Raw genomic sequence first — 72,089 nt, 5'->3', positions numbered from 1 at the left:
ACACGTCTACAACTCTGAGAAAGATTCAATCTAACAGAAACAAAAACTTTCCGCTCATTGTCAAAACCTTTCTGCTCATTCATCTTGGTTGGCGATGTAACTGAAGTTGAAGACTCCTGCCGCACTCACGGTGACCTCCACCCTCTTCAAATTACTTCAACAAAGCAGTCGTATAGAACCTCATATCACTTCCAACCTCCAAGAAACTGGATGAGTGGTAGCTAAATCTCTTACTGATTCTGTTCCTTCAAATTTTCTTCATTAGTGCTTTTTTCTTTTCCTCTGAATTCTTTGATCATTTTCTTTTTTTTTTTCATGTTAATGAATGGAAAACGGCCATCTTGGTTCTTGGATGTACAGATCCTAACGGCCATCTTGGTTCAAGGAATCTCCTTTGTGAAACTGCATTAGATAAAACAAACATTCGATCCGGTTCTTCAAACTTCATTTTCAAAGAACTAAGCGCTTTCAATCCGGTTAATCTATTTACATTTCGTTAATCATTTGTTTCGTGTATGAATCTTTGTTTTCGTTTCATTATAGCACCCATATTTTTGCTGGCGAAATCTACTGTTTTAGATTAATTTTCTTTCATTTTTTTGTTTTCCATTTAAATAATCTGCATTTATGCTATATTTTAAACTTGAGTAGTTGTTGAAATGGGTGGTAAAGCACCCATTTTATCTGCCGAAGCCTGCTGTTTTGGTCGCTCTATCAACGACAGAGACTTTTTCATATATGTTTACATTGCTTTTGTCTCATTTTTTAGTTTTCCATTTAAATAATTTGTACCTATATTAATATTTCAAACCTGTTTTGTTGTTGAAAAGGGTGGTAAAGCACCCATTTTTTCGCTGCCGCAGCCTACTTCTTTCTTGGCTCTATTGACCGAACGAAATGAAGTTAGGGTAAAAAAGGTGAATGATGTGGGTTGGCGGGTCGGGTCTCTGTTCAGCCCGTTTTATGCCTGATGCACATTATGAGGGTTCTCGGGTTATCGAGTCCGGTTCAAGGGCGGTTCACATTATTTTAAAATACCGATATTTAATAACGATTTAAATTCGGACTATTAATAATGATACTTAGTGATAATAATGATACTCATTAATTCGGACTATTCAAATTCCCAAGAGATAATTAATAACGATTATTTACTTACTAATAATAATTACTGATAATTAATTCCCAACCGCAATAATTAATTACTGGTAATAATCACTTATAATTAATTACTGATAATAATTAATTAAAAAAATTACTAACTGCTACTTAATTAGTGATAATAATTATACTTATTAATTCGGACTGATAATTAATAACGATATTAATAATTGTAATTATTAATTTGGCTATAAACATTTAATATTAAGTTAATTATTAATATTATTATTATCAGTAATAATAATGAATAATATTGTTATTATCCATTAAAATTAATTATTGTTAATTATATTACTGTTACTTAATAAATGCATTAATTTAATTGTATTTATAGTAATTTATTAAATTACAGATAATTATCATAAATATTAACGGTATTTATCAAAATACTGTTAACTCGAATTAATCAACAGTAATTTCATTAACCAAAATTTCAATATTTATAAACATTTAAAATAAGTAATGATTATTGCATATTTACATTTTATACTTAATTTCAGTAATAAAAATATTAATGATTATACTGAATAATTAAATATATAATATTAATTAATAATTACTGAAATCAGTAATTATTGATAATATTAATTAATTATTTAACAAATAATAATAATTATAATAATATCATAATTATTATTACTATTATTACTATGGTTGTAATATTATTATTGTGGATTTTATATTTTATAATATCTTATTTATATATTAATGATAATTAATTTCTACTAATTATTTACTGAAAAATAATGAAAATTATTAATTCCGATTGATAATAAATTCAAGATAATTAATAAATATTTTAATAATGATAATATTAAAACTTTAAATCATTCCATATTTTTAAACTATATTAATTAAAAATACATTATTACTTTATAATGCAACTAATTAATGCAGACAATAAATTCAAGATAATTAATATGAATTAATTAAACTTTTAATTATTCATCATTGTTAACTTAATTTATTATAAAACTTAATATTATTTCATTGTTTAATTATCAAAATATAATAATTATAATAGTATCATCATTATTATTACTATTATTATAATGATTTTAATATTATTAGTATTACTAATTTTATATTTAATACTATCTTATTAATAAATTGATGATAACCAATTTATACTAATCTAGTAATAATTAATTACTGAAAATAATTTCTTATAATAATTACTGCTATTATTTAATTGCTGATAATAATTAATTAGTGAAAATATTGCCCATTATTAATTCGAAAAAATAATTATAATAATTACTACTGATGAAGGAAGATTTGGCTCGACCTCTTGACCACCCAACACGTGGAAGCAACCAAGGGTAGTCTGGTAGAAGCAACAGCTCGGCACGACAGTACGCTCAAGGCGCGAGCTCCGAGAGGAGGAACCAGCGGTCCAAGCTCCCCAAAAGAAGCCTGAACTCTCCCAAAAGGAGCCCCAACAACCCGAACTAGCCCACCCTAGGGCAGCTCAGGCCACACTTCTATCCGAACCCAAGACTTCACCTCGCGCACAACTCCAACTTTTCATCTCTAGGTTGCCGAACTGAACAACTGTGCCTGACACCAAAGGAGTTTGTATCTTGAGGCGGCACACCTGACTGACTTAGGATCTGACGCTTGACAGCCGCACTTCAACGGCCACCTACCACTGCCACCTCCGGTCACAGAGACGGCTCCGACAAAGAGAGTAGTGGCGGTTGTCTGCCCCAGCAGAGGTGATGACACCCGAACTGGTAGAAGTGTAGAGGTAATGATACCCGACCTAACAGGAGCTTGGGAGTGAGTGCGCGAAGTGGTTATAAAAGGCCCTCTTCCCCCCAAGAAAGAAGGTACATGATAACACCATCTGGTTTTTCATCTTGCCTTTGAGGAAATACTAACTTGAGCTTCGGAGCACTCTCATCAGGTCCCTCCCCGGAGACTACTCGTTTTCTTCCCGTTTCAGGCACCTTTTGCTCCACCAGAGGCAAGATCATTGACAGCTAGGACCGACCGGAGTGCGCTCCATCAATTGGCACCGTCTGTGGGAAACGCTTCTAAAAGCCTCCCTATAAAACTTTCATAACACCTTTTTTTTTCCAAGAAACCCCAACACCCATGGCTTCTTCCAGCAATGTCAGACGTAGCACGAAGATGAACGCCCCCGGGGAACAACTTCAAGTCCCCGTGGTGTGCATCGGACAGTTCACCATCCCCCTTCTAGTGGATGAGATCCCCATCCAGAATGCGCCACGAACAGTGGCGCCCTTGAATCTTCTCGCCATGAACGTCCCCCTTCCTCTCCCTATCAAGACAACCTTTAGCGAACCAACTGCTGTCCCCCTGGCGACTAGCCAAAACCAGTTTGATGACTTGATGCAGTGCATGCGGGCAATGCAAGCCCAAATGCAACAGTTCCTGCAGCATCAGCTCCAACAGCACCAAGTACTGCACCACATCTCTCAGTATCACTATCAACAGTAGTTCCCCCAACTGCCTCTGAACCAACCACAGCTTCCACCTCGGCACCCCGCTCCGAAGCCAATTAAGCCCTCCCCTCCGAGTGGACGCCTTCACCGAGGAGAAGCCTCCAAACTTTAGAACCCCTCCAAGAGCCATGCCTCATCCCTGGGCCGGAGGGAAAGGAAAATCACCCCCGTCTCGTAGCTCACCGACGGGTAGGGAACCTCGCCCACCAAGTCAGCACCTCGGCACTCCAAGTCTGAGCTCCTGCCCACAGAGAACTGATTCAGTGTCCTAGCGACGGACTACCAACAGTCCGGGCTCATCGAGCTCGGCAACACCGAGGCCAGCAGTGCCAGTACCAGGCCCACTCAGCAACGAAGACGCCGGCGAAGTTGCCAAACTACCACCCGCGTCCTGCCCGAGCTCCGAAGTAAAGAAGAGACAAGCTCGAACGAGGTAAAAGCTGCCCCTATTCTCTTAGTCCCTTCCCCCCTCTCATCAGAACTCCTTGTAGTCCCCATGCCCAGAGATTTTAAACTCTCCCCTTTAGACAAGTATGACGGGTCCTTCGACCCCAATGACCACGTCGATGCCTTCTAGTCCCAAATGCACCTGGCAAGGGCCAGTGAATCATGCATGTGTGTGGCCTTCACTACCACCTTCAGGGAGTGGCCCACACCTGGTACAAGAACCTGGCCCCCGGGTCAGTAAGAAGCTGGACACAGTTCGTGCAAGTCTTCACTGCGCACTTCGTTACCAGCAAGTAGTGCCCCAGAACCGAGGAGAGCATCTTTGGAGTAGTCCAAAGAGAAGGAGAGTCCATCCGGGGCTACATCAAGTGGTTCAAAGATGCGTGCTTGCAGATACCATGATTGGACCCCGCGGTGCAACTCGTGGCAGCCAAGAGATGAGTGACACACAAGGAGTTCAAGTGGCACATGGTAGTTAGCCATCCCGCGACCGTAGCTGAATTCCTCAAGCTCGCAGATAAATTCATGAGAACAGAGGAGGAGATCAACCAAAGGACCGAAAGCGGGATCGAGAAAAGGAAGAGGGAAGGCAAGTCCTCCAACCTAGATGACAGAAGGAAAGATCCAGCTCGGGAGACGAAGCCGAGCCAGCCGTTCCGAGCTCCCTTAGTAGCTTGGACGGACTACACACCCTTAAACGCGAAGCGGGCCGAGATCTTAATGACAATCAAAGATGCCCCGTACGTGAAGTGGCCACCTCATTTGAAGGAAAACCCGAACGAGAGGAATAAAAATTTGTACTGCAATTTCCATAGGGACCACAGTCATAGTACCGAACATTGTAATAATCTCCGGGACGAGATAGAGAGACTCATCCATCGCGGGTACTTAAGAAATTTTGTACAACATAATAATAATAAGACAGGTCAGCAAGGAGAGCACAGCAAGGATACCCCCGAGTCCAGCAGCAGGCCGGTAGAACAGTCACAAAGACAGCCTCCGGAAGAGAGGCCAGTTCGGGGAACCATCCACGTGATAGTGGGAGGTTTGGTAGTAGCAGGTTGTACTTCAGCAGCAGCCCGGGCGTCAGTTCGTGAAACTGCCCGAGAAGAGCAGAACCCTCCGAAGATGCCAAAGACGGAGGAACCGATTTTCTTCACAGAAGACGATGTGCAAGGGGTCCACTACCCCAATGATGATGCGCTTGTCATCAAACTAAGGATCAATGACTTCGAAGTCGGGCGTGTGCTTGTTGATTCAGGTAGCTCGGCGAACATTCTCTTCAAGTCGGCATTTGACCAGCTTCAGTTGCAGAGAAGCGAGCTAAAGCCGCAAACACTCCTTTGGTGGGCTTCAGCGGAGAGGAAGTCAGGCCCCTCAAAAAAATAACAATACCTGTGGAAGTCGGCACATGGCCCTGTGCGGTCAGACTCAACCACGATTTCTGGTGGTTGCGACCCCCTCCCCATACAATGCCATAATAGGGCGGCCAATCACTCATGTCCTACGGGCAGTGGTCTCCACCTACTACTTGGCAATGAAGTTTCCTACAGACTTCGGTGTGGGGGTAGCACGGGGCGACCAGCTCGAGTCCCGCAAGTGCTATGTTGCCGCCCTGAAGGAAAAAACCAAGGTGGCCAACAACCTCGAACTGGAGCGGCCTACGAAGCAAGGTGAAGAACGAGCTGCGCCCATAGAAGAAACGGTCATAATCCCAACTTCAGATGCGGACCCAGCTCGGACGCTACAGATCGGTGCTTCTGTCCAGGAACCTCTATGATCCGAACTGGTAAGTTTCTTAATTCAAAATTTAGATATTTTTGCATGGTCCGCGGCCAATATGCCCGATATTGACCCCAACCTTATAACTCACAAACTTAATATTGACCCTGTAGTCAGACCCATTAGATAGAAGAAGCGCAACTTAGCCCCAGAACGCTGGAGGGTGGTTGATGAGGAGGTCGAAAAGCTCCTCACAGTAGACTTCATAAGGGAAGTTCATTACCCGAGCTGGGTAGCCAACCCAGTTCTGGTAAAAAAAGCAAACGGCAAGTGGCACATGTGCGTCGACTACACCGACCTGAACTGAGCTTGCCCGAAAGATTGCTTCCCCCTCCCCAGAATTGACCACCTAGTGGACGCGATCTCGGGACATGCGTTGCTAAGCTTCTTGGATGCCTACTCAGGCTATAACCAAATCAGGATGGACTAGTCTGACGAGGAAAAAACCACCTTCATAACCGAGTTCGGCCAGTACTACTACAAGGTCATGCCCTTCGAACTGAAGAATGCTGGGGTGACCTTCCAAAGACTCGTGAATAAGCTGTTTCAGCCCTTAATTGGCACGAAGATAGAATGTTATGTAGACGACATGGTCGTCAAGACACAGTTTTCGCATGAATTAATACAAGACTTACATTCTATCTTCCAAATTCTGTGTCAATTTAGCATGAAACTAAACCAAAACAAGTGTGTCTTCGGAGTCACCTCAGGTAAGTTCCTAGGGTACATCGTCAATCGGCACGGTATTGAGGCCAACCCGGACAAGGGTACTACTGGCCAACGATGAAGGCAGAGGCCATCTAGCTTGTCAGAAAATGCAACAAGTGTCAGAAGCATGCCAATATCCACCGTCAGCCTGCCGCCAACGTCAAGTATCTCACCAGTCCATGGCCCTTTGCGCAATTGGGCATCGACCTCCTGGGGCCATTTTCGCCAGCAATAGGTGAGAGGAAGTTCCTAGTGGTGGCGGTAGATTACTTCACAAAGTGGGTAGAAGTTGAACCTCTCGCAACAGTCACAACTCAAAACGTATAGAACTTCTTTTGGAAGAACATAGTATGTCGCTTCGGGTTACCTCAGATACTGATCTCCGATAATGGAAAGCAGTTCGAGGATATCAAGTTTCAGGAATGGTGCCAAGATATGGGGATTCGGCAGAACTTCGCATCGGTCACACACTCGCAGGCAAATGGTTAAACAGAAGTGATGAACAGAGCTATCCTCCGCGGACTCAAAGCACGACTAGACCGAGCTAAAGGGTTATGGGTGGATGAGCTACCAAGTGTTCTATGGGCTCACCGAACCACGAAAAAAACCGCCATGGGAGAGACCCCCTTTAACCTTACCTACGACACTGAAACGGTAATCCTGGCGGAGATCGAAGTACCTACACTACGACTAGAAGCATACGACGATCAGACAAATGGAGACGAGCTACGTATCAATCTCGATCTACTGGACGAGGTAAGAGACCTCGTGTACATCTGGACCGCAGCCTACCAGCAAAGAGTAACTCGGTACTACAATGCTAGAGTAAAAAAGCAGAACTTCCGCGTTGGTGACCTGGTTCTCCGTAAGATCATGGCACCCGAGCCCGGCGTGGACAAACTTGAACCGAATTGGGAAGGGCCCTACCGAGTAAAGAGAGCGCTCGAGGGAGCATATGAGCTCGAAAAATTAGAGGGCAAACAAGTACCCCGAGCATGGAACGTTGTTAACTTAAGACGATACTACCTATAAATCACCAAGCAAACTGGACTATGAGTCGCTATCAGAGCCTGAGGGTTAGAATGCCGAGCTAACAAGGACCTCGCCACCATAATACTTAGTCACCTCTTCGGCATGAGCACGCAAAGGCAAAATGCTAACACCAAGCTGATAGGCAAAGTTTTAACAGCGAGCTGATAAGGACCTCGGCATCTCATCATCAGAGGCATATAGTCAGTTCGGCAATATAGACAACAACACTTAATCAAAAAGAACATTTCATTACAAAATACTCTATTTGCATTCCAAAATAATAATAATAATAATAATAATATTCCAGCAGTCCAACAATCTCAGTCCTCACCCTCGGAAGGCACATCAACAATACCCGAGGGTCCTACCTCATCCTCAGAATCCGGTTCACCATCAGCCGCATTGGTCATCTCCTGAGTAATGCGCGAAGTAGTTTTGGTGTTGATGTCGAGCTCAGGGTACGTGTTCCTGATTATCCACCGGCTTAGTTTAAAACCCCTTTTGTACGAGCCCACCATCAGGTTGTCAAAGCGCGGCAAGGCGATATAGTCTTCAACGGCCTTCTTCTTGGCATCCTCGATGCCCTGAGAAAAGATCTTTGTCCTCTCTCTAATATCCTCCTGAAGGTACTCGACCTGATTCTGCGAGCCTAGCCTCAGGTCCGCCATGTGCTTCACCACCACTCCCATGGCCTCAGTGTCTCTCTGAGACCTCACCAGCCTAGCCTGTGCAGCACGAGAAGCCGCTTCGACAGCCCGAGAAGATGCTTTGGCAGCGCGGGAAGCTTCTTCAGCAGCCTGTGCCTGCCTCGAGCTCCTTTCCGCTTGGGTCGCTAAGGCATGGATGGAGGAGTTCACCTACCAAAAGGAAAAATAAAAAGAATGTTAAAAGAGCAATAGTGAGAAAGGTAGACAAGGAGCCCGACAAGAAATCGCTAACTTACCACCATGGCATAAGAGGCAGCACGCCCGACTACATGGTTCAAAGGAAGCTCGGTCCACGCTGCGACCTCCTCATGGTAAACGACCTCCCTACTTTTTTGAAGAGCGTGGTTCGACGACAGCACGCTCCTAAACTCGCCTTGGCCTCCCAAGCCTGAAGGCCCAGCCCGTGTATAAGCGGCCTCAGCGTGAGGAGCCCTCGTATAAACAGCCTCGGCGTAAGGGGCCCCTACCGCTTCTTGTAATGGAGGGGCCATCTCGGGCTCCCTGGGCGGATCCACTGGCGAATAGCCCGGTACCTGGGGCTCCGCATCTCGGGGCAGTTCGGCACGAGTCCGTTTGGCAACTCGCTTCCTCCTCTTCATGGCATGAAATAGGTTCCCACTGCGAGTCTTTTCTGCGTCCATCACACCTGCAAAAAGAGCTCGGCATCAGAAAAACGAAAGAACGGAAAGGAAAACAAAAGGCAACCTCTGAGCAAGGAACCTACCTGAACTTAGGTCGGCCTGGATGAGCTTGGCCTCCATCAGATAATGATGGCATTTTAGCCTAAGTCGGGCCCATTCCCAAAGGCCCTTTGTCGTCTCCCTATCTAGCGTAACACCGGGATTGGGGGCAGCCATCCCCCACCCGGTTTGGAACGGCCACCCCATTGCACTTCGCACCCTGAAGTAGTCATGTTTCCACGCTGGGACCTTGTTGGGATGATCGTGTAAAAGCTTGAAACCCAGGCGAGGAGACAGGTAATACGCCTGCCTACGCCCAGGAAGGGGACCCGCTTGCTTCTTAAGCATTAGAATGGAAGAAAAGATCTCCAGGTCTAAAGGAAAAATGTGTTCGCAAAAGAGGGAGATAGTCCCATCCAAATTGTAGATAGAATTCGGGTGGAGCTGACCAACGGTGACGCCGAAGTAGTTCATAACCTCGACGATGAGAGGGTGGAAAGGTAGGTGCAGCCCAGCGACGAGCTGCTCCTGGAATAGCACGATCTCGTCAGGACTGTATTCCCAAGGGAAGTCGCCCAAGGGTATAAAGTAAGTATACTCCCTAGGCAGATTGAACTGGGTGATAAGGGAGTAAAGCCCCTCAGGCGTCATGGTTGAGGGCCCAAACTTGTCTAACATCCGACCTCGACGAGAAGAGAATGCCAAACTACCCAAAGCGACTCGGCCTACAAGTTCGAACTCTTCCTCGAGCTCTACCTCGGGTTCACTAAGGCTGTCGGGGGATGCAGTTTGGTTCGTAGAACCTGCATCTGACCCCCTCGAAGAACTGTCTAAGCTGTCCGAGCTAGACATTGGGAGGAAAAGAATACCATGAAGAAAGTACTGACTCACCCGGAAAAAGCAAATGGACTACGGAAGGTTGACGCGAGCTAAAAACTTGGACGCGAGCTAAAACTTGGACACAAGCTCAAGAAGCAAACACAAGAGAATGGCAATGAAAGGCGACTCGGGGTCCCCCACCATTTATACCCACAGTGACAAAAAACCAACGGCTTTGATCGAGGCAAATCCAATGGCCCACGATCAAGCTGACCGCACACCTCCTAAGACCAAGACGTGACTGACCGCACGTCTTTCAAAACTGAAGAAACGTCGGCGCACATCTCCCAGCATTGAAGGTAGCAGCGGCACGTTTTTTTCAAATTTGAAATAACGCCCGCTATCACGTCTCCTAGTGGCGCATTTTTCAAAATTGAAATAACGTGCATTGTCACGTCTCCCAGCATTTAAAGATGGATTGGAGCGTTTTCTGACTTTTTGGCGCTTGAGGAACCCAAAAATCTCCTAACGAACACACACTTCGCGCTATCAGTCAACCGGTTTGAAGTACAGGTCAAATCCACCCGTCACCTCGCGAACTCCCCACGCCAGGGCAAGACTTAGCGCGAGGAGTGGGGGGCAATTGATAAAGGAAGATTTGGCCCAACCTCTTGACTACCCAATACGTGGAAGCAACCAAGGGTGGCCTGGCAGAAGCAACAGCTCGACACGGCAGTACGCTCAAGGTGCGAGCTCCGAGAAGAGGAACCAGCAGTCCGAGCTCCCCAAAAGGAGCCTGAACTCTCCCAAAAGGAGCCCCAACAACCCGAACTGGCCCACCCCAGGGCAGCTTGGGCCACACTTCTATCCAAACTCAAGACTTCAGCTCGCGCACTACTCCAGCACTTCATCTCCAGGCCACCGAACTGAACAGTCGTACCTGACACCAAAGGAGTTTGTATCCTGAGGCAGCGCACCTGACTGACTTAGGATCTGACGCTTGACAGCCGCACTTCAATGGCCACTTGCCACCCCCACCTCCAGTCATTGAGACGGCTCCGATAAAGAGAGTAGTGGCGGTTGTCTGCCCCAGTAGAGGTGATGACACCCGAACTGGTAGAAGTGCAGAGGTAATGATACCTGACCTGACAGGAGCTTGGGAGTGAGTGCACGAAGTTGTTATAAAAGGCCCTCTTCCCCCCAAGAAGGAAGGTATGTGATAACTTTGCGCCATCTGGTTTTTTCATCTTGCCTTTGAGGAAATACTAACTTGAGTTTCGGAGCACTCTCACCGGGTCCCTCCCTGGAGACTACTCGCTTTCTTCCCCATTTTAGGCACCTTTTGCTCCAGCCAGAGGCAAGATCGTTGATAGCTAGGACCGACCGGAGACTACTCGCTTTCTTCCCCATTTCAGGCACCTTTTGCTCATTATTAATTCGAAATGATAATTAATAAATATTTTCATAATGGTAATTAATAATTCAGAAATAATCATTTTATATTTATATTAACACATATTAATTATTTTGAAAATAAATATTGAATGGTAATTATTTATATTATAATTATTATCAAAAATTATAATTCATGCATTTATATGAAATAATTAATTATATTATTATAAGTAATTAAAATTAATAATATTATATTAATGAATATAACTATATTATTATTATCAATAATTGTAATTAATTATTACTAATACTAGTGATGATAATTATTGCTTTGGAATGTTAATTATATAATGATAATTAATAAGTATTTTAATAATGCTAATTATTAATTGTGATATAATCATTTTATATTAATATTAATTATTTTATAAATATATAAATAGTGTTACTTATTTACATTATTATTATTAGTATTACAAGTACTTATAATTAATACTATTATTATTCTTCAATAAATATTTCATTTAGTGAAGGTTAAATTATAAAAGTTTCAATTATTCAATATTGTTAAACTTAAAGAATAATAAAAAAATAAAATAAAATTAATAATAATAGTAATAATAATAATAGAATAATATTACTGATTTCAAAATAAATACACACATAAAAGAATATATTATTAGTTAGTAATAATAATAATAATAATATACTTATTATTGTTATTGATTTCACAATTATTAATATATTATTAATCTATTAATAATTATGATTATTAATAAAAAATGTTAATAGCAATATTTAATTACTTAAAATTATTTTCTGAAATTACCCATTTTAATTCTGACAGATAATTAATTATTAATTATTAATTATTAATTTCTTAAAACTATTATTTACATAATAATTTTAATTTCTCTTTCATTAACGACCTTATTTTTCAATAATTGGTTTTTTATGTTCAATAATTTTTTTTTTTGCAAAAATCCAAATAATTTTTCATTTGCAATGCTAACAATTTTATTTTTCTCTTATTCAGTTTTCCAAAAGATAAAAAAATAAATTAATGATATTTACCTATTTTTATCAAATTATGTATTTATCAATTTGTTGTCATTGATGATGACCATGATGATGAGTCAACTATATTAATTACTAATAATAATTAATGACTTCTAATTAATTAATTTCAGCTATTAATTACTAATAATAATAACTCACTAGTAATAATTAATTACTGATAATAATTTCTTATATTAATTATTGTTAATACTTAATTACTATATTAACTAATTACTGATAATATTTCTCATTATTAATTTGGAATGATGATTAATAAAAATTTTCATAATGGTAATTAATAATTCATAAATAATAATTTTATATTTATATTAACTCATATTAATTATTTTGAAAATAAATATTGAATGTTAATTATTTTTATTAACTAATTATCACAAACTATAATTCATACATTTATATGAAATAATTAATTATATTATTATTAGTAATTATAATTAATACTTATATTAATTAATATAATTATATTATTATTATTATGATCAATAATTATAATTAATTATTACTAATAATAATGATTTCTGATAAAAGTTAATTACTGATTATAATTACTTACTGATAATTAGTTCCTTAATTATAATAATGATAATTATTACTTTGGAATGTTAAATAATTAATGATAATTAATAAATATTTTTTACAATTTTAATTATTAATTGGGATATAATCATTTTATATTGATATTGATTCATATTAATTTTTTTTAAATATATAATTAGTTTTAATTATTTATATTATTATTATAAGTAATTATAATTAGTACTGTTATTGTTCTCCAATAAATATTTCATTTAGTGAAAGTTAAATTATAAACTTTCAATTATTCATTATTGTTAAACTAAAAGAATTGTAAAAGCAGTTATTATTTCAAGAGATAACTAAAAATCGTATTTATAACAAATTAATTACTTCATAATAATAATAATAATAATAATAATAATGATGATGATGATTTCAAAATCAATACACACATAATAAGAATATATTATTAGTAAATAATAGTAATAATAATATTCTTCTTATTATTACTGATTTCATATTATTAATATATTATTAATCTATATTACTCAATAAAGACAGAGAATAAAAAAATATCCAAATTACTACTAAATGAATGAATTAAAAATCTATGATTATTCTAATTGACTTGAATTTGACACATCAACATGCCCAAAATTATAATTTCATCCTACATTTTCTATTTCTATCTCTCAATTCCCATAATTCAAACATACCATTAGGCTATGTATAGGTTTCCCTACATTTTTCCTAAGATAAATTCTAGCCAGTCTACGTGCACTATGGGGAGCCTAGACTTAAAATCCATAACCATGATTGACAAAAGAAGTGTTGCCACCTAACTTGGAGTTGACTTCCATACACAGGATGGTCCCATTATTCTCCTTTCTTTCATGTTTCTTCTATTGGATGGGCTTCAGAGTCCTAATTATATTATCAGTTGATTGTAGCCATACATGATGATGATTTGATTGTTGTCATATATTTTTCATCTCTTACTTTAGAGGATGAATGCATCTATAAATGTTGTTTGGCATGGATTATTTTTCTTAGCAGCTCTTTGAATGATTTTCTTCCTTCTTTGCCTTTTTGAATGGATATCATAAATGCTTTTTATCCATGCATATGCCCCTAAATATTAAGCAATATTGGTGGTATTGTTGTAAACATCCATCTAAATTTACTATTTTATAAATAGATTAATGATTTCAAAGTTTTTGATAGTTTTTTGGGGGTAGGTTGCTCAACATTGATTTTTTATTGTTAAATGGTAAATTTCAAATGAAATGATACTGTAGTTGCCCCTTACTTAGTATGGGGTCATTGTCTAGATAAAACATGGTAAGTCTCTTAAATTAAATAAAGAGCCTACCCTACCTGTCCATTATAAATAATTAAAAAAATGAAATAATTCAAATTAAATCAAATAATTACTTACTGAAAATTACTGAATTAAGTAAATAATAATAACAATCAATTATTTATAGAAATAATTAATAATAATAACAATCAACAAGTACTTAATTAAGTAAGTAATAAAAAATGAAATAACAATCATCAGTTATCATTAATGTTTATTTAAAGCATGCCCCAAAATAATTACCAAATACTGTAATTAAACCTTAAATAAGAATCAATATTTATTAGCAATCATTAAAATTGTTAAGCCAAATCATTAATGCTTATTCTTAAATGGAAAATATGAATTAAAAAATCTCTTATATAATAATTATACTCGGTTGGAAAAAATATTTAAATAATTACAAATTTAGTTAATATTATTACTAAATAACAAAAAAATTAAATTAAATACTAAAGTAAATTAATAATAAGAATAAGAATGGTTAAATTAAAGTAATAAATGTTTCAAGTTGAATTTAATGACCTATATAATTTTAAGGGTTTGACATATTAGGGTCAATTTATGTGGACCTATAGACTTTATGAGTGTTAAGAAATGACAGTTTATGAATAGTAAAAAAAAATGGTAATAAAAATCATTAATGCTTATTCATATATACAAATGGTTAACTTTTCCGTACTTAGTACAGGGTCATTCACTAGTTAGGTATTAAAGTATGTGTTTTCTTTTTACTAGTAGGGAACCCATGCGATGCACAGGAAAACCCAATGTCTAATTTGTTGGTAAAAAGAATCAAAAGGATATATTGAATGTCAGCTCCTGGTAAATTTCCAAAAGTATATATACTAAATTATTGATTTTTTAAATATATTAAATAATTTATTTTCTTTTTTAAATATGTCATTTACAAAATTACACTAATTTATCTTTTATTTTTCAATATAAGTTAATTAATAATTTCCTTTCCTAAAATTTTCCAATATTATACTAATTTATATTAATAACGAAAATAATTTGTGATATTGGTTCAAATTAATGTTTTCCTTTACCAATACTAATTTATCTTTAATAATTTAAAATGAAAATCAGACAATTTTTAAATACTTTTCCAAAATCTATCAAATGTAGTAAAAATTTCCAAATTTCCAAAATATTCTAATAATTTTCAATAAATTATTTACTACATTTTAAAGAAAATTTCCAAAATATTAATATATATTTTTTATTTTCTTCAACAAAATTTTTCAAAATTATGATATTTTGTTTGCCAATTTGCAAAATCCACCAACTCTTTCCTGGAGCTATAATTGTTGAATTTATTTTTCAATTTTATAATTTTTAATTAATTTTAAATGACATTTATAATTTCATTGAAATTTTTGTATATCCATTGATTTCTAGCAAATTTTCTGGAAATAACACAATTTAATTTTTAGTGTAATAAAATTAATTTTAAGAAATAGTAACTATAGTAAAACATTTATTTTAACGATTACTCTATTTAATTACTAAACCAAAATTCCAATAATAATTATTAGTGTAATAATTATTTTGAAAAAATAATTAATTTAACTACCCCAATAATTATTATTGGAATTACAGTTATTTCAAAAATACTGTAATTACAGTATTTTGAAAATAACAAATTTTACTATAATAATTAATGTAGCTTAATAATTATTATTACACTAATAATAAAATTACATTAATAAACTTCTGAAAATGTAAATTCCAATGATAATTATTACTGTAATTATTATCATCAACAAAATTCCAATAATAATTATTGTTATAAATTTCCGAAAAATATTAATTTACACTAAAATTTCAAAGATAATTATTTCTGTAATAAAGTTAATATGAAAAACAAATCTGTAATTAGATATAAATTTTTCATTACAATAATTATTGTAATTGAATTATTACATTTAAATTCCAAATAACAGATTTTATTGTAATTTATAATTCTGTAGTAATTATTGTTTTTAAACAATGGAAATTTGTGTAATTTAATAATTACATGATTGGAATTGATACAAAATGGAAAATTATTAATTATGTAACAATGATTGTTACTATTAAATTCCATTATTTTAAATCAAGATTCACAATTTTTTCTATTATTAATTTTTCAAAAATTATTAGATAATGGGAATTACTATTTGAGATTATAAAAAAGGAATTAGTTAAACTACACAAACAATTATTTTAGTGTAATAATTATGATTACATTAATAATAATAATAATAATAATAATAATAATAATAATTTCAATAATTATAAACTATGATAACATAATTATAAATTTTCAATAATTACAATAATTTTCCACAATATTCCAAAAATTAAAAAATCTCATAAAATTCCGAAATTGCACTAACTTATTTGTTATTTTCAATTAAAATTAATCAATAATTTTCTAAAAATGTAATAACGAGAGTTATGCTACTTTTCTGAATAATCAATTATTAAATTTCAATAATTATTTATTGGTTTAATAATCAATAAATTTTCAATAATTTCAGTAATCTATTGAATAATCAATAAACTATCCATAATTTCCAAAAACTACACCAAACTATCTTTCATTTTCGAATGAAATTAATCTATAATTTATAATTATCTGAAATCATAATTATAATTTTTAGAAATGTAGTTATTTCAATATCTTTTACCAACAATCAATTACTAAAATTTTTATAAATTATTGATAATGATTTATTGATAAATATTAATAGTAATTTATTAGTAAATTAATTATTTGTATTTATTTTCAGAAATATTAATATTAATATTATTAATAAATTAAATATTTATTTATTAATAAATATTAATTTTATTTTCAAGCATTTTAAGAAGGGATAGGATTGGAAATATAAAATCATGGAGGGGTAGGATTGGAAATATAAAATCATGGTGTTGGATGATTCATCCATTTCTTCTTTTTTATAAATGGGTAAGATTTTGGGAGAATCCCTATCAATACCCTATACTTTGGCTCAATTGACAATTTGGTCCCCGAACTTTAAAATGCGACTATCTAGTACCTGAACTTTCAAAATCCGACAATGTAGTACCTGCCGTTAATGAACTGTCTATTATACATATCATGTGACCTAGTGTGCGATTTAAAACTTTTGAATTCTTATGTTCATCTACACCTTATGTGCAATGAAACAAAGCCTTCTGTCACAAACCAATAACCTACAAATTCTTATGTTTAATCTACACATAAACACCCCAAAAATTAATTTTCATTTCACAAACACCATCATTTCTTAGATCTTTGAAAGTAATACTAAAAAGAAAAAACCCAAGAAAATTTATCAATAGTAATATGAGTATTACTATTACAGACTCTCGCATTACAGAGATCTTATATATAAGAGAGATCCATATGAAATCCAAGAACACAAGAATGAAAAGAAAAGAAAAAAGGAAAATTAAGGTGATGAATAGAGCAGAAATCATCTGCCTCTGTTGTTAACATTCATTTCTCGAAATAACAAATCAAGAGGAGAGATGTGGTGAGTTGAACCTTGTATTTTCCCTATGAACTGGCGTTTTTTATGGAATTATCGGAGCCAGTAATAGAGACGAGAGAGAGGGAGTAGAAGATGATGATGACGCGGCCCGCGGAGACAACGACAGTATGGAGGTGGTTTTAAGAGGGGCCAAAGGCATTGAGAATGGAGGCGACGAAAACCTCCGAGAGCAAGAACCACGGAACAGAGCTGTTGATTGCTGCAGCCGATGTGAGTCCAATGCTGGGTGCCAACTCCTACAACCTCTCATCACGGGCTATCTTTTCACACTGTTTGTTAACGCAAGACGTGATCGCAAGCAACCACGCGTCCAAGTGATTCAGCACCTCGAAGAGCACAAATCCAGTCTCTTGACTACACTCCTCTTCTTTTTCGCTCCTTTTCTTCTTCCTCATATCTTCCTTGGTGACGACTTCTCTCTTCATCTCGAAATACAACCAAAGACAAAAAACCCAAAGTCCCCAACCTCGGTGCAGAGTAAAATATCTTATTGGCTTGAGTTATTAAAACATTTAGGATTGAGATTTTATGAATTAACAAGGGGTTTCACTCATGGATAAGCATTTATATTTTTTTTTTAACATGCCACTTAACAGCTGGTTAATGATAGATACTAGATTGTCGCGTTTGGAAAGTTAAAATACTAGATTATCGCATTTTAAAATTTAAGGACCAAATTGTCACTCGAATCAAAGTACAAGATATTTCCTTTTATTTTTATATTTACATATTTTATTTATAGTCATCTAGATTTAGTGTTATTTATGTAAATTTATTTGACATTTATTTAGATTTTCCTAATATATCCACATATATCTTAATTTTTGTGCTGTATCCATATATATCCAAAACATATCTTAAAATTACCTTTCCAGTCCTCTTTACATTTTGTGACATTATGAACCTTGAGCAATATTGATTAATCCTCCCATGTCACACATCTCTCACTAGAAAAAAAATGCCCAAAAGAAAGTGATAGGTCAATCACAATGATTTCCATGACATACAGCCAAGTAAAGATTGACACAACCATGAATATAATTCCTTACCTTTATCATTGTTGGCAAATTTATGATTTCTAATCACATGTTATTTCCATTTCATTTCTGTTCTAATTTCTAAACTTGAGAAACAAATGGGAATCTCTAAACACCTAGAAGTAACCATCTTTCTACTGTCACGTAGACCCTGACACTGACCCATAATGAAAGTCAGATTGGATCAAGCAGCCCAATTGGATTGGACCTAATGTATCATTAATGGATTGACCTAGAAAAAGTCGTGCTAACTTGGTCCAAGTTCAGATGGGTCAACTTAAATAAATCGCTCAAGCCCAACCAACCATAAACTATACCCGTACGGAGCAATAAATAGGAATTGACTCGTCAAAATCGGACCGGTGGATCGGGTCATGTTTAAAGTTACTGATAAACCCGAATTCCCGGTTATGGAATTGCCAAAAGGAAAGAAATAAATAAAATCAAATAAATGTTTGTTCAAAAAAAAGAGAAGGGTATTTTGGTCAAGTAAGGGCCTAATAGGGATGGTGTTCTGGATCCGGGTGCCATTAACTGAATAGTTAACCCCTTTTTAAGTTGTTGAGACCCGGTCAAAGGGACAAAAACGTAAATCCGATAAACAATCTGCCTTGAACTCCTAAAATAAATAATAAAAATTTAAATTTAAATAAAAGAATTGTTTTTCTAATTTTTTGGGGTGATTTTTCTCGGCGTCCTCGTCTTCAATTCGTCATGGATCCATTTCCCATTCTTTCTTCCTCTGCTGTTTAACTCAACAGCAAATCTCTCTCTCCCTCTCCCTCTCCCTCTCTCTCCTTCTTTCTCTCTCTCTCTCTCTCTCTCTCTCTCCCTTCTGTGAGCAGAAGAAGAAGAAGAAGAAGAAGAAGAAGAAGAAGAAGAGAGGAGGAGCAAAGGTGGGATGTCTCTGAGAAAAGCACTTCTATTCGGAAGGAGCAGAACCAAAAGGTGCTTCAATCTCTCGAATCTCATTCAAGAACCCGGAATTCTGAAGCCAGAAGAAACTGAAGCCGATAAACAGCAGGCGGATGGCCATGGCGAAGCAGACGAAGAGATCAAGCGAGTCTCTGATGAGGATGGCTGGTCCGACTTGCTGCCTGAGCTTCTGGTCGAGATCATCCAGCGAGTGGAGTCAAGCGAAGACCGTTGGCCGAGTCGCAAGAACGTTGTCGCTTGTGCTTCCGTCTGTAAGAGATGGAGAGAAGTTACCAAAGGCACCGTTAGGTCTCCTCTGCAGTGCAGAAAGATAACTTTCCCTTCTTCCCTCAAACAGGTTTGCTTTGTTCTTTTCTTGATTTTTGATTCAATTGGGTCTGATGGAGTTAGGGCGTTTCGATCAATGTCCTTGGGTATATGTGTTTGTAATATCATTCAATTTGTTTATGTTCTTTTCTTTCTCTTTGGTTTGATTTTGTTTTTGGTCCTTTTGATGGTTCAACTCGTCTTTTATGTCAGTTGTTTCTGTTAAAGATTTGGGTCCTGCATTCTATACACGTTCCAATGAGTATTAGGGTTCGAAATGATAATCAATTTCAAAATTTCAACTTCGAAATTTTCTTACTTGGAAATATGAGCAAAGGCACCAAATTTGGAAAGCTCGGATGTGTTTTTCTTGTTTACATGGTCTGTTTCTTGATCCTGCATGTTTGTATTCTGTTTACGAGTATGGTGAAATACAGACTTACTTCTTGGGTGTTGATTAACAGCTTTCATAAATGTTTAGAGCTATTATCTTTTTTTTTTTATTAATTTAGTGAATAGAGAAGCTGCTAATCGTGGGATTGATGTACTGTTGTTTTGTTAAATGCAGCCAGGGCCGCGAGATGCTCCCCTTCAGTGTTTTATCAAGCGGAACAAGAAGAACTGCACATTTTATCTTTATCTTGGTCTGACCCAGAGTAAGTAAACGCTAGTGCACTACTTACCATTATACGATTTTTCATCAGGATTTTCTTCTTTGTGGATGGCTCTGTTTGCAGTTATAGTAGACTTAATAGTTGAATCTGAATATGCTTTGACATTTAATTTAGGGAGAAGAAATTGCAAAATGACAAATATGACTTTATACATCCTTCAAATTGGCTTTTCCTTGCCCATTCGGCAGTTGAGGGATAACTAAAGCATCCCAGGACCATATGGACTCTCTATGATTTCATCGAGAGAGTGGTTTACAAGCAAGATCTCTCTCTCTCTCTCTCTCTCACATGAATCCTAGGGTCTAACAGGTTGTATCGGGGCAATGAATTAGAATGTGGATAGCTGAAAGATATGGGATTAAAGAAGATCCTTCTTAAGCTCATGGTAAACTTTAAAATCATGTATAGTCAAGTTTGAAAGGTCATCTTGTTCTTATCACCAATAAGGCTTGTCTAAATCTTGTAAGCTTTTCTCAACAAAAACAAAAAAAAAAAAAAACAAAAGAAAAAAATTCTTGTAGATTTGCTTTTACTTTATGGATCTATTATCTTTCATAAACTTTTCAACATTATCATTCTCATGAATTCTAGGGCCTAATAGGGTGTACTTGTAGGGCAAGGAACTAGGATGTGGATAGCAGAAAGATGTGGAATTTAAAGAAGATCCATGTTAAGCTAGTGGTAAAATTTAGATGGGAGTTAAGAACAAAGGTTTGAGAATGGATAAGTATGCTGGATGGTAGGTTAACATTGGTAGGATATGATTTTATAGGATTATGATTTAAGGAGCAGAAAGGTGCTAGAATAAGGCTTAGGGATTATGTGTGGTCCCATGAACATTGTTGCTTTTGAAGCCTTCTGAGACAGTTGAGTTTTTTTGGTTCTGTCAGGTGGAAGTATAATCCAAGCCCTTGGCATCAAGCCCAACCAAGTATTACACCTGGTTAGATGTTATGACACTGACACTTTCTAAAGAAACACCATGATGTTGTCTTCACTCTTCACTCTTCATTTCTTTGCCAAGGGGCTTTTTGATAATGTCTTAAAGTGGCTGAACTGAATGACTTGTTTCTTTGTGTTTTAGTACCAAGTCATTAAGTAGGTTGTGAGCTCCTTAATGGACGAATGGGATGTTGGGTTGATTACTATGCTTTTATTATATGACTATTTTATCCACTAAAAGACAAATCATTAACTCATTCAGTTCAGCCACCTGTTACTAATGTCCTGAAGTTTGTTCCTTAAACTGACATGTGGCTAAAGAGGTAATGCATTGAATCTTAGATATTAGGAGTGTAATTCTTCTTTAGACATCCTGATCTTGGGGACAGTGAAAGGCCAAAATGACAGATTTCAGAACTAAACTTCTTATGTCCAATATATTATTCTGCAATAAGCTTGTTGGTTTTTCTCTTCCTTTTCTGAATTTTCATGGATATCACAGGTCCACAGTCCACTCTAAACTGAAAGCATTTCCCTGAAAATCTGGCTTTGAATAATATTTCATGATCCTTCATATGGTAAATGCAGATCATTTTATTGTCAATAGATGTAATGCCTTGTATTCATAATGATTTCAATAATTATCTATCTATCTATTATAAATGGATCTTTGAAAAGCTTACCAACACTATATATTAGCTTTACTAGATACAGCTCCAAAAGGTTCTTAGTGCTAATTCTTCTAAAATTTGTAAATAGAATAGCATTAGCTAGGGGTTTCCTACACCTTGAATTAATTTTCTTTACATAAAAGAAATTTGAATTTTTTGAGGGAGGGGTTTGGGAGGAACTTGCACCATACATTTCAATCAAGGAGAAAGATAAAATCAATTCTTATTTGTAGTTGACATGCTTTTACAAGTTGTGAAAATATCAATGTTTCTATAGTTACTTTAGAAAGGGAGCGTTTTCCTTGTAATCTGATGAAATAGGGAATTGGGAGTAAGGTTGATGCAGAAGGAGATGAAATATTTTCCTCCTTTCAGCCATTTAGACCTTCGAAATATGTTGTGCTGGATTAAGAGAAGAGAGAAATCTTAGAAACTCCCCGCCCCACCTGACCCCCAACCATAGTTTTCAAGGCCACAAGGCACCCATGGAGGGTTGCCTTGCTTAAACACCTAGATTTTTATACATTGCTTTAAAATTTTTGTATATTCTTTATTTTTAGAGATTATAATAAAATATATTTTTTTTGAGAGAAAAAATAACTTTTTTAAAGAGAAAGAACGAGTACATTAGATGATGTACAAAAGGCTAGTCCCACACAAGGTACAAAGGCATTATACTATCACTATACAGGTTTTCCCTATGAGCACCTGACTCAGCTAAACTATCTGCTATAGAGTTTAGAGTCCCGGGAATCCAGATTAAAGTTGCATTCAAGAAGTATAACATTATCTCTAGCCTTGTCCAGGTAGTGAGCCAGTTTTCAAGGTCTGCTTTCCTTCTCTCCAAGCCACTTTATTGTGTTGCTAGTCTTCTTGTGATATTGTTAGGAACCTGCCTAACTCAGGGCTCTTCGAGGGAGCCAACCTCCTGAATTCGTTGGAGAGAGAGAGAGAGAGGGAGATTAATGTCGATAGAATTCCTGTCTTATTTCTCTTTGTGCTTCACTACTTATACTGTTTACAATCTTTTATTTCTTTTTGTTACAGCTGTTGCAAGTGGACGATTAGTTGTGTTGACGTGGCCTCCTCTTGTAAAACTGATTAACTGCTTTTTGTTGGTCTGTTCCAATAGTCTTTACAATCCCCCCCTCCTTTAGTGCGACCTTGCCCTCAAGGTCTAATGTGGGAAATTTTGATTGCAGATCTAAGTAAGATTCCCAGGTTGCATCCTCTTTTGGGAGTTTAGACCAAACAACTAATGCTTCTGGTATGACTCTTCCACCCCGGTGCACCTATCTGAAATCAATGATGCGGGCTAGCTCAGTCTGCATTTGCCCTTCAATTGAAAATGTGGGAAGGGTCGCACTTGTAATGACTCCTGGCTTCGGCCCTTTCTTCAGTAAGGAGGTATGGAATACAGGGTGCAATTTTGATGTTGCCGGAAGGTCTAGCTTGTAGGTCACTGACTCTATTCTCTCAAGGATTTTAAATGATCCAAAATAGCGTGGGCTGAGTTTGTTCCACTGTCGGCTTGCAATTGAAATCTGTCTGAAAGGTTGTAATTTGAGAAACATCCAATCACCGACTTCATATTGGACATTCTTGTGATGTTTATCATAGGTGTGCTTCATCCATTGTTGTGCTTGTAAGAGATGATGTCTCAGTTCCTTTAACACCTCATCTCGTTGCGTCAGCTGTTCTTCTAAGGCCGCTACTGTGGTGGTCCCTTTTTCATAAGGAAGTAGAGGGTGAGGGTCCTGACCATATAGAGCCCAGTGGATCCACTTCACCCATTGTCTTGGTCGATCTCCCGCGAAGCATCTCAGATATGTTTTGAGACTCTTGTTAACCGCCTCTGTCTGTCCATCAGATTGGGGGTGATAGCTAGTTGACTTGAAGAGTTTAACCCCGTGCAGGCGAAAAAGCTCAGCCCAGAAACGACTCATAAAAATAGGGTCCCTATCTGATACAATTGAGCTGGGGAGCCCGTGTAGGCGCATAATTTCCTAGAGGAACAATTCAACAACTATGACTGCTGTAAATGGGTGTGATAGAGGTAGGAAATGACTGTATTTTGTCAATCTATCCACTACCACAAGGATAACTGTTTTGCCGGCAGAAACGAGCAATCCTGTGATGAAATCCATTGATATATCATCCCCGACTTGGGTTGGTATTGGGAGTTGTTGCAAGATTGGCATACTGCACACCCGACTATGAAGTTTTGGATAGATGTACGCATGCCTTTCCAATGGAATTGTGTGGCAATGCGTTTCTGTGTTCGTAGGATGCCGAAGTGGCTACCTGTGGGTGAGGCATGGAATAATTCCAGGAGCTTCCTGAGGTGAGCAAAATCTGCCGGAATTTCCAAGCGTCCTTTGAAGAATAGTAGATCATTCTTAATGGTGTACCTGGGGTGCAGTGAGGGATTTGCCAATACTTGGGCCTTCAACTGCTGTAACTCCCTATGGGATTGGGCTTCTTTTCGAAGTAGATCCAGGAGTGGAGAAGTTGGGGAAGATACTAGTAACTGAAATGATTGTGGGTGCCGTGAGAGGGTGTCAACCACCCGGTTAGTAGCCCCTGCTTTGTACTCAATTATGTAGTCGTACCCTAGTAGCTTGGATATCCATCGTTGTTGTTCTGGGGATAGGACTAATTGATCAATAAGAACTTCAAACTATGATGATCGGTCCGAATTATGAACTGTCTACCGAGCAAGTAGGATCGCCAACGTTGGACTGCTAAGACCACTGCTATTAATTCTCGTTCATAAACTGATTTGGCCCACTTTTGTGATATTAAGGCCTTGCTAAAAAAGGCTAGTGGTTGCCCCTCTTGCATGAGAACAGCTCCAACACCTTGGCTAGAGGCATCACACTCAATGATGAAGTCTTTTGTGAAATCAGGCAATGCTAATGTTGGAGGGCACGCAACTGCCTGCCTCAACTGCTCAAAAGCTTGTTGGGCTTGGGTTGACCAATGAAAAGCATCTTGTTTCAACAATTCGGTCAACGGGGTAGCTATTAGGCCGTAGTTTTTGATGAAGCGGCGGTAGTACCCAGTCAAGCCCAAGAAGGCCCTTAACTCTTTCACACTTTTGGGTTGCGGCCAGCTTATTATACTGGAGATTTTATCTAGGTTGGCCGCTACAGTTCCGTTCTCTACAACATGTCCCAAGTAGTGAACTTGATTTTGTCCAAAGGAACACTTGGACTCTTTAGTGAACAACTGGTGGGCCTTAAGTGTTGCAAGGGTGACCTGTAGATGATTCAGATGTTCCTCCCAATTGGGGCTATAGACCATAATGTCATCAAAGAAAACAAGGATGAACTTACGTAAATATGGCCGGAATATGTCATTCATTAATGCTTGAAATGTGGCTGGAGCATTGGTCAGCTCAAATGGCCAGCTCAAGTGGCCATCATGTGTCTTGAAAGCAGTTTTGTGAACATCGTCTCTATGTACCCTTATTTGATGATACCCAGCTCGTAAATCTAATTTTGAGAATATGGTGGCCTGACTGAGTTCATCAAGCAGCTCATCAATGACCGGTATTGGAAATCAATCTTTAATGGTGATATTGTTAAGGGCTCTGTAATCAATACAAAATCGCCACGTCCCATCCTTCTTTTTGACTAATAATACCGATGAAGAGAATGGGTTGTGATTGGGCTGTATTATCCCTTGCTTAAGCATATCTTGAACTTGCTTCTCGATTTCAAATTTTTGAAAATAAGGGTATCAGTAAGGTCTTACATTGGTTGGGGCAGCTCCCGGCATGAGGGGGATGCGGTGGTCATGCTCCCGGCGTGGTGGAAGTTCTTGGGGTTCTTCGAACACGCTGCCATATTGCTGAAGGAGTTGTTGTAGGCGGCTTTGGAAGTCTCTAGGCCCATTTGGGCTGCTGTTAGCTAAAGATGGGCTGGTCCAATTTGAGTCCACGTGCATGAATATGGGCTGATCCGGATCCCCCATTTGCTTTGTTAATGTTGCAAGACTGATGGGCCTTGGACCCTTGCATGTTTGCCCTTGTAGATGGACTGTAGAGCCTTGATGTGAAGTCTATGGTGAGACGGGCCCAGTCACAGATCACGGGCCCTAGCTGTCTTAACCATTGAATGCCTAGCACCACGTTCGCTCCATTGAGATGAAGAGGATATAGGTCCACTGCAAACTAGTGACCCTGAACTTTTAGTGGTAAGCCCATGCAAATGCTATTGTAGGATTGGCTATTACCGTTGGCCACATGAACCGTAAAAGCCGTTGTTGGTTGAACCGGGAGTCCCATTTTATCCACCAAGACTTGAGTTATGAAGTTAAGGGAATTGCCATTGTCTATGATGATTGACACTTGGCGTCCCTGGATTAGCCCTGCAACTCAAATTGTTTGAGGGGACGCAAGTCCCATAAGGGCTTGTAGAGATATTTCAGGTGTGCCATTGGGTTGTATTTCCCACCTTGGGTTAGATTCCCCGTAACCGGTGAGGTCGTCTTCCTCTTCGGCATCTGTTCGGAGGAGAAATGCTTGTTGTTTCTTGCACCGATGGCCCGACCCAAATTTCTCTTCATAGTTGTAGCAGAGTCCTTTTTCTCTGCGGGCTTGCATCTCTACCTAGGTCAGCCGTTTGAAAGGAACCAATGGACCTGAGCCTAGTATTCCTTCCTCCTTGTCTGTTGCTGTCGTCCTGGTTCCTAGACCCCATGGCCGTTGCATCTTTCTTGCTCAAGTGAACTTATCCTCATACAATCTTGCTAGTGCTGCCACATTTATGACTAAAGTGGGCTGCATCGCCTTCACTTCTAGTCGCAGTTCTTCTTTCAGGCCGCCGATGAAGCTTCCACCAGTGCCTTCTCCGTCCACCCTTGGACTCTCACGGCCAGCTTTTTGAATTTCATCTGGTAATCTTTAATTGATCCCACCTACCGTAGCTTTTCCAAACTCTCATCATGATCTTTGAACCCAGACGATCCAAAACGGATAGTCATGGCATCAGTGAAGTCTACCCAAGTTTGACGAGAGTGCCCCCGTCGGTACCATTGAAACTAGAGGATAGCTTCCCCTTCAAGATGCGCAGAAGCTAGAGCTACCCTGTCTTGCCCAAGTGTCTCATGGTAATCGAAGTACCGTTCGGCTCTAAGAATCCAGGGAGTTGGGTTGCCGCCTGAGAAGATGGGGAAATCGATTTTGGCTGCTCTCGTTGCCGCCGGCCCTATTCTGCGGTTGTTTTCATTGCTGCGCTCTTCTTGGCTTCCTCTGTTGTTGTTCGTTGCCACCTGCTCTAGCCGATTGAGGAGAGCAGTGAAACCTTCCTTCATTTCTTTGAGATTAGAAGACATTCGATGGATCTCTACCTCCATCTGATCCACTCGGGTGTCTACTGACGTGTTTCTTGTGTTGGTCATGCTGGCTTTGATACCAACTTGTTAGGAACCTGCCTAATTCAGGGCTCTTCGAGGGAGCCAATCTCCTGAATTCGTTGGAAGGAAGGAGAGAGAGAGAGAGAGAGAGAGAGAGAGAGAGAGAGAGAGAGAGGAAGATTAATGCCGAAGGAATTCCTGTCTTATTTCTCTTTGTGCTTCACTACTTATACTGTTTACAATCTTTGATTTCTTTCTGTTACAGCTGTTGCAAGTGGACGATTAGTTGTGCTGACGTGGCCTCCTCTTGTAAAACTGATTAACTGCTTTCTGTTGGTCTGTTCCAGTAGTCTTTATAGATATGGAGGCCATTTAGCACTGCTAGGACTTAAGCTGTTGTAGAGTCTGCACTCCCAATTATTGAACTAAATTATTCCTTTTGTGAGTTGATATACTAGTTTATTTTTATAATTTTCTTATTTATTAGGGTTCAATCAACACACATGTTGGTGTATACTGTCTTGAACCCTCAGAGACTTCAAAACATGGATTGATAAGCAAGGCAGAACTTAAAATTTGGTCCGATCAACACATCCTTTTCCTAGGACAAAATCAGGAGTCAGCCCTTATGTTTTCTATATTTTTCCTTTCTTTCTTCTTTTTATTCTCATGAATATGTTGATTTTTTAATGTTTTAGTATGAAGTTTATACGTTTTTACAAAGTTATAGATAATTACTAGTGAAAGATGTCTACTGGTTGCTATGGAACCTCGGGAATTAACCTATGCTTTTTATCTAAACAAATCCATCGCCAAGGTGTCACCTGGGTGACAAGGTATCCCCGTCACCTAGTCTCACCTCGGTACCTTGAAAACTATGCTCTTGACCCAAATTAAAAATGTTTCACTATATTGGGGAGCTTTCTTATGTAATATGGGAAGAGTTGTTCCTCAGGCAAGGGAAATAAGTGGATATAGTATAACTGAGATCAAAGAGTACTCTGTTGTTTTTCAAGATTTGAGTTAAACATGAGCTATCATAATATAATTCAGGGCACCCCTTTGGGTGGAGTCAACAACCTATCTTTGGAATCTATGATGCAATTGACTGTTCAGTTACTATTTTTTTTTTCAGATTTCTATATTATTCTTCACCTGAATGATACTATCAGTTATAGTTATATTTTCCAGAGCTTATTACAGATGCTACTTTGTGGTTACTTACTCTTGATTAGCCTGATTCAAATACTCGAAGTTTTCATTCACCTGGATTGTTTGTTGTTGGCAGCATTCATGGATAAAGGAAAATTTCTCTTAGCAGCACGAAGGTATAGATGTGGTGCTCACACTGAATATATAATCTCTCTTGATGCTGATGACCTGTCCCAAGGAAGTAATGCTTATTTTGGGAAGCTGAGGTAATGCATTTTTTATAATTTTGTGTTTGCTTTCTTTGTAATCCACTTTAGGTTGAATGGTGGTAGCCATAAATTTGGAGTATAAACAATGTTTTCTGTAGCATGCCAGCATGGTAATGTTAAACCATTATGAAGAAGGAAAAATATACTTTTAGAAATAGATGATCCAATTTCTAGATTTTCTTGCTTTCTAATTTATTTTGATAAATGAGTAAGGTTTTATTAAACCAGAAAATAAGAGTTACATGCAACCCATGGAAAGGCACGAGATGTGACCTTTCCTTTAAAGCTGGTTACAGAATTATAAGTATAAAAGAAACTACACAGAAGTCCAAAATAAAGTATCCCGGAGAACCCCTTGTTTCGCAAGTGAATCAGCCATAGTTTTCTGATCTGCCTATCCACTGAACTCTGATTGTCATATTCCTTGTTAACCATTTAACCTTTTTGAGATCTCTAAAACCCCAAATCACAATGTCCCGATCCTTCAGCCAACCCACTATCACTTGGGAATCCCCTTCAATAATCAGATGCTCTATGCCTAGCTGATTTGCAAGCTGGATTCCTTGTACAGCAGCAACTAATTCGGCCCTTAAAGAGTCTCCCACACCCGCAGGACCTGAGTACGAAGATATAATGCAACTATCATTGTTTCTCAGCACTCCTCCTATGCCTGAAGGTCCTGGATATCCTCGGCTATTTCCATCAAAGTTCAGCTTGATAAACTCCTCCCCCGGTGGCATCTTCAACCCCATGTCTGTCCTTCCTGGTAGAAGTATTAGCCACTGCTAAGTGCTAATCAGCTTCTCCATAGGTCATCAAAAGAGTACCCATTTTCTCATCGAGCGAAGGGTAGGAAATAAATCAGATTGATTTTTCGATCAAAAGTACTATGTGAAATCTTCGGTTTTTTTCCTCTTCCTCTATCCCTATCCCATAGGTACAGCGTTTGAACCAATAGAGAACCTTTTCTTCTGTATGAATCGATATTATTACATTCCAATTCCTTCCTGATACCTCCCAAGGAAATCCCGAATTGGATCCCAAATTGACGGGTTAGTGTGAGCTTATCCATGCGGTGGTTATGCACTCTTCGAATACATCAATGAGCTTTAGAGTTTTCAGCCATTGAATTGCCCTTGTCAGAATACATTCTTTAACTTCCGAGCAGCTCTTTTCTTTTTTTTTTTTTGAAAAAAGGTTAACTTTATTCGAAAAACCTTTATTCGAAAGAAGAGAGGTACATGAGGAGATGTGCACAGCAATCAAACACTCAGATAGTTACATAGGCACTCTTCGAATACATCAATGAGCTTTAGAGTTTTCAGCCATTGAATTGCCCTTGTCAGAATACATTCTTTAACTTCCGAGCAGCTCTTTTCTTTTGCTTTTTTTGAAAAAAGGTTAATTTTATTCGAAAAACCTTTATTCGAAAAAAGAGAGGTACATGAGGAGATGTGAACAGCAATCAAACACTCAGATAGTTACATAGGCAGCAGTTCCTTTCTTTTTCACAAAAGATTTTGGTGTTCCTTTCTTCCCAAACTGTCTACAACAAAACTGCTCTTATGCACTTCCACATAATTCTCCCTCTCTTTGTGTGTCATTCAAAGATAGACAGACTAAACAGCAAGCTAGTATCAGATGGCAAGTTCCACCTACACTCAAACAACATAAGACTCCAATTTCATAAAGCTGTAGCAAAGGAGCAAGAGATCAGTAAGTGGTGACAGTCCTCATTCTGAGATTTACAAATAACACACCAGTTAGGGGATAAGCACCAATTTCATTTCATCTTTTGTAGGTTTTCAAAGGTATTAATCTTACCATAATAAACTTCCCAACAAAAAACAACAATCTTTGGGGGAATGGGTCTAGTCCAGAATTCTTTAACTGGGAAGTTCTGGGGTGCATAAGTGGAGCAAAGGGACTTGAAGAAAGAGGAGCAAGTGAAAAAACCTTTCAGGTTAGGGGTCCAAATTCTTGTGTCAGGTTTGAGGGGATCTAAACAAATAGACTCAAGTGAAGACAATAGTTCTGAAACACAAGTACTTTCATCATCACATAACCCTCTACGGAAACCAAAATCCTAGTTTAGGGCCACAGAAGAAGCTGAGGAGGAAATAAAACTGGAAAGCGGCTCTTCCTTATAAAGGGAAAGAGAGTAAAGAGAGGGAAAAAGGTCTTTAAGAGGTTGGTTGCCCACCCAAGTGTCTTCCCAAAAAAGAACATTGTTTCCAGAGGCTTTACTGTAGTCTCTAGTATTAGATGCAAATGACCTTTACTGTATATATCTTGACATCCACAGGCTCAATTCTGTTTTCCATCACATGTTTGAAATCCTTGTCTACATAATTAGCTCAGATTACTAATTTGAATTAGTGGTTAGGTTATGATTGTCTTTTCTATTCACTACATTGGTGAAATATATATTTATTATGATGCTTCTTGAGCTAATGATGGCTTTACGGCAAAAGCACATCATTTGACACCAAGAAATCTCTATTTGTACTGTTGACATTCTCATATTATTTTGCAGATCCGATTTCCTTGGCACCAAGTTCATCATCTATGACAGCCAACCACCATATAATGGTGCGAAGCCTTCAAATAGTAGAGCAAGCCGTCGATTTGCAAGCAAGCAGATCAGTCCCCAGGTTCCAGCAGGTAACTTCGAGATTGGTCAGGTCTCTTACAAGTTTAACCTGTTAAAATCAAGGGGGCCAAGAAGGATGTTCTGCACATTAAGGCTTCCATCCACAAGAGGAACTACCAACGACGAGCTTCAGAAGAACTCTGAGACACAGAGCACAACTGCCGCTGCCGATGCGGGGTGCATGACACTGAGGAACAAGGCTCCAAGGTGGCATGAACATTTGCAATGCTGGTGCCTAAATTTCCATGGTCGGGTTACAGTTGCTTCTGTGAAAAACTTTCAGTTGGTGGCAGCAGTGGACCCTAGTCAACCGGGAGGGAAAGGGGATGGTGAGACTGTACTTCTTCAATTTGGGAAGGTGGGTGATGACATGTTCACAATGGATTATAGGCAGCCTTTATCAGCTTTCCAGGCATTCGCCATCTGCCTCACCAGCTTCGGTACTAAACTTGCTTGCGAGTGATATATATATATATATATATATATATACTTGAATACTATTATGTATGAAGAAATGGGTGATAAAAAATGCCAAGAAAGGTGATGCTGATGCTAACTGTAGGCTCTTGATGTTGTTTTAGTACTTATTTTTCTTTGATATGTTATGTAGTATGCAATCTTTCTCTCTCTCTTTGATTGGCTTCTCTTGCAAGAAGACATTCATTGTAAATCTTGCAACTGAATGAAGATGATGGTGCTTCGGCTTGTCGATTGTCATTGGTTCTCTGCAATTGCAACCAAATATCCGATTGTAAATCTAGCAGGAACTGGAATTTTCTTTTGGATTATGAATCTCGATTATTGATGAGCTGAGCATGTCCATGTGTTCCACATTTCCACCCGCAGGTAAACTAGTTAGATCACACACTGACACACACACTTGTCATTTTCAGCCTTTCCCTCCATGTGCCTTGCAGGTGGTGGTCCATGACCATGAGACAGGCCTAGCGATATTGACTTCAGAAGTTTGTGGATCTGGGTAAGGTGGGGTTTGAGACGGTTGCTCAAAAACGTCTGGGAGTCTATTTTTGGTAAAGGATATTTGACTGGTCTGCTGGGTTCCAAATCCATAGTTTTCATCTCTGAATCTGACTCAGCTCTATGCCTCTATCTCTCTCTCTCTCTTCATGATTACAGCCTTCGTGGTTGAACCATTCGAACGGTCACTTGATGCCAATTTCAGTCGGGGACTCCGAACTTGGAAATTCGTCAAAATTATGTTCACTTGGTCAAAAAAACCGTCGTGATTGAATTACTAACAATGGGTTACAAGTTACAAATTATTAATTTATTTTATATGTATAATGTTTAAAACTTTTGGCAAGCCATAATTTTGTGTTAATTGATTATATTGGAGCGTTTTTTTTTTTTTGGAAAATTTCAGATCAGTACTCTATTTTTGGGCCTAGTGCCACTTTTAGGGATGACAGTTTTTCTCCTAAAATCGGGGCCCCAACCCGCCCTGCCCCGAATGGGGTGGGTTTTCCCCGACTCTAAAAGGGGATGGGGTGGGGATGGGGAAAATAATTTTTTCTCCAATTTGAGGATGGGGTAGGGATAGGTTTCATCTATAATTCTCCAAACTTGCCCTGGACCTGAAGGTAAATTAGTAAAATCTGTTTAATATTGATTTTTAAAATATTCCTAAGTTTTTTTAAATTATTTAAGTCCTAGAATTTCATAATTTCATTTTTAAAGTACCCTCAAAGCAAGGTTTTAAATTTTGCAATGTATCGGTTGATACGTATCGTTTTGGAAGAGTTTAGTTTCATATTTTTTCGTATCGGACCTATGCATTATGTATCAATCGAATTTAATTTCCCTTTTCTTTTTAAATTTAAATTTAATTGATCTCTTCTCTCTCTCATTATTATCAATTTTAATTAAGCCTTAAAGTTTGAAATGCCACTAAATGCTAATATAATTTAATTAAATGCTCATTTAAGTTACCTTTGATTACATCATTAATGTCATTAAATGTTATTTAAGTTAAATAACTTATTAAAAATCACAAACCAAAGGTAATAAGTTTCAAACCTAAGTCATTTGCTTATAATAATAATTAATTAACCGTTATGCCAATCTTAATTACTTATTAAAATGACATGTTTTTTATACTTAGAGTAATATTTCTTGCCTTGGTGGATGTTTCCCATCAAATGCTATAAATTTGATTATTAATATTTATATAATAATAAGATAAATACAAGTTATATTTATTTATTAAAAATTAAGGTATATATTAACTTGTATACATAACAAAATATTATCTAAATTTATATAATAAATATTAACTAATAAATGAATTCAAAAAAATATTAATTAATAAATGATTTCAAAAAAATATTAACTAATAAATATTAATATATATACACAAACATTTTAGTTCTATTATTTTTCAATGTTTACTAATTATATCCCAATACCTTATATAAATCATTAAAGAATGGTTTTTATGTTTAAATAAATTAATTATACTCACATAAAACTCATTTTTATTATTATTTATATTTTTAAGGATTTTTTTTTTAGATTTTCTAGTGTATCCATGTGTATCTTGATTTTTTGTCTGTATCTATAGGTTTCCAAAGCGTATCTTGATACGTCTCTTAAAATTGCCTTACCTATATACCTTGCGTTTCCAATAATCCTATTTGAACCTTGCCTCAAAGTATCGTTATTCAATTCTTAAAATACTCTTAAATTCCCATAATCCTATTTGTAAATTATCCACATAATAGATAATTTTTAGGTGATTGTCTTGAAGAGGAGAAGATTCGGGGTCGACGGGAAATGGGTACTCTTCTCGTCATCGAGGATGGGGTAGAGTATCTTGACTACAAGGTGGGGACGAGGAGGCGATGCCCTGCCCCAAACCTGCCCCATTGTCATTTCTAGTCACTTTGGTCTCCAAACTTTAAAATGTGCCAATTCAATACCTGAACTTTCAAAACATGTCAATTATCTGTATCACATAATAACATGTGTGACTTCAAACTTTTAAAATGTTAAAATTATTCTTAAAAAAACATTAAGACTGAAACAATGTTACTAAAAACTTTTAAAATGTTAAAACTACACTTGAAAAAAAAAACATTATTCATCGTCTTCTGCCTTGAAAATGTCCTGTGACCCGAATTTAGGATTGCTTGAATTACAAAAATGTCCTTGAACTACCAAAACGATTCGGTTCTCTGAGACTAAATTGCTAAACAAATTAGGAGGCAGTGAATAGTGGAAGTCGAATCTAAAACAAGAAGCTTGAACAAACATATCAAATTCAAACCAGGTCTGACTAGCATCAACAGACAGAAAATATGTTTTGCATGCGAAGCATTAAATAGCTCACCTTAGCATCTACAGACTAGGTAGTTGTCTCGATGGAACCCTTGCTGGATTTGCCGCATGTCGTGGGTCATTGGTTCGACCAGTTGGGTTATATGTATTATTTTATATTTAATATATATTTTTTAATTTAGTTTTTAATTTTTTATTTATAAAAATATTAAAAATTGCAATTTGAGGCCAAAAAAGTTTTTTTTTGAAAAAATAGCAAATGACATACCTTGGGATGCATAGATCTTGAAAAGTTACCTACAATAAAAAAAAATCACCCCAATCGGACATCGAAATGCAAAGTTATAGCCTCAAAAAGTTTTGCATGCATTGAGTGTGTAACTAACGACCCGATCACCTAGTCGAACGGGTCAACAGTTGACCAATTGAGTCAAATGGTTCTTGACCAAATCAATGGTTTTGACTGTTTGACGGGTCTTGACTAAACCAGACCCAAAATCCTGGCCGGGTGGTGATGGTTCGAATGATTCGACTGGTCGGGTCAACGATGGGTTGAAAACATTGCTCATAACTACCATTGGATGACTATAAATAATTCGACATGAATCAGCCCAATTGTTACTGCTACTGATTGTAATGGATGAGGTGGTAGTGGTGCTAATTCTGGGGAGAGGAGAAAGAAAATAAACACAACGGTTTCACCTTCTCGTTTAGAGGAATGGAAGAGAAATACAAGGGTTTTTACTTGGAGACCGGATCTGCTCCTCACATAGGGTGCCTCACACTCACATCCTACCATGCATTGGGAACATCTCCTGTACTTGTAAATTATTTTTCACGGTAGATGTTCCCAATGCACGGTGGATGTGCATGTGAGGCGCCCAACTGTGAGGAGCAGATCCCGTTCCTTTTACTAACCTTTGATTAAATCTCGAAATGATTTCCACCGCATAATGTCTTTAACCCTAACAATGACCCTGATCTCATGTTCTTCTTTGTCAGTCTTTCTCTAGAAACCCCGTCTCAACCTCTGAGCGAGGCTTCTCGGTAGGATCCCCACCATAGGCCGGTTTTGTTGCTGTCTTGAGGGAGACTTAATAGGGAGAATGGGAAGTACTTAACAGCGACAAGCACAGCCTTTGATGCCTATGTAATGCATAAATTGTCATCGGTGTAGCTTGACTAATCTTTGCCTTTGGCTGGATTCCCTATATTTGAAATCTATGTCTAGAACATTTCAAATTGTAGTACCTCATGAACGTCGAGGATAGGATTGAAAGCCATTTAATAAGTGTTTCCGCCCGGATTAGTTGAGGGCAACGAGGTAAATTCACTCCCAAATTCTGAAGGCAGGCCGAAGGCTTTGAGAATTCAGAGGAGGGTGAGCTGAGGCCGAGGACTGTGGGCCAAGGCGAGATGCTCCTTTCTGAGTATGGTAGAAGCCGAGGACTGCGGGTCGTTGATTTAGTGACGAGGTTCCTGGAGATCCGAGGTACTGCAAAACAAGAGATGTCAGAGGTCTTAGGTTGAGACTTGATGCGAAGGCTCCAACACTCAAGTTAGTATGAGGTGTAAGGTGGGGGAGGGTGCAGACGAGGTCTCGGTGGTAGTCCTCAGATGCATTGGATCCCCAGGAGTAGATGCTAATGAAGCAAGGTAGGTGCAAGAATTTAATTCAAGGCACTGGAAGTAAATGCAGGAGCTGGATTAGGATTTTGGGATTTGGATCCCTTGTCTAGATGAGAGCCATACGAAGTCAGGCGATAGGTCCTTGCCAGTACGCCTAACTGCTTTGCGGTTGGCACCAGATGGGAGTCGTATGAATGCTCCAGTGTGACGTTTTGAACAATCATCGTGCATGTAGAGGAGCGCATGACCTGGCCTCGGAGTACTTGGGAATTTGAGCTGATACTCATTGAGTCCGTGAAGAAAGAAGTGGGGCCCATGCTCCTACCGATCCAGGGCTTACCTAGTTGCAAGCTGAGCTCGGGGCCATCAGAGATGAACTCCACCAAGTCAAGGAGAGTTGAGCTGACACCTCTGCTAGTCATGGAAATTCTGCTGGCTGCATGGATGCATTCACCCTGGAAATCATTTCGGAGCCCCTCCCCCCACACTTCAAGGCTCCTACTTTGGAGATGTACGATGGCTCATCGAACCCAGACAACCACCTAGAAAGTTTTAGAGAACTCATGATACTCTATGGGTATTTCGATGCCTTGACGTGCCAAACTTTCCAGGCCACCTTTAAGGGGGTAGCACGCCATTGGTTCTCCAACCTCCCCCCGAGATCAATCAGTTTATGGGAGTAGTTTGCCAACATGTTCCTCACCCACTTCATCAGCAATAGATGGTGCCAGAAGAGCGTTGTCTCGCTCATGTCTATCAAGCAAAAATCGGGTGAAAGCTTGCGGTCTTACATCGACCACTTCAAAAAAGAAGAGCTCGAGGTAAGGGACCTCGACCCCATGGTCTCAATGCATGCTGCCATCAACGGACTCCGAGCTGGCTCCGCCCTCAAGTGTTTGGTCGCCAAGACCTTGCCGAACACAAAGCTGGAGTTCCTAAAAAAGGCCTAAAAGTACATTGTCGCCAAAGAGGCTTCGACTAGGGATCACCAGAAGAAGGAGGCCGAACGCAACTGTGGGCTCTCAGGAAAGAAAAGGAAGAATGAAGACCACCAAGGTGATAGCGGCAAAGATAACAAGAAGCCATCAGCCCCGATGATGGATTATGGCCAATATATGCCACTTAACTCCTCCCAGACCCAAATCCTGATGTAGATAGGCGAGGAGAAGTTTGTGAAGTGGCCAGAAAAGATGAAGAGGAACCCCAAAAAGTATTGCAAATTTCACTGCGGCGTCAGCCACGACACCGAGGACTGCTATGAGTTGAAGAACGAAATAGAGTCCCACATTCCCTATGGGCATTTGAAGCAGTTCATCGGGGGCGAAGCCGACGCTTCACCTTCCTAGCGGAAGTAGCAACAACAACAATAGAATGAAAAAGAAAAGGGGGGAGATCCACACCTAGGCCTCATCGCCAGGAGGAGGACGAGCGGAGTCATTAGCAAACTGGGCTTCGTCAAGGGCATTTGGAATCACCTGTAGGACACCGACTCGTACTCCATCAAAGTCTGACATCACTTGTAGGAGCGCCTTCTTCGTATCTTCGATCTTGTTGAGGTAAGACACCGACACGTATTACACGAATGCATCCAGATACTCAGAGGACTTCTTGAATGCCTCCATTGCTTCGGCTGCTGCCTTTTTCTCCTGCTCCATAGATACCACAACCTCGGTAGCCTTCTTCTCCACCTCGGCAACCCTTCCTTCAGCATCAGTTGCCTACCTCTCTGCCTCGGAGACGATGCTCTCCAGACGAACTCTCTCCATCTGCTCCTTGGAAAGACCCTGCCGCGCCTCTTTTAGCTGTATCTCGAGGCATTCCCGAATTGACTGCTTGTCCAAGAACGCCTTCCTAAATTTTTGGTACTTTTCTTCAGCAGCAGCAACGATCTTCTAAAGCTTCTCCCTCTCCTTTTGGAGCTTCTCCTTGACGAACTTCTAGAACCTCTACTTCTTCTCCAGCTTATCAATGCAAGACATCGCCAGCCTCGTTCGGTCCCCCAAATCGACGAAGTGTAGGCAAGCCTGCAACAAAACTAGTTAGTGAACAAAAGAGGAGGAAGAGAAGGAAATACATAAGATACAAAGTAAAAAAACCAAAAATCTTACCTCTTTCAGATGGTACAAGCCTTTGTCATAAATAGCCTTGGGGTCGCTCTACAACAAGTGGTAATGATCCCTCGGGAGGATCGCCCCGCTCATCAAGGCCTGGCTGACCCCTTTGTCTTGGATGGAGTCCCCTTCGCGGAGCTGCCATTGTGGACAAAACACCTTATCAGCCCCCTTGGCTCTCTCAGGGAGCCCTTGAACTGATGGCGAAGCTGAAGAAGGCCCGGATGGACGCTCCCCGGGAACGTCTCTCCTCACCACCTTTTCAGTCGGGCATTCAGTATTGGCCACCTTCCGCGGCGGTTCCTCCCTCGACGTGTCTTTGGCTGACCTCCTTGGCACCTCTACTTACTTTTTGGCCCCCTCGGCGAGCTCTTGGGGTGCCACCACTAGTCGTTTCCCCTTGGCGGAAACGTGTTGATTTCCCCCCTTCGTTGAGAAAGGGGGGTAACCCCTTTGCTAGGCCGCTTCGATGTTTGTGCCCTTGTTTTCTTCTCAGTCTGCTTCATGTGGGCCTTCTCGAGCAATCGCTGCTTGGCATCCATTGGTATCTTTGCAAACAACAAAGGAAAATGGTCAGCACAACCAACTGAAGATGTGGAAGGCGTGCAAAGTAACTACAAAACCTCTCCTACCGAGGGGCAGGGCTAATCCTAGTGAATACTAGGGGAATCTCCTCCTCCACCAATGGCTTGCCTAGACTTTCCCCATCACAAGAAAATGAGCCATGGCAGCGGCCTCCTCGTCTCGAAGAGGAGGGGGACATCTCTCAACAACTACATAGGCCTACCCCCACTTAGACCTAAACCTCCAACCTTCGGGGCAGCTTGGTAGGAGACATAGAAAAAATTGTCCTTCCACCCATGGATGGATGAGGGGTTGTGCACTGGCTTCCCTCTCCAAGGATGGAAGTAGTACATGTTGGCCTCGGAAGCATGATTCCTTGGAGTGAACATGGCATGGAACATTTTTTATGCCAATTCCACATTCCGAAGTCGAGCCCACACCAACATCGCTGTTATGGTTCTAAGGGCATTGGGGATGAGCTGACTGATAGTGATACCGTACCACTCCAATAACTCAAAGACTAAAGAAGGGAGGGGAAATCTAAGGCCAAACTCTAAAAAATGTTGGTAAATACAGATTTCCCCCTTGTCAGGGGTCCATGGCCGATCACCTACGTCGAGAACCCTATGATCGTTGGACCGGGGTATGTGAAACTTCCTCGCTAGGGATTTAACTTGGCCCACCTCCAAGAAGCTGTTAAACTCTGAGCATGGGACACCAGTGTCAGCTACCCTTCGGGCAACGCTCCCTCCCACTGATCCAACGGCAAGCTCTGCAACATCTTCCCCCCGGCCTGAGGAAACCCTTTGGGCTCCCTCAACAACGCCGACCCGACGCTTTCATGGGGAGAGCCATTGCCTCAGTGGCATCCCTCGGCGCTCCTAGAGGCTACTCTTTCCCTCAGCACCGCTATCTCCTGCCGAAGAGGGACAATGGCCAAGGAACCTAACGAGGAGAGAGGGGAAGGGGTCTAAGAAGAGCTCTCTCCCGAGGTGTTTGGGAGTTCATGGAACTCAAGGCCAGAGTCTGAGAAAGACATTGTGAATTACCTAGAAGATGGTGAGGAAGGTGAAGACGGGGTGTCATAAAGGATTGAGAACCTGGGAGCTGAGTTCAATTGACAGCAAGGGCGCCTAAGTTCAAATGATGGGGAAAATCACCACTAAGGCCCCTATTTAAACGAAAACGGGTGGCCCAGATCTCACCGGATCCAATGACTGAGGCACCTCCTTTTCCACCATCCTACCATAATGCGCCACTTAGCACTCACCCTCGGAAGAGGAAATGATGCCCAAGCAATGGCTTAAATTACTACAGGTCCAACGGTCGCGGGGACCCTTCACTTCTGCGAACCAGCTTTATCGCACCTCTCGGCTCGTGCCCTCGAAAGATGAAACGACGCTGGATGAACTGCAAGGATCACCCGCTGCAACCCGTTGAGTGAATCGTGGAGTCTGCCCATCGCGGCCCATCGGGTGAACCACTCAGCTTGAAAAACACGCACCTATCTGGGTGACCATCCTCCTCATAGGGGGCCCCTGACTCGACCTGACTGTATGTGGCATGGGACCATCCCCACTAACCTAAGGCATCCACACCACACACATCTCCGAACCGATGGGGAAAGAAGATGCATACGAAGTGTAAGCGACGCCATTGTAGAATACCCCTCGGCTGACAAAACCGAAGGCATAACAGTCGCTACTCTTGATGACCGAAGCCGAGGTCTTACCTTGACTATCATCTCCATTACTAGCTGAAGTCAAGACCTCACATCGGCCTCGGGAGTGGGGTCAAGTGATGTGGGCTAGCCAGGCCCAACCCATTACAGGCTAAGAGGCCCAACCCACTAACGCTTGATAATGCTAGCCATAACAGAGGGGAGCCCTACTGCCTTTGTACAAAGTGAACCACAGAGCAGTTAGGCATACTCTTAAGGACCTGTCGCCTGACTTCGTATGACTCTCATTTCATGTGTTCATCTCCACCTGCCTCTAGCTCGCTCAAGTATAAATATGAGGTAACTCTCCTTTGACAAGGGATCCAGATCCCATAATCCTGATTTAGCTCCCATATTTACTTCCAGTGCCTTGAATTAAATTCTTGCACCTACCTTGCTTCATTAGCATCTACTCTTAGGGATCCAATGCATCCGAGGACTACCACCAAGACCTTGTTTGCACCCTCCCCCACCTTACACCTCGTACTAACTTGAGCGTTGGAGCCTTCGCCTCAGGTCTCCACCTGAGGCCTTTGACATCTCTTGTTTTGTAGTACCTTAGATCTCCAGGGACCTCGTCACTAAGCCGATGGCTCGTAGTCCTTAGCTTCTACCGTACTCAGAAGGGAGCATCTCACCTTGACCCACAGTCCTCGGCCTCGGCTCACCCTCCTCTGAATCTTCAAAGCCTTCAGAATTTGGGAGCAAATTTACCTCGTTGCCCTCGACTAATCTGGGCAGCAACAACAAGCATTAATTTTTTTTGGTAAGAAAAGTATTTAATTACAAAGCAAAAAGCCAAAGCAAAGGAATAACAAGAGAAAGAAACATGAAGCATAAAAACTAACAAACAACGCCACCACCAATTGAAAAACATAAGAAATGGAAAAATAGTTAACCATCAGACCAATCAACAGTTAGAGCACCAGCCAACCAAAAGGGAGCAGCATCCAGCCACATTTCCGGTCCCAAGAGACCTCTTTGAGCTGCAAGATGGGCAGCTTTATTTGCCGACCTCTTTACAAAGGAGAAAGGGACATCAGAAAAACAAGCAACTCTTAAGCAATCTTGAACTATGGTAAAAAGCTTAGTAGGACAAACAATCCCTTCCTTTTGGACCCAACTAACTAGTGATTTATTGTCACTTTCAATAATTACCCTTTTAATCTACAAGTCTCGAGCAAACAACAAGCCATTTAGGACAGCTAGAGCCTTTGTTTGAAGAGCTGAGACAGTTGAAGCTTTGCCACACTTAGCCGCCACAAAAAGACCTCCATGATCCCTAATAACTAAACCAGTATCTGTTGTATTAACTACCAAAAAGGCTCCATCCACATTCAATTTCAATGAATTAGCTTGAGGGGGAGTCCAAAAAACAGAATTTACAGTCTCTCCTTTAGAAAGGGGCTGTGTTTGTGATGAAGTAGCTTCCATCTTCAGAAGTTCTTGGAGTTGATTCAGAACCCTATCAATAACAAAGCTTGGGTTAGATAAAGCATCATTAAAAATACTATCATTCCTATGGAGCCAGATGTTCCAACAAAGAAGAGCTATAGTAGATTTCAATTCTTGTTTCCTATCTGTAATAACATTGCACAAAGAGAGCTAGCCTATTAGCCAATCCTTAAATGACGATATAGAAGGGAGGGGTTGCATTCTAATCCCCAAAGGGATACCAAACCAACATGCTTTTTCCAAATCACACTCACAGAGAGTGTGTATAACTATTTCTTCATCCTTTGAGCAGACAGGACAGGTGGCAATAGTCATAATTCTCCTCTTTACCAAATTTGTCTTAACAGCCTCTGCGTTAAGGCAAACACACCAAAGGAAGTGTTTAATTTTTTGGGACACTTTCAGATTCCAAATCTGGGATAGGGGTTGTTTATCTCTTACGCCTTGAGAACTTGAGGATTCAACAAAGTTACTTGTTACAAAATAGGCAGATTTAACTGAGAAAGTGCCTTTCTTATCAATGACCTAGGTTTGTTTGTCATTCCAATCGCAGAGAGGAGGGTTTGATTTCCAAATTTTTCTGGGCAATTGGAAGGATAAAGGTATTGATGATTAGGTTTGCATTCCACACCTTGCTATTTGGAATAAACAAATCACAAACTTTTGAAATATTGGAGTTATTTGGCTTTGGGCCTATGATTTTGAAGCCTGGAATTCTAGGAATCAATGGGTCTTCCCAAATTGCAATATTTCTCCTTGAGCCTAGAGACCATCACACTCCTTCCTTAATAATCTCTCTACCCACTAGGACACTTTTCCAACCCCATGAACCTGATTTATGAAGATAATCATTTAAAAAATATCGATTTCTAATATATATATACTTCGCTCTTAACGCCTGAGCCCATAGACTATCCTCACCCTTGGCCAGCCTCCAAGCCAACTTGGCCAGCAAGGCCTTATTAAAAGAGATAGGGTCTCTATATCCCAAACCACCAGAGAGTTTATTTTGATTGAGGTTTCTCCAACTAACCCAATTATTCCCTTTCCTATCCCTTTCCTTGTTCCACCAAAAATCATTTTGTTTCTTCTTTAGTTTCTCACACACCTCACTTGGCAACTTGAAGCAAGACATGATGTAGACAGAGACTGCATTGAGAACAAACACCCCCTTTCCTACTAAGCTCAACCACTTATTTTTCCAGTTAGAGGCCTTTCTCTCTGCTTTGTCAGTTAGGAATTCAAACATTTTATATTTTGATCTACAAAAGTGGGAGGACAAACCTAAGTAAACAGAGGGTTTTTCCGTTCTCTTGATTTGCATGCTTCTAACTAATAACTATTGAATCCTACAGTGCACATTTTTACTAAAAGTAGCTTCAGATTTGTTTAGATTTACCTATTGTCCTGATGCTTGCTTATAAGTTCTAATTGCCACCAAAACCATCTGACCTACAACTAGATCAGCTTTGGTGAAGATGGATCTGTCATCTGCAAAAAACAAATGAGAGATTATTGGACATCTAATGTTAAGCTTGACACCAAAAATTTTCTTTTCCTGCACCATCTTTAAAAACATCCTAGAGAGCACATCTGAGCAAAGGAGAAAAAGGTAAGGGGATATTGGGTCACCATCTTTAAATATTTATTATTCAATTATGACATCATGAGTTTTGTTTTTTTGAAAACTTGGATAATTGACCCACCATTTAGATAAGAAAATAGCTTTGCTTTCAAATTAGTTTTTAATTATATGTTTCATCTACATTATATAAATAATATTTACTTATCTCACTTAATTTTTGTTTGATATAATCACTATATAATTTTTATATATTATTTTGATTACTTGTACTATTTTAGTTTTCAAAGATTTATTATTTAATTATCATATCATTGATTAATCCATTTAACCTAAACCATTAATCCATCACCCAAAAAGAAAAATAGTTTGATTTCTAGGTTGACATTAAATTTTGTATTACATTTCCATCATTGATAGAATTATTTTTTATGTGTAATACTTTTTGTTCAATATAATGAATGTATAATATTAGAGATGTACCCAATGTTTTATTTTTTTTAAATATATAACATTAGATATGTGCAAAATTTTTCGCTAATTTTTATTTTTGTGATTCTTTGCATTTTTTATTTTTAAAAATTTTATTATTTGACTATGATATCTTTTCATTTATAGGATGATTTTAAATTTGACATTCCATTTTCATCTTTAATAAAAATACTTCTTATATTTCATAGTTGTTTTTGTTTAGTATAATGAATATACAATATTGGAAATATGTCCAATTCTTTTTATTTTTTCGTATTATATATTTTATATATTTTAATTTTTTATTATTTCATTATGACATTATTTATTAGCCCATTTGACCCGAAATGGTTGAATTGCTTACCCACCACAAGGGATGTAATCGGATCGGACTTATCCAAATCATATCTGATTATTGAGAACCTACATCCAAATCAGATCTGATTATTGAGAACCTACATCCAAATCAGATCTGAAATCCGGTTGAATTTAAAGACTTGAATTCGAATTTGAATCCAAATGGACTTAGATCATATTCGAATTTAATCCAACTCCGCTATAAATTTTCCAAAATACCAAAAAAATAAAAAAATATTTATTTTTCAACTTTTATATATAAAAAATTAATATAAATATAACATAATAAATTTCTTATATATAAATTCATATATAATATAATATACAGAATATATTTTTATGATCTTAAATATAATTATATAAAATTTATATATTAAAATTAATAAATATTATAATATAATCGGAGTTGGATATTAATCAGATCGGATGTGGTTAAATCCTAATCCGATTTGATTACATAAATACATCATTCAAATTCGAGATAATTGGATCATATGTAGGATCGGGCCTCAGATTTTTGGGTATCATTGACAGGCCTACCCAACACCTGGAGGGAAGAAAATAGTTTAGTATTCAAATTACTTTTCAAAATATTTATTTTTATACTATTAAAATTAATGTTGTGGGTTTGATTAGTAGAATTTAATGATGAGAAAAATATATCTTAATTATAGGATTTAATGAGAGAATATACTTTACATATGAGATTTAATGAGAGAGAAAAGGAAAATAGTTTTATTTCCAATTGGTTTTAAATTTTACATTCCATTTCCATCATTAATAAAAGTATTTCTTATTTATCATACTTATTATTGTTTAATATGTCATATATATGATGTAAAAAATGTTCTTATTTATTTTAATTTCTATATTATTTTTCAGTTTTATTATTTAATTGTGAGAATATGGATTGACCCATTTGATCCAAAATAGTTTACTTTTTCCACCACCTAGATGTTTTTCTAGGTAGATTTTAAAATATAAGGTCTTATGTTATTAGAATTGTTAATTTATTATGTATGGATTTAATTAATAGAATTTAATGATGAAAAGAAACAAAAATGCCTTGAACATATGATTCAATGAAGGTGAATGCAAGTTAATACCTTAAATGTTGGATTTAATGAGGGGGAATTGAATGCATTGAATATTTTCAAATTACCTCTTTTCAGCTAATTATTTAATATCAACAACTGATTATCCTATTTGCCCTCATTTCTTTATCAACAATTTAAAAATGGAAAGGTAAATTTTATCCATAAAAAATTCCAGAAATATTCGTGAAGCTATTCGTGATTTTTAAAGAAGTATAAATATGTGATGCAAGATGCATTGGCCCATTATTTTTGCTGGAAATGTCTTTTTTGGCCTTAAATCTTAACTTAAAAAAAATAAACTTGAGTGTAAAACATCTATATTATAACACTTGATAAAAAGACGAATATATTTATCTATCTATCTATCTATATATTAAGGCCAACTTTATTTTTGTGTTTTCTATAATTAGGGGGGACGAGGGGTGCCCCTATTAAAAAAATGTGGCAAAAAATGCAAACCGTGCATCTAATTGGGCGTGGTTGGACGGGCTAGTCCGGTAGAGTCAGTGGCCACATTAAGTTCAAACCACTAATTACTTTATCCCTTGCTGGAGTCAGTCATATTGGAGGATCAATCTGGGGAAGGGGCAACTACTACCCACGTCACCAGTTTGGATTGATTTACAAATTACAAGACTTTGAATTGGCCAGCTTTTCGGCTATGTATTTTGCTCAGCCTGATAGCGATGTATATATATTAAGGAATTACACAACGTTTGCGTTAGCTGAACTATCTGCATCCTTGCTTGAACAGACTAAAGGAATTCAGAAATAAGCGTACATCCACTTAATTTTATTTTTTTATGTTGTTGATGCCTAATTTTTTCTGCTCTGTAGTCTGGAGACAAATGCAAAGCAAAAATGGTGATAGTGAGAAACAAATAGAGACAAGTAGAAAACCGTTTGATATTTGGAGACATGCATGTGTAGAGGAGCTTATAGGCAAATTCACTCAGTGACGTTGAAGAATGTGGATGATGATGGTTCTCAATGGGTTTGCACAAGCATTTAGGCTCCAGATTTGCATTTGTACTGGTGTAAATGCATAGAAGTGCAAATGTACTGTCTAAGTCCTGGTTTATTTTTGTTTCAGATTTGAATTTTTTGTTTGTTTGTTTTAAGAAGTAAAATAGGAAGATGATATGGTCTCCCCTTTATACAAAGGAGAATAGAGGCTGGGGGAAGAGAATAAGCTAATTGATGTGGTCTGCATATGGGAAAGAACAAAGGTATAAGGAAAGTGGTGATCAATTTGTTAGATGCAAAATTTACACTGCCAATTGATGCAAAAAACAAAAACTGCAAATTTTACATTGGGTAAGAGTGCAATATTGTAGTATATGTTTGGAACCGTGGATGTGTATTGACTAAAAATTTTGTACTTGATTTGCTTGGAAAACCGAGAAAAGCAATGATGAACCCATTTATTGACACTTAGGCGCCATTAGGCACCACATTAGCAAAACAGTGAATAAATGGCTACCCGTTGGGGGAAGTGCTACAATGAAGCTTCTCTCAATGGTAGGCACACACATAAACCGAAGTCTACTTTTGCAAGTCCCTATGCGTACGGATTAACATAATGAGGGAAATGCTGAAGTGGCACCTATGTAGTAGTGTTTATTCAATAAAAGCCCACGGTTCAAAACACATGCATAGTTATAAACAAATGTATGGAAAAGTGGACTAGGTGCAAAATTTGTATCTGATTCAAATTTGCATTACAAACAAATGGAACCCAATGGACAAAACTTTTACATGGAAAGGAGTGGGTCAGGTTAAATGGTAAATCTAGCTTGACCTAACACTGTAGGTTCAGGTTAGAGTCAGGCCTATTCAGGTCTAGGGTCAGGTAAGGGTTCTCATTCTTTAATTCGAGTAAGGTTCAGGTTTTGACTGACTCTCTCCCACTAGGTCATGATACCCCAAGCACATAGGTGACTTCCAACTCCATAGTCTTAAATATTAGGATTTCTTTCCATATTTATTTTAATTTTTCTTCTTTCATTAATGGAAAAAGTGACATATTAGAATCTATAAACTAATTTTTGATTTTAATTAATAGATTTTAAGTTTCCAAGATGTATCATAAAAAAATACAATTTTAAGCCTGAGGGTTGAATTGGTAGGATTAAACCCTGTCGGGTCAGGTTTGAAAATTGCATGCTGCTTGAGTTCACACTTCCCCCCCACAAAACACGCCCAAAAAATGCCCCACATGCACATCTCATTGTGCATCGAGAACATCTCCCATACTTGTCATTGGGAGATGTTCCCAATACATGGTTGGGATGTGAATTCATTCTACTCAGTCAGGTTGGGTCGATTTCAGAAGGGAACATTAGAGAGACAGGTTAATCTTGGGTTCAATTTCTAACCTCTATCCTTCTTGATCACCCATAGTCCCGTACTAACTTTCATAGTAGCCCATGGTGCCTAGTAACGTCTGTTTGAAACAACTCAAATATTCAAGGTACAAGGAATCGTAGGGATTTTTTTTTGGCTCAAAAGAGAAAATGTCATTGATCAAAAGCAATTTCTAAATTCTGACCAACAGGCAAGAAACTGTAAGAAGATGAAGGAGGATTTCATGAAAGAAATCGTAAGAAGGTGACGTAGTGATACTATTTTCTTGATGGGATGAAGTGAAATAATTCTAGATGCTGCGAATCTCACATAACTAACTTTTGATTTGAAGGCTTATTGGAGCGGAACTCTATGTACACTTTCATCATAATATTCTGGGACAATTCATCATCTACTTACTTTGGGAGTATCTCTTTTACTACGAATATAATCTACCTTGCATAGTTGTATATGATTATTAAACTATATATAGTTCCTTATTTCTAGTTATTTCTACATTCTTATCTTATTTAATTTGCTTTTTATAGTTGTCTTTTAACTCTCCTTTTATTGTTCTAGTTTGGTTTCTTTTCAACTTTAGCTAGCCTCGACCTTTTCATCTTAGTCTTAGTCTTTTCATGTCAATTCCTTTGATTTCCAGTGATTTCTTGATGTAACAGCTTGCTTTTCTTTACTCTTTCCTACCACTTAGAAGTGATTGCCTCTAGGTGTGGCTAGGTGTTGATTTTACTTCCCGTTTATTACTATTTCTTTCTTCTAATTTTTCTTCCCCCAATCCCTTCCTATTTTTCTCTTCTTGTATTCTATTTCCCCCAATCCCTTCCTATTTTTCTCTTCTTCTATTTTATTTTCCTCCTCTAGCTAGTTTGTTTCGTGACTACCTTTTCGGTTTTTTCCCATGGAGGACTTAGAAGCCTTAAATGAAACTTTTCGAAATATGCTCCATGCAAACAACCTGCCTAGTATTGAGCTTGTTGATATTCAACCTCACTTACTGAAAATTGGGCCTTTTCTTTTATCTGTCGATTATCCCTTGTCTAACCAACCAATTTTCTGACCTAGAAGGACTTTACTCCCTCTGGAATCTTAATCCTGATCGCCTTTTAATGGCTCATTTTCAACAATGACACTTTAGATTAAGATTTCGTTATGAAGAAGATTTCATTAGGATTCATAATAATGGCCCTTGGATACTTATTGGACAATGGATCATCCTAAAACCGTGGGTACCAGGAAGACCTTAGTATGAATGGCATCTGAATCAAATTGAACTCTAGGTACAACTACATGATTTCCGATATGAAATCATTTCTGAAGGTGTAGGGCATCCCCTCTTTGAAAGAATCGGTCCCACCCGTGAAATAGCGGTTATTCAAAATTATATCCGAGCAAAGGTGCTTGTTACTATTGACCAACCCCTAAAAGTGGGATGTTTTTACAATGCCACTCATTGAGTAGTTTATCGTTATGAAGATCTTCCTGCTTCTTGTTACATTTGTGGTCGAGTTGGTCATTTTTTCGAAGATGTTCTCAGCCTATACCTCATGTCTTTGGGCAATCCTTTGAACAATATTTTAATCAAAGAGTCATGCACCTTCCTGGACCCTGGTTACATGTAGAAATTCCCATGAGGTGCAACTAGCATCGCCCCTCATTTCGTACCTTCGTTTAAGTTCTGGTTCCCCCAAACTCTTCTCCAACAACCACTCCACCGGTTTCTACTCAAACTGCTCCTCCACACATATCACCCAACTGATACTACTTTAGCTCGAGTTACCTCTTCAGAAGCTTTTTCTACTCATTCTACTAGTACTCCTTCGACGATGAGAGTCTCCTTGGAAACTTTTCATCTTGCTGAGCATGCCCAACATCTTTTAATCAATTTATTTTCTTCTTTATCTATGGATCCTTCCTCTTCTCGAAGAAAGCGACCTTGGACTGACCTTCTTCAACATTTGTAAATGGAAAACTCTTCTGATCTCCCTGTCTATGCTCGACGAGAATCTTTCCACACTAACCAGACTGAATGGATCTTACCTGTTATCTACCCTAATTTGGAAAATGAGATGGCTCTCACAGTTCCTACTCCTGCTACAATGTCAGTTTAAGATAATTTGGAGGCTAATACGAATTCGATAAGTTTTTCTTTTCTTTTCTTTTCAGTTATGTTTCTTCTACAAAGGGAGGTGGTGGCTGGCCTACAACAGCCACATGACGGCTAATGTTAATTATAAGCTAGAACTACCATGGGGCTGAACTACCCAAGGCAGTTCAAGGTTTAGGAATTTTGGTTAAAAACTTTAATCATGATTTTATTTTCCTTTGCGAAACCAAAATTCCTGCTAAAAATATGCAATTGCTAGATGATCGTTTTCATTACTCTAATATGTATTTACTTCCTCCTGAAGGTTGAGCAGGAGGATTAGCTATTTTTTAGAAAATTGGTTTTTCTATTTCTATCTTTTTGCATCACCCGAGGTATATTTTTCTGAACTTATTTTCAATTCCTGTTTTAGATAATCGGCTGCTTCGCTTTATTTATGGACCATCGATTAAAACCCATAGAAATAATTTTTTGTCCCAATTAAATCAACAACTCCAAAGCTTTAACCTTCCTTTTTTACTTATTGGAGACTTCAATGAAGCAGACCACATTACATTCTAAGATCCCTCTCCCTCTAATAGAACTACTAGACTTCTACTCAATACCGTACCTTGATCCTTGATTATAATCTCATTGAAATTTATATTCAAGGTGGTAGGATGAGTTGGTCCAATAAGAGATCTATAGGTTTAATTAATAGAACTCTAGATAGAGCTTTAGCTAGCCTAGACTGGATCTCAGCCTTTCCCCATGCAACTCTCAATATTTCAACTTGGTGGGGATCTAATCATCACCCTTTAATCCTTGATATTTCCCCAAAGAGAGATCAACACCCTAAACCCTTCAAATTCTTTGAAATGTGGCTCTTGGGTGAAACTTGTAAATCAGAGATTCTAAATGGTTGGAATTCCTCTATATTTGGATATGCGGCATTTCGAGTCTCTTCGAAGATGGACCAAATCAAGAAAAATCTTATTAATTGGAAGAAAACCAAATTTAATGATCCCCATCAACTTTTGAATAAGTTGGAATCCTAAATACTTTAGTGTGAACAAAATACTACTTGGAACCAGATGGAATTAAATTCTCTATACAAGAAATATGATGAAACATTTGTTCAAATTGAATGTTTTTGAGGACAAAGATCCAGACAACTTTGGCTGAATTTGGGAGATAGAAATATTAATTATTTTCATAAAAGTACAATCTATCACCAGAGAAGAAATGAAATTCAAGGAATCCGAAATAACCAAGGGACATGAGTGACTGATCATAAGGATATAGCTGACACCTTTATTGACTATTTCTCAAATTTATTTACTCATTGCTCCTCCCCTAGTCTAGAAGATTATCAGATGTTAATTGTTGCTCCTTCTAAAGAAGAGACCAAATCAACTCTTTTTAGTATAGGAAGTCTAAAATCTCCTGGTCCAAATGGCCTGCCAGTCCTGATCTACAAAGAATTTTGGGATGTGATGCGAGATGATATCATAACTTTTGCCAAAGATTTCTTCCAAAATAGAAAACTCTTAAAATGTCTCAATCATACTTTTATCTATCTCACTCCCAAAAAGGAAAATTGTACTACAGTTCAGGATTGCCGTCCAATTAGTCTTTGTAATGTGTTGTACAAGATCCTTTAAAAAATTCTAGCTAATAGACTTCGTATATCCTGGATAAATGCATCTCTCCTAATCAATCAGCTTTTATCCCAAGCCATCAAATGATGAACAATACCATTATTGCCCATGAGATGTTCCACTACTTGAAACATCATTGGAAAGGTACATGCTATGTAGCTATTAAAGTAGACATGGCAAAAGCCTATGATCGTCTTGAGTGGTCCTTTCTCCTTGAAATCCTTAAAGTTTTAGGTTTTGCACCAGAGTTCTATCAAATCATTCATGAATGTATTTATTTAGTCTCTTACTCAATTCTCATTAATGGCGCTACAGAGGGCCAGATTTTACCCACTAGAGGTATCAGGCAAGGAGACCCCTTATCTCCTCACCTATTCATTATTGTCATGGAATACTTCAGCCGTATGATTTCTAAAGCTGAAAACAACAATTGAATTCAAGGGTTAAAAATTTCACCCCGGGCCACTACCATCTCTCACTTTTTATTTGCCGATGACATTCTTCTTTTCTTGAGAAGCCATAGAGATGAATTGGATTTTGTTAAAACTCTTCTCCACCAATTTCAAAATCTTTCAGGTCAGCTCATTAATTTGGACAAATCTTGTATTTATTTTAGTAAAATACTCATTCAAAGCATCAACATATGATTCGGAGACAGCTCCAAGTGAAAGCTCTCCCTACAAACTCCAAATATTTGGGTCTCCCTCTAATTTGGGGATGGAATAAACATTCCCAATTCTCTTTCCTTTTGGATAGTCTTAGGAATAAACTCAATAAATGGAAAGCTTCCACCATTAGTCAAGTAGGTGAACGAGTTCTGATACAATCAGTCCTTCGATCAATTCCAATTCATTCCATGTTTGTAGCTCAATTACCTAAAAAAACAATTACTGAAATTGATCAAATCATTAAGAACTTTTGTTGGAATAAATCTGAAAAAAAAAATCCCCATCTTTATCATTGGGCTCCTTGGAATAAACTTATTGTTCCTAAATTAGTTGGTGGTTTAGGTTTTTGACAAACAAAATTAATCAATTGTGTCCTTCTCAAGAAACTTGCATGGAGATTTCTTAATAATCAGCAAAATTGGTGGGCCCAACTTTGGAAATCCAAATATCTATCTCGTAATATAATTTTTCCCTACAAAATTCCTCATTCTAGTTCTTATTTTTGGAAATCTTTAGCTCCCAAATTGCAAAATCTTTTCTCAAAAGTAGGATTTTTAGTCTCCATCCCTTCTATAGAAAGTATCATCCAAGTTCCTTGGATCCAAGAGAATAATAGCTTCCATTTAATTAATCAACTTGTTCCTGATCATTTAAAACATACTCATTTCTCTGGTTTATAATAAATGGTCATTGGAACTCTTCCTTAATCCAAAATCAATTTGATTCTCACTAGATATCCCAAATTCTAAATACTCCCATTTTACCTGAAAATTCTCACATTCACTAGATTTGGACTAAACACTCATTTGGGAAATTTAAAACTTCAATTGCTTATACTGCCTTGATTCAAGATTCTCTTCCAGTTTTTTATGATCAAGTCAATTTTTGTACCAAAGGGATCTGGAGGCTTTCTTGCCCCCCAAGGTGTCAACTTCTTTTCTACAGAATTATCTATAACTACATCCTTGTAAAGATGAAATCCTTCTTGACACTCAAGATTTATCATGTGTCTTTTGTTAATAGCAACTTGAAACTCTAAATCATCTCTTCGTTGAGTGTCCTTTTACAAAATCTGTGTTGTTTGCTTCTCCTTGGAATATCAATATTATGGAAATAACTCCATCTTGGATTGATCGTATCACTTATATTGAACACAAGAAATAAAGATACTTTTCAATTAATGCTTTCTTGGTATGCTATTGCCTTATATTACATTTGGTATGTGAGAAATGAAAAGATTTTCAAAGATTTAAAGATTCAAATATTTCTAATATTTGGGTTATTAGAAAACTAGTTCTATCTTTCAGGCAATTTCAGGCTGTCATCTACAGTCAGATCCAGATATAACCTTTCCACCTCAACTGTGTTTAAAACTTAAGCCTTATATTGATTGTCTCATTTTTATTGATGCAGGGAAAATTAATCAATCTTTATTCTCCTATGGAATTATTATGCTAAATATTCAGTTACACTATATTCAAATTTCAGGAGGAAGGAAGAAATTACAATCTATAGAAGAAGCTGAACCTTTTGCAATCCAGCAAGGAAGTATCTTAGCGCAACAGTTTGGAAAATCTCATCCTATGTTTTGTTCAGACTCTCAAGTTGCGATCCAGGCTCTTCAAAATCAATCATCACTTCATTGGTCTTCTTTAGGACTGTTGATAGATACTCAGAATCTACTGTCTGGCTTTAGTTCTTTTCATCCAATGTATACTAATAGGAGGTATAATGTTCCTACTCATCAAATAGCAAAGTGGAGTAAACATATCATACAGGAACATGTTTTGTTACTTACTTATCCTCCTTTTGTAAACAGTGTCCAGAACTTTGTAATTTTCTCATTTTGTTAATATATAATTTGATTTACTTGTCAAAAAACTTTCATAGTGGCCCAACACCTTTTTGCTTTGAGGATCTGTGGCTCACCCATATACTTTGTGCATAGTGTGAAATCTTAATGGTAGGACTGGAGGATGTTGACCATTGAGGAAGCTAGATGAAAAGAATTTAAATTTTGTAACAAATGACAAAAATATCAAAAATAAATAGAACATTTAGAAAAAAATGGGTTTTTTTTTGGAGGGGGGTGTTTGACTATGATGCTGGAAAGATATGATATAAATATAAAAAAAAAAAAAAAACTTATGACCGATCAATTGATATCATAAAAATGGTAAACAATCAGGTAGGTAGGTTTTCATCAAAATCCATGGGGGATTTTAATTAGACAAAGCCTATCTGGTATCTATCATTCCAGCATCATAAATGTTCACGTTTTGGAAGCCCGTCAACAAATACGAATCTAATTTTATCTAAAATAGAGAAGTTTAGTAGATTAAGGTGGTGTTCGGTGGTGTGGATTGACCATGATATATTCAGTTTCAATCCACACCAGCTCTATGCCATGTGTTTGATTGGTTGTGGTGTAGACAGATCCACGCTATCTCGTGGATTGGTCCACACCACAGTCCATTTTCTCATCCACGGGTTTATCTCGTGGAAGCATCTACATCGCACTATTTTGTATATGGAATAACGATCCTATACTTGGCATGGATGTTTAACCTTAATATAAGACCTCTTTTCTTTTTATCGTTGCAACACTTCTTTGTGAGTTTGTCATTGCTATTCTTCTCTATTTGAACTATGGTTGTAATAGGATCGGATTCAGATCGGATGCAACAAAACCCACATTCAATCTGATTATTGAGAACCATTTGAATCAGATTGGCTCATATTCGAATTCGAATCCTAACGAACTCGGATTTAATTCAACTCTACTATAAATTTTCTAATATATCAAAAAATAAAATTTATTTATTTTTCAACTTTTATATAAAATAATTAATATAAATATAACATACTAAATTATTATATTTAAATTCATATATAATATAATATATAGAATATATTTTTATAATTTTAGATATAATTATATAAACTTTATGTATTAAAATTAATAAATATTATAATAATTGGCTTCATATTTTAATCGGATCGGGTGGGGTCAAATCCAATTATTAATCGGATGTAGATTATAACATCCGAATCTGATCTGATTACATAAATACATCATCTAAATCCGAGATAATCGGATCGAATGTTAGGTCAGGCCTTAGATTTTCAAGTATCATTGACAAACCTAGTTTGAACCACTTGCTACTCCTTCGACCACTACTACATCAGATCATCAATGGTAATTGGTAAGTATTTATCCTTCATTTATTCTCATGCTATATTACTCTTCTTTGTTTGAACCACTTGCCATGACTACTCATGTTTATAATTAATATTCATATTATTTTATTAATTATTAAGTTTCAAATATTACTTTTATTAATATTAATTGTTATTGATATTATTAATTAATATCAAATATTATTAAAATTATTGTTAATATTATCAATTATCATTAATATTACTACTTGTTTTTAATTAAAATTAATATCATTATTTGTTATTTAATATTATTAATTATTACTAATATTATTTTTATTAACTATTCAAATTCTTAGTAATTTACTAATATTTTTCTATTGTGTAAAAAATAATATATTGTTTTTTAATGATTAATGACAGATTATCTCAAATATTGTAGTTGAGATGCATGGAATCAAATACAATGTGTAGACTGAAATATGCCACACCTTGCAGAACACCCATGGATGCAAGGTTCAAAGTATTGACACGTATCGGCTCGTATCGGCTGATACGTATCGTTCCGGGACCTCCTCGATATGCCCCTATAGTGGGTGTATTGGGGTTCTAACCGATTCAGGGGGTGGAAGAGCCTTAAACCAGCCCCCATGAACTGGTTTCGAAAAAAATATAAAAAAGTATAAATAATAGTACCGATATTGCTCGATACACCCCTACCGGTGTGTCAGGTGTATCAATATTTAAACCTTGCATGGAGGTGTGAATCTGTCCACACATTTTTTTTCCATGGTGTAGAACAACTACTTTTGTTGGGGTGTGGTGTGGATGAAAACACACTATCCAATTTCTCATCTACGCTATAGAACACCCCCTAAAAGCAAAAGTAGAGATGAATGAATATGGACTTCTAAAATGGCAATTAAAAATAGAATTTGAATTAACTCTTACAAGAGGAAACCAGATGATGATAGAAATCCCAATGTAACTAGTTAAGGTTAAGAGATGTAAAAATAAATAAATGAGAATAATTTTTTTTAGAGTACTTAATGGTTATAAGAAATTCATATCCAAGCTAGTGGTGAATGGGAAGCAAATACTCCAGCCTGATGAGATTGCAAAGGTTTTGGTTGATCACTAAAGGACCCTTTATAGATTTCTGCTACCTCTTAGAGCACAATATATTGTGGAGCAGTCTACATCAAGGTTCAAAGTATCTATCGTATTGGCTCATATCAATTGATATGTATTGTTTAGGAGCTCTTTGATATGCCTCTATAGAGGGTGTATCAGGGTTCTGATTGGTTCAGGAGGTGGAGGAGCCTTAAACCGGTCCCTCTAAACCGGTTTTCAAAAGAAATAAAAAAAAAAGTACCGATATGGCCTGACACGCCCCTACCGGCATATCGAGCGTATCGATATTTTAAACATTGGTCTACACCATATCTTAAAATCTCATCCACAGTAGACCTTTTCATGCCACTAATTCCAAAATTGATGATTCCTTATTTCGTTGAGTGCATTTTACCCAAACTAAATAATTCCAAAATCATGTATCTTTCCTTTTAATAATTTTTATAATTTGTATAAAAATTGTCACTTTTTTTATAAAATATATATTACTCTTGGCAAGTTACTGAATTATTTTTTATAATTTTTATTAATTTTTTACAATATTTCATTCACTTTTGTGATTTATTATTATTTTTTAATAAATGATTTTCCCTAATTATCTTAACTTTTCATATTATATAAATGCATCAACTTGTATTGTCATGGTTAAATTGTATTATTTTTGTATAATATAATATTACTTAAAAAATAGAATATTGTTTACTCGTTAACAATGTAGATCATCTCACACATTGTAAGTGAATTACATGGAATCAAAACATAGAGTATGGATTGAACTACGCCACGCTCTACAAAAAGCCTATGGTGTAGTATGGTTCAGTCCAAGGTTCAAAGTATCAATTACGTATTGTGTCGATGGCTTACCGATACGCCCCTCCAGGGGTTGTATTGGATCAGCCACCAATTCAGAGGGTAGCCAGGCTTTAAATTGACCCTTTTAAACCAGTTTCAAAAAACAAAATAAAACTAAAAATAATGTACCAACACAAACCAATACAATATTTGAAACCTTGGTTCAGTCCACCCATTTTTGAACAATTAACCTGCTATGATGTGATATGCATGTATTCATACCACAGGTGTAATATGAATGAAAATACATTGCAAATTTCTCATCCACACTACAAAACACCCCCTAAATCTCGAGATTAAAATTTTGCTTACACATATGCTTAAAAAATACAGCATTTCAGCCTTTAAACCTTAATAAAAGGTTAAAGATAAACTGGAGACCAATTGTTTAATACGGTATTAATAAGGAAATTTCAAGTGCTTGAGGTCTAGCAGATTAACCATCGAGTCTAATCTGGAATACCATAGCAGCAACAGAGAAAATTTTTCGACCTTGCTATTGCTTTATTCATAGATAAATTTTTACAAGTACCAAAAGACTAAGAAAGTTGAGAACACATTTGACATTGTCCAGGCGCGAAAGGAGAAACAGCAATCGTAGGTCGAAAGAAGCCAAGTGAAGATTGAACAATACATTTGATTTGGTCTCACAAAGCCACTACAGAGATCTTCCTTACAGACATGCCTAAACGACGGTGAAGGCACCAATATTCTTATAACTCAACTGAGATGCTTAACTACACAAGAAAGTCGCATCCAGCCACAACCACACCTACACTCAACAGCTTGTTCCCCTCTCTCCCCTACGTACTCCTTTACTTCTTTCCCCGCAGTTTCACACCGAGAGCCCTCTCCAGCTTGGTAATTATCTGTTGATTTGGAATGGCTTTCCCAGATTCATACTCTTGAATTACTTGGGGCTTCTCATTAATCATCTGCACAAAAGAATCACAGGGTTCAGCTTCTTTTTCTTTCTTCAGGACAACAATTTACAAACACAAGTGTCTATTGTGCATGCAAATGTGCAGCACAAAGAGAGAGAGAGAGAGAGAGAGAGAGAGAGAGAGAGAAAGAGAGAGAGAGACCTGTGCAAGCTGGGCCTGAGTGAATTTCTTGTCCATTCGAGCTTGCATGATGCTTTTCTTTAGTTCAGTAGGTACACGCTCATCTGCATCAAAATAAAATGAGACCTCACATACATGTTGCCACAGTAATGACTAAAACTAAAAAGTTTTTCAAAGTTAACTCGGGAAATATTACAGACCCCTAATGCAAGTGCGTCAAAATAGCATGCATGTTTCATTCTTAAACCAGTGTTCTACCCAATTGCATTCTTGACCAGATTATTCATTACTCGTATGTATGCATCACATATGTACATTACATCGCATGATCTGAAGTTCTGAGCCGAAGTAAAAGATAGCATCATAATATCATAACAAGGATCACTTAAATAAAAATTTATTGTTAGGAAAAACGTAATATGGACTCTGATAAGAGAATTGAAATCCAATTTATTGCACAGTCATCTGTTTCAAACATAATCTTGATTTTGCTTTTCGAATGCCTTCTTTTCTAATGTATCACAACAAACATGAGCCCGGCTTATTTTTAATTTTTAATACTGTCAACTTCTTACAAGATAAGGATCAATGGCATCCACCATCCTACTTTCTAGAAGGCAACCAAGAATCCCTAGTTCTGAGCTTCATTTGGAAGTAGAAATATCCATGTAAATGAGACAAAGGTGCTTATCATGATAGAGGAATCATAGATCTATCTGACATAGTTGTGTGTACGTAAGCTTTTTATATTTATTTATATTTTATTATTTTTTAGGGGTGGGCGGTCAAGCATTTGCTACTTATTACCTATTATATATATTTCTTTCCCTAAATAAGAGTGGTTTGTATCGAGTTACAAGAATGCATATTCACCTTTACCACCCCTAGTTATGGCAGCTAACCAAATAATCACAGCTACAGTCTACAATGGATCAAAGAAAAGTCCTGTTATGCATAGTCATCCACTAGAATGCCTTAAAGATCTTTTGACCAGAACTTTCAAACATCAGAGATATAATTCAGTTCAGCAAAAAATGATAATGATCAATCAACCAATCAAACAAATGCACTAGATGCAAATTGAAGAAATTGTAGCATTGTAGCACTGCCACTGCTCATATATTCAAGTACTCACGAGCAAGATTCTCAGTCTCATCATCCAACTTCCTTGTGTTCAGAGAAGTGCTGCTAGAGGCAGACCTGTTTGTCCCCGCATTAGCTGTAGGAGAAAAGTAGATAATAAACAAGCATAAGCTTTGGCAGTGAAAAATCCACCATTATTTCTATGAAAGACGCTCAAATAAATAATACAAACAACTGCAAATATCAAACAATTGATCAATATTCATATCATTAAAAGGTAATAGTAATAATGAAGTTTAATGTAGGAATCCAATGAATATGCAAGAGGAATTTTCTGCAATTGCACGTAGAAATGTTCAGACAGATTAAATAGTGTTCAGCTCAAACTAATTATCCGCATGTGTACATGAATTTCAAACCAAGATCAGTGCCAAGGCATTGGTATGGGTATAATTTTGAAGGATAGGCAGAGAGTATCAAGGTTCAAAGTATCAACACAATATGGCCCTGTATTTGGTGTATTGTACCATAACGAGTTACTGACAGGGTGCCAAAACACTTTTTTAAGGCTAATCCCAAAACCCCTTATATTATACATTAAACGATGTTTAACCTTCTCCCTGCCATACTTTTTGAATAAAAAACTTGAAAAAAAAAGGTAATGTGTGTGGTACCAAGTACCAGTACACCACTTCTGCCGTATCGGGGTGTATTGATACTTTGAACCTTGGAGAGTACCACAGCTACGTTAACCAAATCACATCACAGACTTATTGCAATACTGGTCTCCACCAAATGTTTAGAAAGACACTGACGCACCTCAGGATTTTCAAGACAAAGACAAGTATACTTCAGCCATGAGCCATCTCAATTTGAACTTACTGTTAACATATTGTCTTAAACCACCCTTATTGTTTACATATTGTCTTAAACCATCTCAATTTGATCTTATTTTTGGTTAGTAGAGTTAGTGACCTCAGGGCCAGGCCGCCTAAGACACTTATCATTGTTACTTGGGAGATAAGCAAGTATACTTTGACATTTCGCTTTTTTCCTTTAGGCTATGTTTGGTTTGAAGGAAAGTGCAGGGAAAAGATGGGAAAAATAAGGACAGTTATCAAAAAAAAAAGAAGGGAAAGATAAGGAAACCTTTACAAACCCTGTATAGGTTTCCCTGTCTTTCCCTTCCTTTCCTTACCTTTTCCTTCAAACCAAACATAGCCTTAGTGCTTAACGGCAATGCCAATTGTCAGAAAACTTGGGGGTACTTTAAGACAATACGTAAACAGTAAGGGTAGAGTTAGTCAATTTCCTAAACCATAGGGATACTTTAAGAAATTTTCCCTTAAATTAAACATAAATTTTGCACTAGCTTAACCAAGATACTCATGGAGTCATCCCATCTTGATTTCAGCATTACCCAATTCAGGTCTCAGAATCTAACTTTTGGAACCTTGATGCATCTCCTTGGAGCTTATTGTCTAAATAGTAACAGTCATAAAAAAACAATGCTTTTTGGACTGACTGCTTTGAATATGAAAAAGAAAAACTTAGAAGCAAGTGAAATTGCACATCACAAATTACTTAATTATTCTTATTTAATTCAGCATTTTTTGATAGATAGTATTTAATGTCCTAGCTTCATTCAATGCTTCATTGTTAAGCAAGTTCTTCATTCAACATAAGAATGAAATTGTTCATTGATGCCACATTGAAGGTAAAAAATCAAATTAAGTGATAATTTAACACAGTTCATGTTCCATATCAAAATATTCATAAAAGAAGTTAAAAAATTCTCAACCAAGGATCAAGTTTTCATTGCTAAATAGATTTCCCAATTCCCACTCAAAGAAGCTAAGAACTAATACCCATTGTACAACTTTATGAGGAAGTGCTTGCTTAATGTACGGATCAAAAACAACCTCAACTTGAAAACGGAAATAGTTGAAAGCAATACTTAACATGCAACATATAACAATTCTAGTACTGTGGTGTCTTAATGTAGATATAGACAAAACGCAAAATGTAACAGAGACATACCTGAACATATGATGCAAAATTTCATATAAGATTGCCCATTCAATTTTTTTCCAATGAATATCACCTCACAAATTTATCAATTATCTAATTTATAGATTTCATAGTCAATGGCCATCTTAAATAAAAAATAATTCTATGTATTCCTCTAACACCTAAGTATTTTTATGCTTTATTCCTTTTAGAACGGAAAGTGATCAAACACGTCCAAAGCTGACAGTGGACTTGCCTATTTAACCTTCACAGCATCAGCATCCTCAATTATATAAATCATATTTTCATTTCTGTACCCCACTTCTCATCTTGGTTTTAGTACTGGAACCAAGATACAAATAGCAACCAAAACCCAAGCTCTACATTATATAGAGATATGACTCGTCTTGTAATCCATAAACACATAACTATAGATTTCAAAATCCAGACCCTCCTCCCCCCGAAAAAAATAAAGTAAAATAATTTCCATTTATAAATCAAGATAAAGAATCAAGTCTTGATCAGATAATCAATAGTCTCTTATCCATCGATCCCTCTTTATGTACTCCCACTACTTCATTCAATTGCAATAAAAAGGCCAAACTGCAGCTTAGAAATTTGCACGGCATGGCCACACTAATACACATCAACTTATAGGAACCTATTAATGAATCGATAATGACAACAAAGGAAACCCTAAAACGAGAAACTACAGCAATCGAAAACCCCAGACATGGTTATTGATACGGAAAGATGGAGAGTGAAGAACGAAATGAGAAACCCTAATCAGGTAAAAAGAGAGTTGGAAGCGTACACTTTTTGACGGTTTCAATATCGGCACCCATACGACGAGCGGCGTTAACGGCCTTCTCGTCCTTCTTGGCAGCAGCGGTAGGAGCCTTCTTCCGGATCACCACCGGCTCCCAGTCCTGCGTCAAAGGACCAATTCCCGCCATCTTCTCTCTTCTTCTTTTATGATAACAAACGATCTCTCCCTTCAGTTAACCTTCTTCAGGGCTTTTGAATTTGGATCAGATTTGGAGCTTCACTTCGTCTCTCTCTTTCCCTGCGGCGTACTCGGTAGCGGGGGGAGGGGGGTTACGGACTCACAGTGACAGAAATCAGAACTCGGCAGGTTGTCTTGTTTGGCTTGAAAACGGATTAAATAGAGTATGCGAAATGCTATCACCACGGTCATTATTGGTCAGGTACAGGTAATCTTTAAAATACAACCGAGCATGACTTGTCGTACAATAAACCACCATAGGGTCATTCCGTAGTGCTAGCATATGGTCAATTCGATGGTCATGCCCGTTAGTTATCCCAAGAAAGAAAGAAAAGTGTGTTTGGCGGTCCGGCACTTAACTTTGAATCTTTAGCCACCCTTGGGCTTTGATTTTGGGCCTCCATAACTAACATCCGTATGTCTAATGGGCTGGGAGCCCTCGAACTTTGGCGTTAAAGATGGTCGAAATTTATTATGCTGAGTTTGGAAGGAGTATAAATGCAAATATTAGAGTGTAAAACCTTATTGTTTATATTATTTTATACGTATTTATGTTGTATATATAAAACTTGGTTTGAAAGGAGTACAAATGCAAAATCTTGTGTTTTATATTATTTTATATTTATTTATATTATATATATTTGTATTTATACATTTTCCAAACTGAGCCTAAAGGGCCTTTATGGTTTAGCTCATGTACTAATTCACCTTTGCTTTTATATACTGTGACGATTGTTTAAAATTTCTTGTATCATTAATTTTTCGTCACACTTCTTTTATATGTGATTCATATATTTTTTAAATTCTTAAAATACCTGTTTATGATTTCGCTCCATCTCAACCTTTATCTCTTTTTCTATTTTCCATCTTGGACTTAGTCTTCATTTCCCATTCGTCTTTGTCTCCGTCGTCCTGTCCTGTCAAAGGAAATCAAAATTAAAATGGGATTCTATACTTGCTTTGTTCTCTCCCTATAATTTCTCATGGTTTTCATCTCACTCGACAAGCGACAAGAAAGCAAATAATACAAAATCCATTCACTTTTGTTTTAACTTTTATCACATTTGATCTGTAAAAGACCTCAAGCTTTGTTTCAGATCTCTTTGTTTCTGCAAAAATGGCGGTTGGTCCATACAAATGGTTTCCTTAAGAAATCGAACGGCGTGGGGACTGACGTGGTAGGGCAAGTGTAAACTCGGCAGAGATCAAAAAGAAAAGAAAGATTTGATTGTTAAGACAACGGGAAATGTCGTTTTGTTCCCTGCCAGTTTCTATGTTGTTTACAATTTTGAAGCTAGATTTGAGATTTGTTGCTCTTGTTTTGGCGGTTTACGAAATTTGAGGGTTTTTCGTTTTGGGTGGAGGCTGTTTTGTTTGGAGTAGATGAGAAGCTAGGTTTTAGGTGGGAGATTTCTCTCTTTTACTCGTTTCTCTCGCTGAGGCTTGTGTTTAAAACTTTGGGTATGAATCACAGCTTTCAGGCTCAGGAATTGCAAATGCAAGCGTCCTTACAACAGAGACAACACAGGAGGAGTTTCGAGACTATGATGAAGGAGAAGGACGAGGAGATCGCTTTATTTCTCAAGATGCGGAAGCTCGAGAAGGAACGAAACGATCTTCTTTTGCTTCAGAACCCCGAAGAATTTGACGCTCCTCTAGGTACAACTTTGTCAAGTTCCTTGGCGGCTTTAGGTTTCCCATATTCTAATCGAGGAGTTGAAGATTTTGTGCTATAACTTGCTATTAATTGTTTTATGAATAGTGTATCCAGTTTCAAGCTTTCAGTTGATCCGTTAAAAGCTATGACCTGATCTTGTAAATTCAAGTTTTTTCATCTCATGGTTTCTTGCTAAAATCTTTGAATTAATTTCCATGCCATCAGCAAGACGGTTATGGAAGGTGAAGAGACATGGAGGATGAGTCTAGATCTACTAACCACGCTTCTATGACCACATAGCTGATCACCGCATGAGAAGATAACATCTGTCCATACACACGCATAACAAGTTTGATATGTGCTAACCACGTCCACCTAAAACTTGAACAGTTAAACTGGAAATAAACAACAATACATATGCTAGTTTGATATGTGGCATTTGTAGAAGATATTCATATTTAAAATTTAAATTGTATCTTATTCTTTTTTATTTTGCATAACAAGTAAGAATATTTTGATGAGGTGTTTGAATTGACACATGCAACAAATAGATGGATAAATGAACCCAGTATAAGAAAGTGGATTAAAGAGAGGTTCTAGAACAATTTGAGAAGGAAATATCAGTATTAGAGGACAACTTTGTGAAAGCGGTTTAGGAGGCATATAGTTTTTGCCATAATGATAGTGGTTTTAAAGTAGTACATTTTCAAATGTATTATCATAAAGTATGGCAGTTAATTTATGTTACCAATGTAGTTAAGGTGACTTTATATCACTAAGTTGGAATGGAATCATATTGACTATCAATTTTGTGAGCTTTGATTGATATTAGTTTTGGTTGTTAAAGTATACTTATTACAATTTGCTTTAATTATGAAAAAAAACTCCAAAGTTGTTGTGCTAGAACCAAACTACTAGCATGGTTTTATTGCTCCAATGGAATGAATGTTTTGAGTGGTTGTTCTTTTTCAACACTAACACTTTCGCCAAGCCACCACTTCAAATTCATCCTAATATATTTTCTCAATGAGAATAGGTTTTTTACCAATTTCTAGATCTAAATTAAGATCCTCCTTCCTTAGAATCCATTTGGAAGGAGTACAAATACAAATGTAGAATGCAAAATCTTGTATTTTGTATATTTTTTATGCATTTGTACCGTACATATTTGCATTTGTACTCTTTCCAAATTGAGCCTTAGATACAATAGTGGTTTCAAAATTTTAAATTAACCATTATGAGAGCACATGGAAAGTTGATTCATTCATCGCCCTACGCTAACCCACTATGTGACTAATTGTGCAAAGTAACATACTATATCGTTCCTTCTAAAATTATGTAATTTCTCATAGAATTAATCAAGTTTCTACTTGTTCAAAATTCCAAATAAATGACTATAATAAATCAAAGTAGGAGCTAGAACACTTCTTAACATTAATCCGTAAATTAGAATTATTGTATTACCATAATTTAAATACAAAAGTGGATCAACTAATTTGAGAAATAACTTTTTGTTTTGATAATAAAAATTAAAGGATTATATTTTGGTATTCAAGGTACAAACACTATAAGAAAATTGGACTTTGGCAACAGTCGATTGATCACTGTTATAATTAGTTGTGCCAAGAGCCAAAATTTAGCAACAATTGGTTAAAATTGTTGTTAAATTATGAATTTGCAACAGATTTTATCCAACTGTCGCAAGTTACTTATCCAATTGTTGCCCTGAAGTATTCTTTTAACAACAACTGATTAAAAGTGTTGTTAAACCAATGTATGGACAATAAGTCTTATCCAACGGTTGCTAATTGTATATCAATTGTTGCTAAATTTTTTAGCTTTAGCAACACTCAAAAAATCATAGTCATAGTGACATTTAAAACATCAATAACTAAGAGGGGTTTTGAGTGGCCAAATTCCTTCCCATATATATACCATGTCTTTCCGCATATATTTTCCCTAATTTTATTAATTTGTTTTATAATTAACCCATGAACCAATGTTTGATTTGAACATTTCAATGGTTTAAACAATAGAGTCAACAATTTATTTTCCATTTCATTGGTTTGTCTTATAACATTATGACATAGCGTAATTGGATCTAAAATTGTGATAAGTTCTGAGTTGGATGGTTCAATCGTTGTTTGCATCAAACAATGGTTTAAAACATTGATACATATTACCTTTAATTAATTAGTCCTAAACATACAAATATTTCAATGTTAAAATATTAATAGAACATTATTTAGAGAGCCCGTAACAATTAGCCAATATGATAAAAAAAATTGTGAGGCAATCCACTAGCTAATTTGTTGGTTAGGCTTTAAAAATTGATCAGCTAAAAACATCTTTCATAATTGGGCAACTTCAAAACTTATAAACTAAACTAGTTTTTTATTCCTTTTTTAACTTTTATACCAACTTCTAGATTAGGTCATAACTTTCCACTCAATGACCGGATTGGGATGATCTTTTTATTTGTTTTTCAAATTTGAATAACATTTCACAATCGATATGCATTACCAAGGGGCCAAAGGCACCTTGTCCTACTATTTTTACCAAAAAAAAAATTCTTTTTGATTCAGTTAGTTGAACTTACCCACCATTAGCCCTGTTCACGAGATGGATTTAAGTCAGATTTTGTCTCTATATTAATAAAACATATTTAGGCCCAAGTTCGAGCTTGACCCAACCATTGAGCCTCAAGACCGACCCTTGTATAAAGCCTAAAGCACAATTGAGAAGTTGGGAAAGAAGTTTTTTTATTCAACAACAAAGCTGATTTATTTATGATAAGTGACCACAAAACCCCCAAAAAAAAACTAAAGTATATCACTATATGATAATTTGAAAAAAAAAAGAGAAGAATAAAGAAAATATATATATTATAGATTTTTATTATATAAAATATATTTTTTAATTAGTTTTGATCAGTGTTTTGAGCCTATCATTGACCCAAACAATTGAACTGTTCGAACCATCACCCGATCAAGATTCTAGCTCTGGTTCGAGTAGAATCCAAAGAAGTGCCAAAAACTATTGATTTTGTCAAAAACCATTCAACCCAAATGGTTTGACCATTGATTTTGTCAAAAACCATTTTATTTATTGATAAAATATGTACTTGTGTGCGCATGTGATCCAATTATTGAGAACTTACATCTGAATTCGATCAGATTTAAGACTAGTCTCGGAATCACATACAAATCTTAATGAACTCAGATTGGATTCGGATTTAGTCCAACTTTGCTATAACTTTTTTAAAATATTAGAAAAATTATTTTTTTATTTTTCAATTTATATATAATAAATTAATATAAATATAACATACTAAATTTATTATATATATAAATTCATATATAATATAATATATAGACTATATTTTTATAATTTTAAACATAATTATATAAAATTTATATATTAAAATTATTAAATAATATAATATAATCATATTCAGATTTTTATAGGATTGGATGGGGTCAAATCTGAAACTGATCCAATTATTAATCAGATCTAAATTGTAACATTCGAATTTGATCTGATTACTTAAATACATCATCCGAATCTGAGATAATTGGACATGCCTATATAAGTATATAAATATATATACTTCAAATATATAGACGTTGATGTGGCACGATCTAAACCATTCAACCTAATTAGCTGAAATCGGTGGCCTGTGACCTACAGGCAAAAAATGGTTCGGCCTTTGGGTCGGTTTTTTAAACACTGGTTTCAATGTTTTAAAAACAAACTTGAAACCAAAGTCACTTTCGCACTAGTTTATGGGTCAGTTGTTCGATTGTTTAGTTTGAACGAATGTTCCACTCCGAATTTAAAAAAATTAAAAATTAAAATATTAAAATATTAAAATAGCTAAAAACTGTTGCTTGTGATGAATGGGTCAACGGTTCAATCGCATGAGTTGGCAAGTCATTGACCAAGTGAATGGTTTTTGGCCAAAGAACGGGTTAGGAGTAAAATGGAATTAGTTGCCTAGATGGCTCCTAAGCTGAACGGTTTGACCATTTGAATCAACGGCGGTACAAGAACACTGATTAGCATGTTTTTAAACCGATCAGGGGTCTAGTTCCCAGGTTGAATGGTCTGACCATTTGAACTGAACGGATAGCCCGTTCTCATAAAAGAAATAAAAAGAATTTTAAGAAATAAAAAATAGTCAAAACTATTGAACGGTTCGAATGGTTCAGCTGCCTAGGTCAGTGGCTTACTGACCAAATCAACATTTTTTTTGGCAAAAATCTGGTTTTGGGGAAAACTGAAACCGGTCACCTGACCGTTTCCCAGTTTTTCTAGTCTGACTATCTGGTCCGGTCTCCTTTTTTCTTACTAAATTAATCCTTGCTAATAAAATCAATTAGAAAGTTACCTTTTCCCACATTTTACGTTTTATTCTATTCCCTCCATATTGTATCCCAATTTTCCCTCCATTAGTTTTCAACCACGAGTAGAACGTGAAGGCTCACGACTCCAACTTCGACTAGGTTTCAATCACTTCGAGTTTGACTTGAACCCGAAAGATCAGAAATCATTTTCTCCATCGGACTTCTACTACTCACCTGCTATTCTCTTTACTTTGCTCTAATGGTTTTATTCATTTTGATGATACACAGGTTAGGCTCTCTTTGTTTTTCTCTTTATTATTCTATTAGTTAGTTGTTATAGGGTTTTATCATTATTTTCTATAGGGTTTTCTCTTTCTTCTAACATTAGGTTTTGTCAATGTGTGGTAGCCGATCAAGATAGACACGGGGCTATAAGATAAAACAGTGATATGAAGATAAACCTCAGTCGTCACAGTGGTGATTTGAGGTAAGATTTCTGCATCTAAAATGTTTATTTTGCTGGAAAGTTTTGAGCAAGCAACCAGTAATGAATTCCATGACAGAGAGCTGATTATAGTCAATATAACCATCAATCGAAGTTGGTGTTGTCGAATAACCATCAACTTTTATTTCAGTTGTTGAAGATTCACGAAGATGGTTTATCTATTCAATAACACTATTGTTAGTCCCTTCCTGTTGTTTTTATGAGTATGGTTTTTATTTGTTAGCGCATAGGCTGCTAGTAAGTTTCCTTTTTTTCGAAGAATATAGAAAAGCCCGGTACGGCTCACGGCCCAGGCCCCAAGCCCTGGGTCAGGTCGGGCCGTGCATCAGGGCCAAAGCTATTTATTTAAAAAAATGACAAAAAAACTTAGAATTTTAATTTTATATGAAATTTGTGTATAAAATTGTTTATATATAAAATGATTAAATAAATTAGTATAATAAAATTAAAAAAATATATTTTATTAATATATTATATAATTATAATTTATATAATATCATATATATAGAATATATAAATATATATAAAAAATATATATGGGCCATGCCATGCCGTGCCGGCCCATGAACCTAAAACCCCAGGCCCAACATGGCTCGCATGGTTGTGCCAAGCCATGGGCAATACGGCTCGATTTACACCTCTAGGGTGATCATGGGCCGGGCCAACGGGGCATTGCACTTATGATAAGGGCTATAGCTTAGGTCCGGGCTTGAAACATAAGCCCTAGCCCAGGTCTATACAGGGTCAGACCTATATATATAAAATATTTTATATTAAATGACATAACATGCATATAAACTTATTTTATACATTATATAATATAAAATATACAAGTCATGTTATAATATTTATATATAAAATATATAATATAATGTAAAATAACTTGTATATATATATACATTATATATAAAATATGTAAGTTTAAATACATATGGGCCAGACCAGACTTGAAGTATTAAGCCCAAGCCCGACCTAAAATTTGTGGGCATGATGTGGATCCGAACCCGAATGAGGCCTGAACACAAAACCCAGGCCCAAAACCGGAATTTTCGGGCCGGGTTGAAATGACCACCCCAACCTTTTGGACTTCCTCTTTCATTCGAACTCTCCTCCCATCGTCTCTCACCATCCGTGACCGGTGTACGTTTGGCGTTAAAAATCAACCGACGACCATAACCAGCAGCGAGCGGTAAGTTTATCTCTTATTCTCTTCCTTCTCTCTCTATTCTTTTTTCCCTTTTCTTATTTCTTTGTTATATATTTCCTCTTTTATTGGGTCGATTTCCTGAGTCTCAGTTCCAGACATGGTCACGGACACCAGGCAATCCGAAGAAAAACAGAGTAGACCAGCAAAGTATATTGACAAAAATCTGCCGGCAATAGCTTCGTCACAGCAGCCGGCAATAGTTTGGTCACAATAGTTGACAGAAATGAGAGAATAAAAAGGGAAAATAAGAAGGAGAGGAGGTCACCGGTGAATGATTTTAGATGACCGCCGGTTGACTTTTTTCTGCTACCGATAGATTTTACGTTTGATTTCACGAACGCCGATTGATTTCTTGCCGTCGCCGATAGATTTTATGGTTGATTTCACGAACATCGGTTTGCAATGATGTCACCGGTGAGCTTCTGGACTATGGCTCGGTAGAGGAGAGGAGAAAAAATCCCAAATAAATGAAAGAAATGGGGTTTGCCCTTTTGTGTCCGCTTCAACTTAATTCTTTCGGCTAATGTGTGAAATCTGTTAACGCCGATAATTTGACTCCGATCATTACCAAAGCCTCTATTTCAGGACAGGGATTTCCTCATATGGCAATATTAAGATAAACGAGCAAAAGAGAAATAGGCGAAGAATGGTGGGAAGGGAAAAAATCGTAAGAATCAAAACGAAGAATTCAAACGATTCTACCATAGTACCATGCAATGATGAAAGGTAGATGAAGGGTATCACCCGGCGCTCTTGTTCCCAGAATTTGAATAGTAACTGAGGTACCACCTGACAAACTTCTTCATCCCTGCTGCAGATTTGTCGTGGGTTTGTATCCAAGCTCCCTCTGAGCCAAGCTTATATTGGCATGGGGAATTACACATTTCTATTCCTTGGCATTAGCATCAATCTATTGGCTTTAACTTTCAAAAACTTCTCCAAAATGCTAACAAGTTCGGTGACGAACACTAGCAATGTGTTCCCTAAATTGAATACCCGTAGCTGTGCAGCCCCTTCTTCTTTCCCCCACTGCCGGTACTCTTTTCCGCAGTGTCCGACGCTGCTATACATTCCTTTACAATGTTGTCAATACATGTAAAATCTCTTGCAACAGTCCCATGGGCCATAAACTGTGAAGAAACGCAACCCAATAATGGAAATGCCATGGATATGATGGTAAGTGTGGGCGATCTCTTCACCGGCCTTTTTTGGTGGCCGCATAGAGACTGGCAGGCTGGTCCGTCCGGTCTCTTTCTGAGAACGGTACTTTAGAATTGAGGCCTTAAATAGAACTTGA

At 37.2% G+C, this 72,089-nt stretch overlaps 3 protein-coding genes and 1 pseudogene across 3 annotated transcripts; 1 reads left to right on the top strand and 3 right to left on the bottom strand.

Moving 5' to 3' along the window:
* Nucleotides 1-17,628: 17,628 nt before the first annotated feature.
* Nucleotides 17,629-18,131, bottom strand: LOC148877468 (F-box protein GID2 pseudogene; annotated as a pseudogene).
* Nucleotides 18,132-19,210: 1,079 nt separating this feature from the next.
* LOC148877467 (tubby-like F-box protein 1) lies at nt 19,211-32,424 on the top strand. The gene is made up of 4 exons (XM_088941693.1): nt 19,211-20,016; nt 20,554-20,641; nt 28,922-29,051; nt 31,591-32,424. The coding sequence occupies exons 1-4, from the start codon at nt 19,645-19,647 to the stop codon at nt 32,168-32,170; spliced, it is 1,170 nt and encodes a 389-aa protein (XP_088797819.1). The 5' UTR covers nt 19,211-19,644; the 3' UTR covers nt 32,171-32,424.
* Nucleotides 32,425-42,195: 9,771 nt separating this feature from the next.
* On the bottom strand, nt 42,196-42,798 carry LOC148877466 (uncharacterized). Its single transcript, XM_088969970.1, has 2 exons — nt 42,714-42,798; nt 42,196-42,608 (listed from the first exon to the last, which is right to left on the bottom strand). The coding sequence occupies exons 1-2, from the start codon at nt 42,796-42,798 to the stop codon at nt 42,196-42,198; spliced, it is 498 nt and encodes a 165-aa protein (XP_088826096.1).
* Nucleotides 42,799-58,397: 15,599 nt separating this feature from the next.
* On the bottom strand, nt 58,398-63,270 carry LOC148877465 (multiprotein-bridging factor 1a). Its single transcript, XM_088941685.1, has 4 exons — nt 62,886-63,270; nt 60,114-60,197; nt 59,000-59,082; nt 58,398-58,849 (listed from the first exon to the last, which is right to left on the bottom strand). Exons 1-4 carry the CDS (start codon nt 63,025-63,027, stop codon nt 58,730-58,732), a joined length of 429 nt encoding a protein of 142 aa, XP_088797811.1. The 5' UTR covers nt 63,028-63,270; the 3' UTR covers nt 58,398-58,729.
* Nucleotides 63,271-72,089: the final 8,819 nt, after the last annotated feature.

The sequence above is a fragment of the Nelumbo lutea genome, chromosome 1 (genome assembly GCF_056320005.1).
Source record: "Nelumbo lutea isolate HS-2025 chromosome 1, American lotus-T2T, whole genome shotgun sequence".
NCBI lineage: Eukaryota > Viridiplantae > Streptophyta > Magnoliopsida > Proteales > Nelumbonaceae > Nelumbo > Nelumbo lutea.
This window is presented reverse-complemented; position numbering and strand designations above follow the sequence as displayed.

Coding starts and splice junctions, on each gene's coding strand:
- LOC148877465 (XM_088941685.1), bottom strand. CDS start 63,027: ATGGCGGGAATTGGTCCTTTGACGCAGGACTGGGAGCCGGTGGTGATC. Junction 60,198..62,885: donor TATTGAAACCGTCAAAAAGT/GTACGCTTCCAA, acceptor TTTCTCCTACAG/CTAATGCGGGGACAAACAGG. Junction 58,850..58,999: donor CTCAGGCCCAGCTTGCACAG/GTCTCTCTCTCT, acceptor TCTTTTGTGCAG/ATGATTAATGAGAAGCCCCA.
- LOC148877466 (XM_088969970.1), bottom strand. CDS start 42,798: ATGACTATTGCCACCTGTCCTGTCTGCTCAAAGGATGAAGAAATAGTT. Junction 42,609..42,713: donor GTGTGATTTGGAAAAAGCAT/GTTGGTTTGGTA, acceptor ATGTTATTACAG/ATAGGAAACAAGAATTGAAA.
- LOC148877467 (XM_088941693.1), top strand. CDS start 19,645: ATGTCTCTGAGAAAAGCACTTCTATTCGGAAGGAGCAGAACCAAAAGG. Junction 20,017..20,553: donor TCCCTTCTTCCCTCAAACAG/GTTTGCTTTGTT, acceptor TGTTAAATGCAG/CCAGGGCCGCGAGATGCTCC. Junction 20,642..28,921: donor TTATCTTGGTCTGACCCAGA/GTAAGTAAACGC, acceptor TGTTGTTGGCAG/CATTCATGGATAAAGGAAAA.